This window comes from Ovis aries, chromosome 1 (genome assembly GCF_016772045.2).
Source record: "Ovis aries strain OAR_USU_Benz2616 breed Rambouillet chromosome 1, ARS-UI_Ramb_v3.0, whole genome shotgun sequence".
NCBI lineage: Eukaryota > Metazoa > Chordata > Mammalia > Artiodactyla > Bovidae > Ovis > Ovis aries.
The window spans coordinates 217,692,084-217,744,211 of NC_056054.1; the positions used below are offsets into that span (position 1 = coordinate 217,692,084).

At 40.1% G+C, this 52,128-nt stretch overlaps 2 protein-coding genes across 5 annotated transcripts in view; both read right to left on the minus strand.

Moving 5' to 3' along the window:
- CLDN11 (claudin 11) overlaps positions 1 to 5,708 on the minus strand; it is a 14,845-nt gene extending 9,137 nt beyond the window's left edge. Inside the window, exons 1-2 of the mRNA XM_004003841.5 lie at positions 5,283 to 5,708; positions 1,148 to 1,312 (exon numbers count right to left, since the gene is read on the minus strand). Of these exons, the coding sequence (XP_004003890.4) occupies positions 1,148 to 1,312; positions 5,283 to 5,508 (391 nt within the window). The 5' untranslated portion in view covers positions 5,509 to 5,708. The remainder of the gene's footprint in view (positions 1 to 1,147; positions 1,313 to 5,282) is intronic.
- A 16,421-nt stretch (positions 5,709 to 22,129) lies between these two features.
- SKIL (SKI like proto-oncogene) lies at positions 22,130 to 50,265 on the minus strand. Of its 4 annotated transcripts, none has more exons than XM_027958421.3 (7): positions 50,161 to 50,265; positions 46,744 to 48,506; positions 32,949 to 33,046; positions 31,200 to 31,432; positions 27,681 to 27,922; positions 27,236 to 27,391; positions 22,130 to 26,498 (listed from the first exon to the last, which is right to left on the minus strand). In XM_027958421.3, the coding sequence occupies exons 2-7, from the start codon at positions 47,839 to 47,841 to the stop codon at positions 26,340 to 26,342; spliced, it is 1,986 nt and encodes a 661-aa protein (XP_027814222.1). In that variant the 5' UTR covers positions 47,842 to 48,506; positions 50,161 to 50,265; the 3' UTR covers positions 22,130 to 26,339. The 4 variants fall into 4 exon arrangements, with proteins under 4 accessions (XP_027814222.1, XP_042090536.1, XP_042090542.1 ...); XM_042234602.2 differs by having other exon boundaries at positions 27,167 to 27,391; XM_042234608.2 differs by lacking the exon at positions 50,161 to 50,265 and adding an exon at positions 49,785 to 49,944 and having other exon boundaries at positions 27,167 to 27,391.
- Between the last annotated feature and the right edge of the window lie 1,863 nt (positions 50,266 to 52,128).

Consider the following 52,128-nt stretch of genomic DNA (forward strand, 5'->3'; position numbering starts at 1 on the left):
GAACCCTGACCTTGCCCCCTCAGACACCCAGTCTGATACCAGTTTGGGGATGGAAGTTTCCTGTCCCCAGGGAACTTAATTTATATCTAACTCATATCCAGACCAATGTCTCTTCACTGATATCTCAGCACATTTTGCAACAAGAGCTGCCATTCTTAAAATGCCTATCTTCTATTAAGATTTAGAATGGTGGATATAGCCTTCACAAAAACCAAGAGATGAAATCGCTGATGAGAGCAGAGCTATAAGGACCTCCCTAGGATGGTAAACCAAGCCCCCAGTGTGCAGGTGTAGTCAGGAACACTGAACGAGCTCATGTCACGTCCTTGGCCTGGGCTGTCCCTCTCTTCAGTCCATGACCTGACCATCTTCTCTCCAACTCTCAAAAGGATCTCATTGCTGGGATCCTCTGCTCTGGGAAACTCCTCCAGTCTGAATTAGATACCTTGCTCTAGGTATGCACAGCCTGTATACCTTTCCTAGGTAAGTATGTCCCACGCTCTATCAAGATGTCCAAGAACACTCAAGGCAGAGGCTGCTTTCTGTTTGCCAATATGCCCAGTGCCTACCATGGTGCCTGGCCTTCAGCAGGTGCTCAATGAAATGAATACAGAGTAAAAGATAGAGTGATTCATCACCTAGTGATCTACTACCCTTGACATCTTACTTTTCTCTTGCCCTTCTTTTCGTCTAGTCTTTCTTTATATGTTAAGTTCTCAATTTTGGTTTCACTTACGAGCCACCTGGGAAGCTTTCAAAAAAATATCTTTGCCTGGTCAGCTGTCCAGAAATTCTGAGTCAATGGACCTGCAGTGGGACCGGGGCACAGGTGTTTCCAAAAACAGACTTCATGGTGAAGCCTGAGTGGAGGGCCACCCTCTAACTCTCTTCTGTCCTCTGGTCTCTCTCACACATATTCCCTCAAAATCCTTTTTGTTTGTTTTTTTCTTATTTTTATGTTCAGCGACTCCCACAGACATTATTTGTCCCTCTGTCTCAACCACCAGGAAACATAAAGGAATACACATGGTGAGGGGCTTTTCCCCAGTGGATTCACATGTCTTCCTGGCCACGTCTCTTGAGCAGCAAGACCTGAGATTCTTCAGGTCTGCTCAGAGTTGGAGTGCACTACAGAAAGCTGTCTTACCCAGAAGAATGAGCATGACACCAGCCAGCTGGGCTCGCCTGTACTTGGCCACGCCAGGCTCGTGGCCCATTCGGATGCACGGGAGAACTGTGAGCAGCAGGAGAATAGCCGGCAGACCCAGGACGGAGGCAGCAATCATCAGGGCTCGGCAGGCCTGCACATAGCCTGGAAACAAGATCGCAGACAGGGTGGGTTAGGCCACAGGTCCCCTTGGATCCTGAATCCTGCCTCACAGAATTCAGCACCATCTGCCTGCCTTCCCTTTGTCCCACTGCAGGACTTAAAATATGTTCAAAGGTAGCCAAACGCAGTGACAAATGAAAGAGGCTGGGGGCAGCAGAGACTGAACAAGGATCCCTGGCTTCAGACCACTCATGCAAGCTTCCAAGATGAAGGGGCTAAGAGTTCAATTACATTGTTACATCACCTTGTAAAAGATTCAGATTAAAATCTAAATCTTCCAAGAAGTCTTCAGCTGTTGATGCGCTCTACCTGCGTGACCTTGGCCAAGTGCTTTGACACTTTCCTCATCTAGAGAGTAAAAATAATACTAGTACCTACGTCTTGCCAATGGAATCTAACTGAGATTCAATTTGTAAATTCATGCAGTGCTCGAACAGTGCCTAGCACAATCTAAGTGCTCCAAAAGGGTCAGCTATTATTACTGGTATTGCTAATACTCTTCTGTGTCAAGGCAGTACTTTTATCTCCAGGTGTACTAGGTGAGTTTGTCCCTTAACCATGTGTTTTTAATTCACACTGTGTATAGTGTGAGGCTCTAACTAGACTAAGCTAAGGCTCAGGGTCATTTTCTTGATTATCTCCTGAGAAGCTGCAATGCTCATGAATTCTGCCCCCCAAAAATGGTCAGGCTCCCCCACAGTGCCCTGGACATACTTCCACAATGGTCCATTATCCATAAAGGAATCTCTCCAACCCCCCAAGGATTCCTGGAGAACAGACACCTGCCTTGGCCTTCGTGAGTTCACACAGCGGTCACAGCAGATGACACAAACATACAGTTATGAACGATGGAGTTAACAAGTTGAATAACAACAGTGGCACAAAACGACCTGCACTTTATACTCTCCAATAAAATGCCAGGTAACTACTTTATTAAGAAACAGATTAGAATGTGTTTGATGTTTATGTAAAATAAATATGAGAAGATGCTGGGAGATATGACAGACCTAAATGCACTGTTTCTCACTAAAACACTCCTTCTTTCCAAAAAAGGAGGGGAATGGTACATGTGTACTCCTCCTCTTTACTCAGTGGAGAGTAGAGCCAGTGGCCTGGGGGAGGAAGAGTTAATGGCAAAACCAGAAACAAGCCCCAACTTCTGCCTTATATGCCAGGACCCTGACACCAAACCAGCCTACCTGTGCGCCAAGACCCAACTGCAAGACTGCCTCTTACAAGACGTAGTTTGCAGGAATTCAGAGTCCACACCGACTGACATCACCGACATGACTTTGAACAAACGCTGGGAGATGGCAAAGGACAGGGAAGCCTGGCCTGCTGTAGTCCATGGGGTCGCAAAGAGTTGGACACAACTGAGAAAGTGAACAACAAGAGTCCACAAGGGCACTCTCTCAACCATTGCTCACCTCAGTTTCTTCTGAATTAAGGATAATCAAGCATCTGTTGACTTGAAGACCCCTAGAAAGCAGCTACAGGTGGTCTGAGGCAAGACCTCTGACCACAGGACCATGCCCCTGTGGCTAAGAAGCAGGGCTGGTGAAAAAGAGAGTCAGTCAGCCACCCAGATTCCAAAGTTTATGGCTCAGGCCATCCACAAGCTAGGTGCCAAGGCCACATTTGAGAATCTGAAGAAGGAGACTGAGATCAGTCCCTGTCCCCACCTAGAGTGTGAGAGAGGGGACCCCAGGAAGAACGAGTCCCTCCCTGAAACATACCCCATCTGTGGGATGGTCTGTGTTCTCTGAAAACAAACCACTTGTCACCAAATGCTCAGCAAACTTAATTGCCAGAAAAGGAAGCAGAGGGTAATCATTTGCTTCACTCAGATTCTAACAAATACCCTGTCAGCTTTTAATTAAAAAATTAATAAAACTACCATTTATGAAACCTTTACTACATCTAAGAAGGCTTTTGCATCTCTCATCTCATTTAATCCCCAAAACAATTCTGAAAGATGGAATGAAGAAGACAGATGGGGTTCATAGAGGTTAGTAACTTGTCCCCAGTCACCCAGGTTGTGAGTGCTGGATCCCAGAGTCTGACCCAGATCTACCAACAGCAGCTTTAACTGAAGGCATATCCACATCTAAGTCCCTGACCTCTGTCATTCTGAAAGTCCAAAATGGAAGGCAGAGCAGGGGAAGATGCAGAAAGGGCAGGATGCTATCTATATCTCTGAGGAATTAAAAAATGCGGTAGGAGAACCTGATGCCAGGAAAGATTAAGCGCAGGAGAAGGGAGTGACAGAGGATGATATGGTTGGATGGCATCATCGACTCAACAGACGTGAGTTTGAGCAAACTCTGGGAAATGGTGAAGGACAGGGAAGCCAGGCGTGCTGCAGTCCATGGGGTCACCAAGAGGCAGGCACAGTTTAGCGACTGAACAACAAAGTAAAACCTGACTCACAAACAATGAGCAAAGAAAAAGCCCTAAATGTGCACTAACGGGACTAAGAGTTAAATATCACGGCAACAAGGAGGAAGAGACAGATTCCGACTGCAGAGACCTGGAAACAGGAAGCACTGAGGTGAGGCTTGAAGAAGGGAGGGCAGAGCCTGGAGGGGGCGGGGGGCGGGGCTTCCCTGGTGGCCCAGACTGTAAAGTACCCGCCAGCAGTGCAGGAGACTCGGGAGACCCGCCTTCCACCCGGCTGTATCCCCTTGAGAAAATAATGGCAAAGCACTCCAGTATTCTTGCCCGGAGAATCCCATAAATAGAGGAGCCTGGGAGGCTACGGTCCATGAGGTCGCGAAAAGTCGGACACGACTGAGCGACTTTCAGACACACACACACAGAGCCTCTAGGAGGGAGGGAGCGAAAGGCTCATCCAGGGAAGGCAAGAGCCAAAGGATCTCAGGCAGGCGGCCTGGGGCCCCAGTTACTCCGCTTGTTAAAGAAGCTAGGAAAGGCCTTTAGAGGCGCACCATCCTCAAAGGCTAGCGGCACAGAAGGCAGTGGTGCTTACGCCAGGGCAGGGATAAGCCAAGATTCCAAGCAGAAAACCCACAGGGGCGCCCGAGACCTTGCCAATCACCCAACTGGCTGGAGGTTTAAATCTGAATTGAAACTTGCCGATAATTTTCACCGGGGCAGCAAGTAAGGATGGGGCTCGAGTGGCGTCGGGGAAGGTGGAGACTAGGCAATCTTCCCTCCCCTCACCACTGTGAGACGCTCCCGGAGAGGAGGGGGCGGCCCGCGGCGGTGCGCCTTTTCCTAGGGTGGGTGGGCCCTCTAGCGCACCCGCTCTTCTCTGTCCGACCCCAGGGTGCAGAGACGCGAAGGGGAGTCGCGGCAGGCCCGACTAATATTACTATTACTATTCGAGGGGCAGAGGGTGGGGGAAAAGAGATAGGCCGCGGGGACAGCGGGAACCCTCCAGGAGCAGCTAGGAGGACCTTAACTTGGCCAGGACGCCTCGGCCGTCTCACAAGGACTGGGAAACAGCCTGGGCCTGTTCCGATCACAGGAATGCTTTTGTTCCTCTCTTTCCTCCTCGCCCCTATGGGTAGATTCTTACTGGGAAAGCAGGGCGCCTGGGGAAGGTGGGGAGGGGTGGGGGCTGTTGAAGTACTTCTGATATATCATGGACGGTGGGAGCAGGCTGCGGGTGAGGCGGCGGTAATTAATAAGCACGGAGTTCCAACTATGTGTCTATGTCCCGGTTCATTACCTTCTTAGGGTGACTCGGCCAGTGGTCACCACTATCACCCCAAATTTCAGATAAGAAAACTGAGACCGAGAGAGGTTAATCTCAGGGCTGCCTAATTCCTCAACAAAGTGGGACTGAAGATGTCAAAGGGTGCCCCCCAAATCTTCAAGCACCCAAATATTTCTGTGAGCGCCTCCCAATGCCCCCTCCCGCGTCTGCCCAGAGGGAAAGGGTTTATTTAGGAGCAGCCACTTGAGGGGCATGGGGAAGGGTCCTTACCCGGCAGGATGAGGATGTCCACCAGGGGCTTGCAGTGGTAGAGCCCCGTGGCCATGACGCAGTCGGCCCACAGCCCCTTGGAGCCCAGCTCGTCCAGCTTGCGGCAGGTGGGGATGGTGTAGCCGCATGTCACCACCCAGTCATTAGTGGACGTGGTGACGATGATGCCGATCCATCCCACGAAGCTCGTGACGAAGCCCACTACCTGCAGGCATGTGGCCACCATCGTGGCCAGCTTGGAGTCCCCGCGCCTCGCCGCTTACTAGCTGTGCCCGCGCCTGGGCTGGACGGCGCCTGCCCCTCTCCCGCGCTCTCGAGCCGCCGGCCGGCGACGGCGCGGTGCGGGACGCTGGAGGTGGCGGGAGGCCAGGAGACGCTACAAGCCCAGCTGCGCGACGGGCACACGGCGGGGACAGCAGAGCGGCTGGGCAGCGCGCCCCCGCCCCCCTCTTTAAACCCCGCAGACCAGGCCGGCGAGCTCCAATCCGCGACGGCTCCCTGCCCGCTGGCCAATTGCAGGGCGGGGTCCGAGTGGGATGTGGAGGGAAGCGCGGGGGGCGGGTGGGGGAAGCGCCGCGGGCGGGCTTCGCACGGTTAGTGTTGGAAATCACAAAGTTTGGAAATAAAATAATTCGAACCACGTCCCATTGATGGAGAGGGACAAGAGGGCCCGCGTAGGGCACAAGTTCAATTTTGCTAAGAATTATTTCCCTTCTAGCTGCCCTTCTCTCATCTTTATCTCTGGGTCTCCGCTTCGCTCCATCCCTCCTGAGCTTCTCCCTACTCCTTTTCCCCAGCTAAGAGCAGGGACCGTGGGAATCCGAGGGGAGCCCAGTACAGTTCCTCCTCGGCCCCTGATGGTAACTGATGAGCTGAGAATTGCCCTAAAGAACAGACGCGAAGCATTCAGCATATCCTAGTTAGTGGCAGAAAGAAACTGGTTTAAAACCATCAGAGGTGGCCACGGCCATTGACGTGACAACAGCCCCATTGTTGCTGTCTCTATCCACTCACATTTGTGCAGCCGTGTCATGTACTATGTGTTTGTATTTGTTCTGTGCTTAGTTGCTCAGTCCTCCATGGATTGTAGCCCACCTGGCTCCTCTGTCCATGGGGATTCTCCAGGCAAGAATACTGAAGAGGGTTGCCACGCCCTCTTCCAGGGGATCTTCCCAACCCAGGGATGGAACCCAGGGATCAAACTCAGGTCTCCTGCATTGCAGGCAGATTCTTTACCATCTTGAGCCACCAGGGAAGCCTGACGCATGTGCTTATGCTTATGTATTTATCTCATTTAAACGGTTGCTACCTTTGTTTAAACATAGGAACAATTTGTCATTTGTCCTAGGAAAAATTGTTTATACATGGTACTCATGAAGAGACAGCATCAGAGAGGTTAAGTTGCTCAAGTACAATAGCAAGGAAGGGATAGATTCCACCCTCCCATCTGACCCCTCCTCACTGACCATTCCTGGTAACCTGTCCTAATTGTCACTTTCTGCAAATTCCTACAGGACTCAAGTGTCTCATTTGTTAACTTAAAAGCTAGGCTGACAGCACCTTCTCAATGTAAATAAGTTAATACCTGTTCTCCACTGAGAACACTACCTAGCCTAGAGCGAGTGCTATGCAAATATTAGCTATCATCATCATCATAATCATCATCACCATCACTTTCATCACCACCACCACCATCACCATCACCTTCATCACCACCATCATCACCATCACCACCATCATCACCATCACCTTCATCACCACCACCACCATCATCACCACCACCACCATCATCACCATCACCTTCACCACCACCACCACCATCACCACCACCACCACCATCACCATCACTTTCATCACCACCACCACCATCACCATCACCTTTATCACCACTACCACCATCATCACCTTCATCACCACCATCACCTTCATCACCACCACCACCATCATCACCACCACCATCATCACCATCACCTTCATCACCACCACCACCATCATCACCATCACCATCATCACCATCACCTTCATCACCACCACCACCACCATCATCACCATCACCTTCATCACCACCACCACCATCACCACCACCACCATCATCACCATCACCTTCATCACCACCACCACCATCATCACCATCACTTTCATCACCACCACCATCATCACCATCACCTTCATCACCATCACCTTCACCACCACCACCACCACCATCATCACCATCACCTTCATCACCACCACCACCATCACCACCACCACCATCATCACCATCACCTTCATCACCACCACCACCATCACCACCACCACCATCACCATCACCTTTATCACCACTACCACCATCATCACCATCACCTTCATCACCACCACCACCGTCACCATCACTTTCATCACCACCACCACCATCATCACCATCACCTTCATCACCACCACCACCATCATCACCATCACCTTCATCACCACCATCACCTTCATCACCACCACCACCATCATCACCATCACCATCATCACCCACCACCAACAGCATCACCATCACCACCACCATCAACATCATCAAGCCACCTTCTCACCATGCATTCAAGGAAGACCTATTATATGTACTTTTCTATCATGTAGAGAAGTCCTCCTTGGGCTATATTTACATTGAACAGTTTTAACTCTCTTTTATACATTTGACTTCTTGTATACCTCTATCAACAATCATGAGATTTAAAGATGAGAAGGATTTCAGGAAACACAAAACTTCCTACTCAACACTCTTAAGATATGGATCGTAAATCACAAGTACTAAGCTTCCCCCTATCTCTGCTGGGTGTCAGGGCAAATCACCGTGTTTCCTGGAGAAGACTTGCCTCAAGACCCCAAAGTAATCCAGTGCACAGATAGAAAAGCCTCTGTAATCGATGCCAGAATGTCAAGGGCAAGAGCTGCGATAATCACCCAAGAGAGCAAGGTGCTTAAGAACGCAGGTCAGGCTGCCTGGTCGCGATTCCTGTCTCCACTCTTTCCTAGCTGTGAATTCAAGTTTCTTTACTTCTCTGGGCCTCAGTTTTCTCATCCGTAAAATGGGAATTAAGATAGTGCCTATTTCATAGGTTCCTTGATGATTACGTGAGTTAATCCTCATGTAATCATAATGATTACGTGTTTAAAGCTTTAAACAATGTCTGATACAAAGTAAGGCCTCAGGGAACCTGGGCCGCTATTGTATATGCTACATATGCTCTTCTATATAGAATTCTTATCTACATAAAATTCAGAATTCTTGCTTTGGTACTCTTATGTGTTCTTGAGTTCATACAAGTTTGATTTGTGGAAACTACTATACTATAGGGCTATGTCCTCTTTTTGGAGTGAGTCATTATGTCTGGGGCCTTGTCATCACCAGGGTTTATTGACCTGGATGCTTTCAGGTATTTCCTTATAACATAAAAAAGAGCTTTTGTATGAAGTACAATATAAAATATAAAACCCTAGCAACATCATTCATTGAAAAAGCAGTTATGAAATCCAATGTCATGTATTTGGCATGAGCATTTGACATTCTAATGATAAAAATTAAACCAATCATAATTCAACAATGCCCAGATTTCCCACAGGTCACACACACACAGAGGCTTTGTAAAGCCAGATTTCAGAACTTAGGCACTAACTGGTAGAAAGAGTTGTGAATTTAAGATCTTGGAATGGAATTTCTTGAGTTCATAGTCTGATTTTATCACTTGGGCTGTCCATTAGCCTATGTGATTCATCTTTTAAAGTAAGACTAGCAGATGTCCCCACAGGGTTATTGTGTGGACTGAGATACCTTTAACAATTGTGCAAAGCACAGTGTCCAGCACAGAGGGGTTCTCAGAAATGTCAGCTACTGTTAGTATTGTTCACAGGCAAGATGGGTTAACTGGAAATATGAGTTACCTCTGATAAAGACTAAAACTTAAATAATTAGGTTATTATCATTTTCTATTAATGGAAGATGCAATCCTGAGATTGTACCTGTGTCTAAACGATCACAGCACAGATGGACAGAAGGCTGCTCAAGGGAGGTCAGCAAAGAATACCCTGTTTGGAGGAATTAACTGTCAATAAAGAGAATGTGTACCTTGGAAAGGAAGTTGGGCAGCCCTGCAATCACAGAAAACTGGGAGCCAAGAAGCAGAGAGAGACCATGAGAATCCTTTGCTATCCACAGGAGATGCAGATGGTATGGTGGCCACAGAATCCAAGGATGTCGTCCCTTTGGCAAGGCTCTCTGTGAAGTGGGGAAGTCCCTTAAGCTGTCTTCGCCAAGGGACTTTTCCTAAAGTCATCTGCATTCTTTGGTTGTGACTCTGCTCCCTCACGCCCTCCTCGTAATTAGAATCTGACTTCCAATGTAGTGTGACTTAATAAACTGACGTTCTAGGTCTACCACTGTTCCAGGTATCCTTTTAGTTGTGAGAAACAGTCTCTCAGAGTCCAATCACGGCAGATGAGTGAGAAAAATGAATCTCCAGACCTCCCGGACAGAGGTTTTTCCAGTTAATTTTCTCTCAGAAAATTTTGCCATCTCTTCACATTTCTCTAGTACATAGCAGAGCTATTAATAACAAGGTACACCTAAAATCTTATTCAGGTCTTCTGTCCCTAAGTCCAGCATTCTTTCCATGAGAAATGTCTTTCCTATGGTTTGAGCATACTTTTCTCAACCTTATTCTTATTTAAAGATACTTAAAGGGGAGGATTAGAGAAATGGTCAGTGTCCTAAACCCCAGATATGTACTGAACAAAGGATGCAGCCTGGTTAACTGTTATTCTACCATTAGAATAGGTACTATTTTATAGCTAAAAATAGTTAATCAAACTCAGTGTGATTCAGTTAGAGCACAAATGCATATCATATTAGCAAATGTATTTGCTGACAGGCATCAAAAGCAAAGCTTTCAAAGGAATGGGCTCGCAGCGCCTACTAGTGGTTATCTTTTATCACTGCATAGCTGGTGAAAACATTTTCTGTGTAAATAGGAGCCTGACTCATAGGGAAACATGATTAACCACAAATTCCAAACGTGTGATCATTCAATCCAAATGCAGTGTACATTTGCTTGAGAAAGTTCTCCTCATATATTAAGAGGTATCTCTTTAGGAAACCAAACATGAAAACATAAAACATATATGAAATTACTTAGGTGAGATTATTCATTTAAAAATAAAGTACTTTTAATGAGATCCCTTTTTAAAAGGAGAAATTTCTCTTGTGGATTTTTCTATTTGGTAAGGTAAAAATTCCACATACACGTATTTTTAGGAATATTGTAGGGCAAATCCAAGTGTAAACTAATGTATCAAACATAAGCTTTAAAGATGAAATGCCATTTACAATAATGAGGATATAGAAACAACCTAAGTGTCCATGAACAGATGAATGGGAAAAGATGTGGTAAATTACAGTGAAATAGTACTCACCCTTAAAGAAGGAAAATCTTGCCATTTGTGATACCATGAATGGATCTTGAGGGTATTAATGCTAAGTGAAATAAGTCAGAGAAAGACAAATATTGTATTACTTCATTCATATGTAGAGCAAGCAAAATAAATGAGTAAACCAAACAAAAACAAACATGTAGATACAGAGAACAGAGTAGGGATTATCAGAGGAGAAGGGGCAGAAAGAAGGCAAAATGAGTAAAGGGTGTCAACTGTCTAATAACGGCTAGAAACTGAACAAAGGAAGCAGCTTGGTTAACTGTTCTCCTACCATTTAGACCTAAAAATAGTTAATCAAACAGTGTAATTCAGTTAGAACACAAGTGTGTATCACACTGGCAAGGCATCAAAAGCCCACATTAAAAGCAAAGGTTTTCAAAGGAATGGGCTTGCAACAGGGAGCATGTTGTGGTATACAGAATTAGAAATATAATGTTGTATACATGAAACTTACAGAATGTTATAAAGCAGTAAAGAATAAAATAAACATGTCAATAAAAATAAATAGAAAAATACATAAAACTAATCTTTTCTTACCCGCCCCTTAAAAAAAAAATTAAATGTCCTGGGAGTCTGGGGGTTTTGTCTGGTTGGTTGGTCACTGAAATCTGGGTCTGACACTGCGCCTGGCAAGCATAAAGGTGCTCAATAAATATCTGTTGGATGCTACTGAACTGAAGTGCATGTGTGCATGCTAAGTCTAAGTAGCTTCCGTCGTGTCAGCCCCTTTGTGACCCCATGGGCCATAGCCCAACAAGCTCCTCTGTCCATGGAATTCTCCAGGCGAGAATCCTGGAATGGGTTGCCATGCCCTCCTTCAGGGGATTTTCCCAACCCAGGGATCGAACCCAAGTCTCTTATGTCTCCTGCATTGGCAGGCGTATTCTTTACCACTAGCGCCACCTGGGAAGCCCCTACTTCCCAGGCGAATTGAAGCATCCTTCCAAAGAGACTGAATTTGCAAGTCTCCAGGTTTCACTGGGATGCCGTCCTACTCCGTTTGGGCTGCTATACAGAATACCATAGACAGCAGAAACTTCTTTCTCACAGCTCTGGAGACGGGAAATCTAAGATCAAGGCACCGGCTAATAGATTCTCTGCCTGCTGAAGAGTCCTGCTCCTGGTTCATAGACAGCAGTCTTCTCACTGTGTCCTCTCATGGTGGAGGAACAAAGGAGCTCTCTGGGGGTCTCTTTTATAAAAGCACCAATCCCATTAATGAGAGCTTCACCCTCGTGACTTAATCACCTTCCAAAGACACCAATTCCAAACATCATCACGTTGAAGATTAGGTTTCCTCATAGGAATGTTGGTAGGACACAAATACACAGTCTATAGCAGATGGGACTCCGAAAACACAGCACAGAAGAAATCAGGTGGGGCTTATCGCTGGTCTAGGGAGAGGGTAGGAGGCAGAGTGAAGGCCTACTGTGGTCTATGCCACCATCTGCCACCATGGACTGTAGTCCACCACGCTCCTCTGTCTATGGGATTTTCCCAGCAAGAATACAGGAGTGGGATGCCATTTCCTCCTCCAGGGCATCTTCCAGACCCAGGCATCAAATCTGCTTCTCCCGCATCTCCTGCATTCCAGGCAGATTCTGTACTTGCTGAGCTACTGGGGAAGCATCAATATTATACTATTTCAATTTTTTTAAATGGCTAGAAGAGAAGCTTATGTCTCAATCACACCAATGGCTTTTGTTGTTTGTTTCTTACATAAATAAAGATTCTATTTTATGAAATGATCCTGAATGAGAACATTCTTGGACACCAAGTTCCCAGGGAGGCATTTGACCAGGGCAGTTAAGGGCACTGGTGTTTAGAAACTCAAATTCTATTTCCTGTCTGTAAAATGGTATTAAGAATAGTAATTATTTCATGATAGCCATGGAGAATGCATTGCTACATGTAAAATGCTTGGCGCATTGCCTAATACATAGTAAGTACTCAATATGTATTAGCTTTTACACCAAAAAGTTAATCAGTTGATTGTAAACCTGTTTGAACACAATCTTAACCTTCATTTTACACAGCTGTGAAATTCAAAACATTTCAGAGTCTAACAGCAGATGAGCAAGAATTTGAAAGGAAAGCCATGGCATCTCTTCTCTCACTACAGGATAAGCCCTTTTTTATCAGCTATTTCTAGCCACTCTCCTCTTTCCACCATTAAGATTTAATGACTAAATTCAGTTCCTTTTTAATCCACTGACAGTATTTTTGCAGGAATTAGCTTGGCCACTGGAGGGCTCTCACAGTCTCTCATTAATGCTACTTAAAATGATTCAATAAAAATAACTAATTCAAAGAATAAACATCAAAAAATGCAATAACACAACTGACAAATCTCTTTTCAAAAGTAATTCAGCAATATATAGCAAATAGAATAACATATGTATATTCTGTGATCAGCTTCTAACAGTCTATCTAAAAACAAGTATTATGCGGCAGCCTAGATGGAAGGGGAGTTCAGGGGAGAAAGGATCCATGTATGTGCATGGCTGACTCCCTTAGCTGTTCACCTGAAACTATCACAACATTGTTAACTGGCTATCCCCCAGTACGAAATAAAAAAGTTTTAAAAAATTATTATGAAAGTGTTCAACAATTAGGTGTTCAACTAAGAAGTAGATGATATCTCATCACAGTTTAATTTCAAAGTGCAAACTGCTAATTTAATTTCAAAATATCTGTACAGTTAGAGACTGATCTTTAAATTATATTTAGAAAATATACACTGAAATGTTACCAAGCAGTTCCTTGGAGCAGTGATATTGATGGGTTTTTCTCTTTTGTGTGTAAGCATTTTCCAATTTTCCATAATGAACATGAGTTGATTTTATGATGAGAAAAAAATGTTTAATTTTTAAATTTAAAATATTTTGGGAGAATTCCCTGGTGGTCCAGTGGTTAGGACTCCATGTTTCCACTGCACAGGGCGAGGGTTTGATCCTTGGTCTGGGAACTAAGATCCCACAAGCCACGTGGCACAGCCAATAAATAAATTAATTTAATATTTTCAAATCTTAAAAATATTCATTATTATAAGGGTCTATAAGGAATACTCATGTCCCTGTACACTATGTGATGATTATGTTACTACCTCACTGGCAGTCTTCTTTGGAACGTAATTCAAGCCCTTGAGGATACAGGATAGCACAGGCCTTTTATGATACAACCCCCTCAATACCCGCTTCCCTCCACTGTATAGCCCCCTACCCCACGTAATGTCCACACCTCATAGAGAAGCATCACAGTCTCATCCCTTATGCTTTATACCTGCCCTTCGTTCTGTAAGAAGTGACCTCTCCACCCAGCTACTTTGCAGTCACCCAAAATTAGCATAAGAACCTCCTGTGACATGACTATCCTACCTCTTTCGATTAAGTTCTGAACAGTTCCCATAATACCTTGTGCATGCTTTCAACAAAACTTAAATTATCCATATTTCACCATCTGGTTTCTAATCTAACTGTGTGAGTTGTTTCTCAGAAAGTATAATATTGCATTCATTACTGAATTCTCTGCTTCCCTGGTGACTCAGACAGTAAAGAATCTGCCTGCAATGCAGGAGACATATGTTCAATCCCTGGATGAGGAAGATATCCTGGAGAAGGGAATGGCAACCCACTCCAGTATTCTTACCAGGAGAATTCCATGGAGAGAGGAGCCTGGCAGGCTATAATCCATGGGGTCACAGAGTCGGACACGACTGAGCAGCTAACACTTCCTTTCGCTTTCTTGATATGGCATTCATTACTAGCCTCCAACCTATCCTCACACAGTTCCTTCTACCTAGAATGCTCTCCAACACAGCCACAGCTCCCTCTCTCTCCAGCTCACTTCTAAGTTCTGTCCAGGTGTCATCTGGAACTGGAACGTTCCTCACCCCAGGTTGAGTGAAGTCTGCTTCTCATGTTTCCCTAGCCCTCTGTATAGCACTGAGTCATTCTGCTATCCAGCTGTCTGGGAGTTCCTCAAAGGCCAAAGCTGTGCCTGACTCATTCTAGGAAGTCCAACATCTAGCAGGGTATCAATGTCAGGCCAGGCAAACAGTAATCATTTTCATCTGAGTTAAACACATTATCTTAAAGCTTTCCAAACCAAAGTTCTAGTTTGAATGTCTGAAACGCTGCGGCCTCAACCCAAATCACTTTGGAGGAAAGTTCTGGCCCTAGCCTGTGGTAAGCAACCTCCAAGATGATGCCCAGTGATCCCCACCTCCTAGGATTCACACTCTTGTGCAGTTCACCCACATTGTTCCAGGGTGGGTCTGTATGAACAGCACAAGACAAAAGTGATGGTGTATCACTTGCAAGATCAAGTTATAAAAAGACTGTGGCTAAATAGATGAGTGGTAAGAAAAACGATCAACTAGGAAACTCCAAGCTCTCGTTCTCCCACAAAAAGATCCAAAGAGAGAGAAAGAAAAGTGAAGTCGCTCAGTCGTGTCCAACTCTTTGCAACTCTATGGACTGAGGAGCCTGGTAGACTTTTCCAGGCAAGAGTACTAGAGTCAGTTGCCATTTCCTTCTCCAGGGGATCTTCCTGACCCAGGGATTGAACCTGGTCTCCTGCATTGCAGGCAGACGCTTTACCATCTGAGCCACCAGGGAAGCCCCTTTGAGAGAGAATGAGAAAGACAAGAAAATGTCAGGACCAACTTTGTTGTTGCTCTGGAAAACAGTCAAATGTTTATAGCAACCAAGCAAACACCCAAACAAGAAAAGCCACCTTCAAAATGATAGAAAAGTTTGGGGCATTTTTATTCACCCTTTCACCTTCCTTGGGCTTCCCTGATGGCTCAGATCAAAGGAAAAGTCCGCCTGTAATGCAGGAGACCCAGGCTGGACCCTGGGTCAGGAAGATCCCCTGGAGAAGGGCATGGCAACCTACGCCAGTACTCTTGCCTGGAGAATCCCATGGACTGAGGAAACTGGTGGGTCCATGGGGTCGCGAACAGTCGGACATGACTGAGCAACTTAAACTTTTTTTCACCTTTCTATCCCAGCGCAGCAGCAGCCCTGTTGCCAGTTCCTCCCCTGAACAAGGGAGCAGAGCAGACCTTATTTGAAAACCATCATGTACATCTGATCTGACCTCTCTGGGGAATCCTTGTACTACCAACACAAGACTCTCATCTTCAATTTGCCTAACTTGGAACTTACATGGAAAAAGCAGTGAGTACTGCTTGTAAAAGATGCAAGGTGAACTATAGACTCAGATGCCTGGGACAAAATATTACAGATGTAAACAACCAATAGACTGTCTAAGAACTGGAGGGTAAGTTAGGATGAGATTCTCTGGGAAATTAGAACATTCAAAAATAGCTGTCTATAAGATGGGGAATTTAGAAAGCCCAAGCAAGATGCATACCCAGAAAAGTCTTAAGAGTACCTAAGTTTTCACTTTGGACTGATTCCTAGGTTCAGAGCAAGCCTACTTAAGTACTGAAGGAGCATCTTATAGAGCCAAACTTTAGGCTGAGAGAAGTAGTTAGATCTTGTATTTTCTGCTTTTTTGTTTCGTGAGTTTTTGTTATTGTTTTGTTTGTTTAGCTCCTGGCATTCAAGGAACTCTGTCAAAACATTAGCTGAATATGAGCTAAAGGAAGAGACACTTTCATGAGCACACACAATCAGGAATAGTCTTTGCAAAATAGTGTGGAAACATCTCAAAGCAAGTGGACTATCACAGCCTACTGCAAAAATAATTTTTAAAAAAACAGCAAACCTTCAGGAAGAAGGAAAATCTGATTTCCAATTACCACATTATAGTTGTCAAATGCTTAATTTTCAATAACAAAAAATCATAAGGCATACAAAAAAAGAGAAATATATAATTCTTTACAAAGAGCAAACGAACTGACAGAAACCACCCTCATAAAAGTCCAGACATTGGACTTGTTAGACAAAGACTTCATAACAAGGGTATTCAACATGCTCAAAAAGCTAAAGGAAAATGTGGACAAAAAAAGAAAGGAAATCAGGAAAATAATTTATGAACAAAATAAGAATATCAATAAAAGAATAGAAATTCTAAAAATAAGCCAAATTCTGAAAAATTATGGGAGTCCTAGAAGAAGAGAGAAAACGGCAGATTATTTGAAGAAATAGTGCAGAGATGACAAAATACTTAAAATCTACAACTCTAACAAGCTTAATGTATTGCATATAAGGTAAACTCCAACACCAAGACACATTATAATCAGTTGACAGATACAGATAAAGGGAGAATCCTGAAAGCAGCTAGAGAAACATGATATCATGAATAAGGAATTCTCAGTAAGATCACGAACAGTGGCTCAGCCAAAACCTTGAAGACTAGAAGTCAGTGGAATGATGTAAAATGCCAAAAGAAAAACTTTTCAACAAGAAATTTATATATGGCAAAACTGTCCTTCCAAAATGAAGGAGAAATTAAGACACTGCCAGATATTCTTGCCTGGAGAATCCCATGGACAGAGGAGCCTGGAGGGCTATAGTCCATGGGGTTGCAAAAGAGTCAGACACGACTGAGCAACTAATGCACATGCACAAAAAAACACAAACCGACTACCACTAGACCAGGCTTACAAGAAATGTTAACAGGAATCCTTGAAACTGAAATAAAGGGATACAGTAGACAGCATACTAGACGGTAACTTAAAGAAGTAAGGAGAAATAAAGATCTCCAGTGACGGTGAATACATGGACAAATATAAAAGCAATTATTGCTTTTTTTTGCAATTATTATTATTGCAATTTTGGTTTGTGACTATTTTTATTTTCTAAGATGGAAATTTATAGCTACAAAAGCATCCATTAAAAAAAGATCTCAAACTCTGAGAACCTAAAAAACAAAACTAAACTCGAAACTAGTAGAAGGAAATAATACAGATTAGAGTGGAAATAAATAAAGTAAAAACTATAAAAAGAAAATCAATAAAAACCAGGTTTGTTCTTTGAAAAGATCAACAAAATTAACAAACCCTTACCTATACTGACTAAGGGGAAAATAAAGACTCAAATTCCTAAAATCAGAAATGAAAATAGGAACATTTTAAACTATTTTACAGAAATAAAAGGATTTTGAGGATGCTATGAACAACTGTATGCCATCAAATTAGATAAACTAGATGAAACTGACAAATTCCTAGATACAAATGAACTATTCAAAGCGACTCATGAAGAAACAGGAGACAGATAAACCTATAACTACTAAGGAGATTAAATCAGCAATCAAAACCTCCCAACAGAGCAAAGCCTAGGACCAGGTGGCTTCATCGGTGAGTTCTACTCTTCCAAAAAAATCAAAACAGAGAGAACAATTTCTAGCTCACTATATGATGCAGGATTAACTTAATACCAACAACAAAGACGGGGCTTCCCCGGTGGCTCAGAGGTAAAGAATCCACCTGCAGCAGGAGATGCAGGTTTGATCCCTAGGTTGAGAAGATGCCCTGGAGGAGGGGATGGCAACCCACTCCACTGTTCTCGCCTGGAGAATCCCCTGGTCAGAGGAGCCTGGCAGGGCACAGCCCATAAGGTCGCAGAGTCAGACAGGAGGGAAGCAACTGAACATGCAAGCACGCAACAACAAAGACACTACAAAGTAACCAGCAAACAAAAAACTACAGGCCAGGATCCCTTGTGACTTGCTACAAACATCCATGAATTTAACAAACCAAATGCAGCGTATTCAGTTCACTCACTCAGTCGTGTCCGACTCTTTGCAACCCCATGGACTGCAGCATGCCAGGCCTCCCTATCCATCACCAGCTCCTGGAGCTTGCTCAAATTCATGTTCATTGACCCAGTGATGCCATCCAACCATTTCATCCTCTGTCATCCCCTTCTCCTCCTGCCTTCAATCTTTCCCAGCATAAGATCTTTTCTAATGGGTCAGTTCTTCACATCAGGTGGCCAAGATATTCAAGCTTCAGCTTCAGCATCAGTCCTTCCAATGAATATTCAGGACTGATTTCTGTTACAATTGACTGGTGTGATATCCTTGCAGTCTAAAGGACTACTTTCAAGAATCTTCTCCAACACCACAGTTCAAAAACATCAATTCTTCAGCACTCACCTTTCTTTATGGTCCAACTCTCACATCCATACATGACTACTGGAAAAACCGCAGCTTTGACTAGACGGACGTTTGTCGACAAAGTAATGTCTCTGCTTTTGAATATGCTGTCTAGGTTGATTTTCTTCCAAGGAGCAAGCATCTTTTATTTTCATGGCTGCAGTCACCATCTGAAGTGATTTTGGAGCCCAAGAACAGTCTGTCACTGTTTCCATTGTTTCCCCATCTATTTGCCTGCCATGAAGTGATGGGACCAGATGCCACAATCTTCGTTATTTGAATGTTGTTTTAAGCCAGCTTTTTCACTCTCCTCTTTCACTTTCATCAAGAGGTTCTGTAGTTCCTCTTTGCTTTCTGCTGTAAGAGTGGTATTATCTGTATATCTGATCTCTCTGCAGTCTTGATTCTAGCTTATGCTTCATTCAGCCCAGCATTTCTCATGTTGTCCTCTGAATATAAATTAAATAAGTAGGATGACAATATACAACCTTGACGTATTCCCTTCTTGGTTTGGAACCAGTGCGTTGTTCCATGTCTGGTTCTAACTGTTGCTTCTTGACCTACACACAGATTTCTCAGGAGGCAGGTAAAGTGGTCTGGTACTCCCATCTCTTGAAGAATTTTAGGCTATATATAGCCTAAAGAAGATTAGGCTACACATAAACGTACGAAATGAACTTGTTGTGCACCTTAAATTTATAGAATGCTGTATGTTAAATTATTTCAAATAAATAAATAACAACACATTAAAATGACTATACACCATGAACAAGTGAGATTTATTCTTAGAATGCAAAAGACAGTTCAATTTATGAAAACCAAGCAATGTACTAAATCACAAGAATAAAATGAAGGGGAAAACTACATTATCATCTCCACTGATACAAAAAAACTTTTGACAAAATTTAGTGCCATTTCATCATTTAAAGAAAAAAAAATTCAACTCAGTATAAAAGGGAGCTTCTTCAAGATGATATAGACCATATATGAAAAAACCACAGCCAACAACATACTCAGAAGTAAAAGACTGAAAGCATTCCCTCTAAGACAAGAGCAAAAACAAGGATGCCTGCTTTCACCACTTCTATTCAACATAGCATTGAAGTTCTAGTTGGAGCAATTAGCCAAGAGAAAGAAACAAAAAAGCATCCAAATTGGAAAGGAAGAAGTAAAATTATCTCTATTCCCAAGTGATGTGATCTTGGTAGTGGTGGTTTTAATCACTAAGTTGTGCCCAATTCTTCTGACCCCATGGACAGTAGCCTACCAGGCTCCTCTGTCCATGGGATTTTTCAGGCAAGAATACTGGAGTGGGTTGCCATTTCCTTCTCCAGGGGCTCTTCCCAACACAAAGATCAAACACACATCTCCTGCATTGCAGATGGATTCTTTACTGATTGAGCCATCAGGGAAGCCCACCACCACGAAACCACCACCAAGTGATGTGATCTTACACACAGAAAACCCTAAATGTTACACACACACACACACACACACACACACACACACAGAGTTAGCTAATAAAAAAATTTAGTGAAGTTCCAGAATACAGAATCAACACCCCAAAATCAATTGCATTTTCTAAACATTGGCAATAGACAATCTGAAATGGAAACTAACACAAGTCCAATAAGAACTAAAAATATAAACTCTCAGAAGAAAACACAGGGATTTGGACAACACAACATTGGATTTGGCAATGATTTCTTGGATATAACACCAAGAGTACAGACAACAAAAGAAAAAATAGATAAAATGAACTTGATCAAACTTAAGGACACTACTGAGTGGAGACAACCCCAAGAATGGGAGAGGGACTTCCCTGGTGGTCCAGTGGCCAGAACTCCACACTCCCAACACAGGGGTCATGGGGTCAGAGAACTAGACCCTGCATGCCACAACTAGATCAGTGCAGCCAAACAGACACATAAATGTATTTTTTAAAAGAATGGGAGAAAATATTTGCAAATTGTATACCTGGTAAGGAATTAATATCCTTAACATATAAAGAAGCCTTACAACTCAACAACAAAAAAACAACCCAGTTTAAAAATGGGCAAAGAAGCTGGATAGACATTCTTCCAGTTGTATACAATGGTATATTATAAAGCCATAAAAAGGAATGAAATTGATACATGCTACATGATACACCTTGAAAACATTATGCTAAGTGAAACACAATGCTAAATGAGAAACAAAAGGATAAATATTTTGATTCCACTTGTATATGTGGATTGCCTATAATAGGCAAATTCATAGAGATAGGAAATAGAATAGAGGATATCAAGGGCTGGAGGGAGGGGGAATAGGGGGTTACTGTATAACAGGTACAGAGCTTCTGTTTGGGATAGTTAAGAAGTTTTGGATATGGGATGATAATTACACAACACTGTGAATGTACTTAATGCCACCGAATTACACTTTAAAATGGTTAAATGGTAAAATTAATGATACGTACATTTTGCCACACACAAAAATATTTGAAGGATATGGTAACCAGACTCTTAAGGCCCCAATGATCCCTGGGGTTCATACCCTTGTATAATCTCCTCCAACTGAGTATGGGCTGTACTTTGTGACTGACTTCTAACAAATTGCATAAAGCAAGAGTGATGACTTGAAAGTCTAGATCATAAAAGAAATTGTGGCATCACTCTTTCCCTCCTTTGGATCAATCAGTTGAGAGATGTCACTCACCAGACTTGAAGAGCTTCATGGACAGGTTCTTACAGTGGGAACTGAGCTCCTGTCCATCAATGGCCCTGTGAGTGAGCTGGGAAGCATATCAGAGCTGTCAAGCTCTCATTCGCCTTCAGCCCCAGGTAACACCATACAAGTACCCTTCCAAGAGCCATCACATTCATCCAACCTGCTCCTGGACTTCAGCCCCTCAGATACCACATGTGATACTTTAAACTTCTAGCTTTTAAAATAATGTTATACAGTAATTGATGACTAATACCTGAGGTGGAGGTGAGGAAAGGATGTTAAAGCAAGAATAAACACAAAATGCTGATATGTTCATCACATAAAACATCACATAGGGGACTTCGCTGGCAGTCCACTAGTTAAGACTCCGTACTTCCAATGCAGGGTTACAAGGGTTAGATCCCCGGTCAAGGAACTTGAGTCCCAAATGTCATGCAGTATGGCCAACAGAATAAAACAAAATCACACAAGAATTTCACATTTTACTATTTTTAAAACGTTTCTAGTCACTTGCTATGTAATGAATAGACTTTAAAGGAACCAAAGGAGAAAATGTCAATCTTAAGAAACAAGACATGTGAGTTCACACAGGATACCAAGAAGGCTTAAATCAATTTCACTGGCATTAAAAGTTTTTATTTGGAATTTGATGATCCACAATCTATACAAGTTATTTACAAGGCATGAAAATGGAAAACAGCACAAAATACAATTGAGGTATAAGCTAAGAGCACAGTATGTCATGTTTCAATAAATATAATTCAAAATTTGTAAACTAAGTGACCAGATAGATGAGTCTTGTTTTATAGTAAAACCATATAAAATACTTATTTCACGTGAGGTAGAGGACAGTTTTGTGTGTCATGTAATGCAACCAACCACAGCAATTTTAACCATGAAACTGTACATCATTGGCAAGAGTTTAAATTGAATTATGGTCAATGTAGTCAACAATTTGTTTCAACAGTTGCACGACAGATCTTTCATTTACTGCTTTCACAGATTAGAAATTCAGAAATAATTTAAGACTACTGTGTTGGCTTAAAATTATCAGGATAAATAAATACTTCTAACAGGATGGTTAAAAGCAAGTATATTTTATTTCTCCCAAACTACAATTCTCCCCAAGAGTTGTTCAAGATTTAGCAATTCTTTTAGTAGGATTTTTTTTTAAAACTATAACTACTTTAAGTATGCTGTGCTTTATTTTCAAGTGAGGTATCTATATTAAAGGAGAAAAATCTTATAAATTTCTTTTACATTCAACTAACTTAATACACTATTTTGTTTTCTAGGCCTAATTTTTTAATTTCAGTTTTTACATTTGTTCTCTTTAATTCAAACACAGTAGCACTATATAAAACATTTACTACTATCACTAAAAAAAACAGGCTCCAAATTGCATTAAGTAGTTTAGAAGCCATTTAAAATGGATTTTACAAAAAAAAAAAAAAACACTGTCCTTTTAAACAAGATGCAATATAGAATACCCATACAAATTCCTTCCAATAATGGAAATGCTTAAGTGTCTTAGGCCAGGAAAAAAATTTAAGCTGTTTATTCAATCTCACAATGTATGGTACAGCAGTAATGTGTCCCTTATTGCTGGCAGCTTCAATAAAAACTAACAAGTAGTTTTAAGCACAGAAATAAATGTACAGTATGAGCACAACTTTTCATTCTATTCATCTGTAATATGCTGTCGTGTGGATTAAATGCATAAGAGCAAATAAAAGTAAGGATTCTCCCCTAAGCAATCAAAACATAAGTCATTGAGGAGAAAATTTTAGAAACTGGTCAAAAATCTTCAGCACCAGCTTTACTACTCCTCATAGGGAAATAACTTTGAGCATGTATTATACTGCTCAAGTCTCTTTATCATTTCACTTTCCTTCAAACAGAAACCAAAGATGTGTAAATGAATCGGTCGTTCTGTCATGACTTCTAGAACATTTGGGTAACCTGCAAGTATCACTGTACTCAGTCTACTACACCTACTTTAGCAACTGGTTTTTAATTCAGTATGTACAAGTTTTATATTTTATATCTCAACTGGTAATATATTAAATATATTATAAAATTAGTTCAAGAACCATAAAACATCCAAACTCTCCTGGACACAGAAATTCAAGCAAAAGAGTATGCCTTACAAAACTAAAGGACAAGCCAAACTTACATTATTGGTCAAATTCTTTCAAAGTGTTATTTGTGAAACCAGGGTGGTTCAGAGCTTCCTCAATAACAGCAGGTTTTACAATAGATTTGGTACCCTTTTCTCATCAAGTTTAGAATACAGAAACTATCATCATTCAAATTTAACATCAACTCATCACCCAGTCAACTAATATTCTATCTTTTCTTCCTTTTAAAGATGCTCTAGCATTTCTGATATGTCATTCCTTTAACACAGCTTTTGAAAGTAAATATTTTTATATTTTTTCTAAAAAGAAAAATATTATGAAGTCTGAGGGAAAATATGTTTGCCTGATGAGTTGGCACACAAAAGTTAACATTAAAACAAACTTTAAGCTAACAACCAACACACAAAATGAGCATGCAAAGAATAATAATTATGTGGATAAGATATTTTTAGCAGAGGCCACTTGTAAAGTATTACAAAGTCTCTATACTTTCAAGCTATGTTGTACAGTTTAACTTAAAATTACTTTTATCTAGAACAGGCATACTATTTACAATTGGCTTAAAAAAAAACAAAACACTATTTTCAAAGAAGTTAGAAACTGATGGCACATTAATGTATCTTCTGAAAAATGAAGACTATACAATTTCATGTGGCAAGTTTCCCTTATGTGAAGGACTAGAAAAAATAGTTCTTTATTCAAAGCTAATAAATTAAGAGCTTATGATAATTTAAAGGTGATTAAAGCAATGCTCAGAATTTTTAAAAACATATTTTAATGATTAAACAAACTATTTTAGATGTTTTTGAGTTGAAACTTCAATAGCTTATCATTTTAACTAAATAACATAAGTAGATTTTGAGTGAAATAGAAAAATAAATTATACAGACTTGAGTTTTACCTCCCCAAAAGTTTAGCTGTGACGCAACTAACCCACAACTAAAACGAAACTGTGTCATAAAATATCTTTGTGTTTTTCTTTCTCCAGATGATAAAGGCAAATAAAAAGTATTAGAAGCATATGTCATTTTTAATATTTATTCCTGTATGTCATTTTAACATGTGTTCTTCCTTAAGGAGATTCCAAGGACTGACCAATTAAATTGCAGAGTTAACACAGTAAAACTTAAATGGAAAATAGAAAATACACATTTAGATGATACTTTAGTAAAGAAACTATACTTTGGGAAGTACAAAAATTCTTTTAGACTATATCAGTACCATTAAGCAAAATATGAAAATAACTGGTTAAATGATAACCTACTTACTTTTGAAGTTCTATACCAAGCATCTATCGTCTATGATGGGAAGAGTAAATAACCTTAACTTTAGCTGATTTATAAAATAAATTTAGCTCTCAAGTAATTTCATATAGTACCATACACAAGAATATAAAAATTAAATTCATGGGATAATAATGTCAATTAATGGTAGCTTCAGGAAACTTTCTTTTAAAAAATGCACACTAAGAATTTTACCTAGTATCTTTTAAGCCAAGAATTAACTAACATGAAATTTGCCATTAATGATAGACTTTTCTGTGCAAAAAAAAAAAAGTGCAGAAGAAGCTGTCCCTCCCCAAACTATGGAATTTCTGTCTTCTAAAAACTATCTAGCAGATAAGTAAACTTCCCTATATTAACCTATCATACACTACTAGTTGACTGTAAATTCCTGATTTTGATATTAAATAATAGTTGAAAATGGTCCATTCATGCACATTTGGTAAGACTTAACATTTAAACATACAAAAGTCCAAAATAACCTTCAAAGTGTTTAATATCTTACAATTTAAAGGAAAACAAATCCATTATATAAATTTCAGTAAGACCCACAACTACATATAAAAACTGTACAGGAGGATTATGGATTGTATAGAAACCGATGTACATCAATGGTATCAGTTTTTCTCAAGTACATTAATATTTTCACAACACTATTAACAACATAAACAAAAGTTCAAAAATTATGACATTTTATTCCCTCTTCTAAGGTTGCTGCATAAAAAACTTTCTCTAAATATAACCACATTTAAACAGAAAATCTAATTATAACTGGTTCTTGAGTTTAACAGCAGTGTATAAGAAAGCATGTTATCTTTTCCCTTGGGGTGTGCTATAACTTCATCAATGAAATTCCTCTACTGACAAAATGTCTCTTAGGAGACATTAAATAGAAAGGAACTGGTGGAAATTCATGCCACAAGATGAATAATGAGTATACTTTCAACTTAGAAAGGAGATTGTTAATGAAAAAAATGGACAACTCCTTGAGTAGCTCTATATATGAAATATGAAGCCACCATTGTATCTAAAATTGAGTCTAAAATATGGATAACAAAATTGATCAAAACTATTTTCCATCACACAATGCAGCTTTTAAAAAGTATGCAATCGTTAAACTGCATTAGAAATATAGGCATCATATCTAATAGTTGAAACTGCAAAGTATTGGTTTGAAGCTGGTTGAAAGGAAAAGTACAAAGAAACATACATTTTCATTCATTTGGAAAATGTAAAAATTTATATACTAATATATAATCTCTTCACTTTCTCTGATCTACAAATGGATAGAATGCCGTTATTTCATGCAGATAAATTGTTCAGAATCCATTTACCAAAGTAAACAAACAAATAAAAATAAACCCTGTTGGGAACACACAGATGGATTTCTTTGAAGGTTTCTATTCTTTAGCAGTCTTTGATGATTTCAAAATTTGCAGCTTTAGCTCTTTTATCATCTTCTCTAACTTCTGCCTTGCCTCCCGTTCCTGTCTGAGTTCGTCTTGGAGTTCTTGCCTATCAGCCTCAGCATGGTCCAGTCTCTGTCTCAGCTCTGCCAGCTGTGTGATTTAGAAGACTGTGTCAGTTTTCCATTCAGTTTTGGTTTTCCATTACTTCTCACATCATGGCAAAGACCTACTTGCAAATCATTTTTGCAAAAATGAACTATTTCATGCATATTATAATCTCTTGAATATCCAATACTATTAATCTGACTTTGAAATGACCTTAAAATGAGGGCAAAACAAAGGGTCAGGGAACTGAACACTTAGAACACTTTCATTATGCCTTATACTCTGGTATACCTGTTACCACAGCATGATCAGATTAGGAGTTATTTGTTCATCTTTCCCAAGTTGTGAGCTACTATCCACTTTTGCCCCAAGGCTTATGAACATAGTAGGCAACAGTTTATGTTTGTTAAGCCATTGATTTGAAAGCCCATGTATTACATTAAAATAACATTGATACTCAGATAGCTAGAGATTAGCAATTAGGACAACTAAACTATAGAAATCCAATAAAAATTTAAAGTAATGCAACAACTAAGATCCAAACAATCATCTTGAATGATACAGCATAAAATTGTGTTTAACAGAATTATCTATTTTGAAGTCTAGCCTAAATGAAACAAGTTAACAAAAAGTAATTTCTTTAATGAAATTAAAGTAACAGCTTCAATTTCCACATTGAAAAGGCAACACTATACAAACTGTGTAATTCTTACCTGTGCTGCATATTCAGCCTCTTTATCTTTTTCTAAATTTGAGTCACAGGTACATTTTTGCTTCATTACCTGCTCTAGTTTTTTCTCTAAGTCTTTCTGTTCAACATGAAATTCTTCCATTCTTTGAGCATGTTCATTCTGCAAAGATTCAAGCTCTTTCTGTAAATTCTGCTGTTCTTCAGTAAGTTCCTTCATAGCTTTTGAACTACTCAACATTTCAACTTCCTGTAATTTAAAGAGTCACAATATAATTTTTACTTTATTTCTATCACATTAAACCTTTCAATTCAGAAAAAAACAGGACAGAAAGTATCTATTACAAAACTGAGGTGTCATATCAATTCTATACATAAGTAGCTATCTTAAAAACTATTTTCTCTAAAAATTTAAAAGTATATTAATATTTCTTGTAAGTATAAAACTGAACAATATTAAAACATTTACAGCATCTTATCTTGAAGAATATGCTAAAGTATTTTTTCACAATGGACTATCATTTAAATAACAGTTTTACCATCTGAAGTTGTTGCTTCTTCTGTAAAACTGAGTTCAGTTTTTCCTGTTGTTTTACGTAAGTTCTCACTACTTCTTCCATGATTTTTCCCTTATCGTCCTCACAAGTGACATCTTTGACAAGAAATGGAGATGAAGCTGCAACATCACAGTCAGTTCCTGATTTGCTTGTGTCTCTGGCTAAGCTGCAAGTGGCAGCCTCAGGTTTCTTTTTGCTGGTAGAATTATTCGAGACTGATGGATCTTCAAAGGCAAAAAAGAAGTAACAAAGTATAAATACCACTCTGTCAAAAGTCACTAGAATGATCCATAAATGAAATTAAGAAAACAATTTCATTTATAACCAAATAAAAAAATAAAGATACTTAGGAATAAACTTAACAAAAGTAGTATAAAACTTATACAACAGAAACTATAAAATATCATTGAAAGAAATAAAAGACCTAAATAAATGGAAAGGAATCCTATGTTCATGGACTGGAAGACTTAATATCATTAAGATGTATCATGATCTCCAAAATTCCTATGCTGAAATCCTAACCCCCAAAGTGATGGTATTAGGAAATGAAACCTTTAGGAGATAATTAGCTCATAAGGGTAGAGACCCCTTGATGGGATTTATGCGCTTATAAAAGAGACTCCAGAGAGCTCTCCCACAATTTGGGTACATAATGAAAAGACAGCCATCTATGAACCAGGAGGCAAACCCTTGCTAGACCAAATCCACTAGGGCCTTGATCTTAAGACTTCCCAGCCTCTAAAACAGTGAAAGGGTAAGTGTCTATAGAATAAGCCACCCAGTCGTGTTATTTTTGTTATAAATGGTAGTCTCAAACTGATCTACTTTTTCAATGCAGACCCTATCAAAATTTCACCTGGCTATGTGGCAGAATTTGGCAAACTGATCCTAAAACTCACATGGAAATAAAAGGAAACCAAGATAGCCAAAGTAATCTTGAAAAAGAAAAACAAAGTTGGAGGACTCACAATCTCCAATAGCAAAGCTTGTTATGAAGCTACAGAAATCAAAACCGTGTGTGGTACGGACATAAAGAGTGAATCCAGAAATAAACATATACTTTTACAGGCAACTGGTTTTTAACAAGGGGGCCTAAACAATTCAAAGAGTAACAGTAGCTTTTTCAACCATGTTGGGACAACTGTATCTATATACGATTGAGGTTGAACTTCATATCTTATATAAAAATTAATTAAAAATATATGATTGAGATTGAACTTTACATCTTATATAAAAATTAATTAAAAATGGATCACAGACTTAAACTTAAGAGCTAAAATTCTTAACTGGATTAAGCAATCGTTTCTTAGACATGACACCTAAAGTAAGCAATCAAAGTAGCAACAAACTGGACTTCATCTGAATTTAAAACTTCTGTGTTTCAAAGGACACTACCAAGAAAGTGAAGACAACAGACACAATGGCAAATCCTCTATCTGGTAAGGCTCTAGTACCCAGAATGTACACGTAACTCTTACAACTCAGTAATAAAGAGACAACCCAATTTAAAAATAGGCGAAGGATCTCAACAGGTACTTCTCCAAAAATTTGCAATGCAGACTTCCCTGGTGGTCCAGTGGCTAAGACTCTGCACTCCTAATGCAGGGGACCTGGATTCAATCGCTGGTCAGAGGACTAGAGTCCACATGCTGCAACTGAGAATGCGCATGCAACTAAAGATCCTACCTATGTGCCGCAACTAAGACCTGGCACAGCCAAATAAGTAAAACAAATATTAAAAAGGAGAGAGAGATTTGCAGTGTCCAAAAAAACCATGAAAAGATATTCAGTACCATCAGTCAACTTGGAGAACTGCAAATCAAAACTATGAGATATCACTTTACAACCACGAGGATGGCTCTCCTCAAAAGACAAACAACGACAACTGTTGGCAAAGATGTGCAGGAACTGGAAACCTCAGAGACCGTTGCTAGAAATGAAAATGGTATGGTTGCTTTGAAAAACAGTTTGGCAGTCCCTCAAGATATTAAACATAGAGTTACCATATGACCCATCAATTACACTCCTAAATATATAGCCAAGAGAAATAAATACATATGTTCATATTAAAACTTGTGCTTAAGTGTTCATAACAGCATTAGTCGTAACAGCCAAATGTGGACATATCCAAATGTCCATCAGCTGATGAATGGATAAACAAAACAGGGTCTTATCCATCCACACAACAGAAAGTTACTAAGCCATAAACAGGGAAGAAGTGCTAATACATGCTATAACATCTACTGAGAAAACATCCTTAGTGCAAGAAGCCAGGCAACAGAAGGCCACATGCTGTACAATCATTTTATATGAAATGCCTAGAACAGGCAAATCCATAAAAACAGAAAACAGATTAGAGGCTGGTAAAAGGGGAGAATGAAGAGTAACTTCTGGATTACAGGATTTCTTTTAAGGATCATGAAATGTTCTGAAATTAACTGTGATCATTACACAACTTCATGAATTTACTAAAAACCACTCAATTGTACAGTCTAAAAGGATGAATTTTATGGTATATGAATTATACCTCAACAATTTTTTTAAAGCCTCTAGAATACTTTAGGAAATATAATACAAACATGGTATAAAGGTATGTTACTAATTATTCTTTGCCATACTTAAATCCAAGGAAAATCTCAAAATTAAAGCACAAACTCCCCCCAAAGAATCGCAACTATCTATGAAAACAATTACATAACCAAAGGACTCTTCCACTGCTCTGAGAAAGCTGAACTGTTACATTTGCCTAAGCTGTAGGCAAAACTCTATAGCTACAGAGAGGGTAACACAGGCAGCATGTGAGCAGACATATCTTGTTTGGTCCACCATATTTTAAAAGGCACTGTAACTATGCAGCTTTTTTTTTAAATGTCCAGCCAGCATTCTGCATTTATGCCATCTGCCTGGCTCCTACAGCTATTCATTTTCAATCCTTGCTTATTCCACAACTTAATGTCTCTGAGTCCTATACCTAACTACACTTAGTACACTTCTTGCCCATTTTAATTGAAGCATAGTTGATTAACAGTATCCTGTTAGTTCCAGGTATACAACATAATTATTCAATATGTTTACAGATTATCATATACTTTTTAAAGATAATTCTATTAATCTATTTTTGGCTATCTATTGTGCTGGCTCTTCGTTGCTAGACGGGCTTTTCTCTAGTTGAGGCTACTCTTCATTGCGGTGTGCAGGCTTCTCATTGCTGTCGTTTCCCTTCTCGCAGAGCACTGGCTATAGGGCGTGCGGGCTTCAGCAGCTGCAGCTCCTGGGATCTAGAGCACACGCTCAACAGCTGTGGCCATGGGCTTAGCTATTCCCCAGCATGTGGGATCTTCCCAGACTTCAGAGTTTTGAAAGGTGTTTTGTATTTTTTTAAGATATAAGCTTCATTTATCTGGAAAATTCTCTTATTAAAAGAAACCCTCTTTTTGAAAATGCTGAATAAATATATTGATTAGCGACATGATTTTAAAAAGGTAATTTCTGAATCCTTACCTAGGTGGCTATATAATTCTTTACTTGCTTTTAGATCCATTTTCTCTTGTTCCTCCAGTGAGACATCTGGATAAGACACTATTTTTTGATGTTTCCCACTGCTGTGAGGCTTCTCTGACTGTCTTGGTATAGATTTGCTTGCCTCTGTCTTTGTGACCTCTTTAGGCTGAGGTACAGCTGAAGTAAGTGACACATTTGGTGCAACCACTTTATCACACATGTATAAGTAGTAGCTGAAAACAAAAAATAAGTTCATATTACATTTAGGTAAAAATATATTAACATCAATTTCTATAGTTAAACAATTTTTTTAACCAAAACAGATAACGCAACAATTCAGAAAATAAGGGTCTTAGAAAAGAATTCTTGAAAATGTCAGTAAGTAGTTGAGCAAAGAGCAAAATTATGAGGATATTTCTGTTATTTTCCAAAAGTAGTTTCTAAACAGTAAAAAGATACGCACTGAAAAGAAAATCAGTTTTCCTTCCCTCAAAACCTCATGAGAACTAAAACCATGAAGTACTTTACAGAGCAGTTCAACAACCCTCAGTAGGTAATGTTTATGCCAAAAGAAAACAGACTACATGATATTCTGGAGGACCATTTCCCTGTGAGCCACCCCTCCAAAGCTAGGAGTCCTTGCTCTTTGCTATAGTGAGGCTGATTCAGGCCACACTGCATGGCTATGGCCTGATTCACTGCAGCCCCAACGAACAGCTTCCAAGGCCCTTCTCCCTTATCAAGAAAACAATCAGTGTTCTGAACAATGCCCAGCTACTGGGCTATCCTCCTTGGATCAGACTCCACCAAGCAACCTTCTGAAAATACTTTGATATTTCCTACTTAATTTGATAAAACAGCAATAATAAAATCAAGCAAAACTAAGATCAAAGGGATAACCACCAATACCAATTTTGCTCAAAGCTCACATAAAATTGTGCAAGAGATCATCTGAGAGACATGGAACAAATCTGAGCTAGATATTTAAGTACCATATGATTAACTATAATCTGCTTAACCTTTAGCCAAAAGATGCAACCATTTAAGTGACCTAACACTTCATCCTCTAAGTTCTAAATCATCTCCTCTTATATTACATTTTCTTTGTATAGGACATATATATTGTCCCTCTTGACCAATTACATGAATTCTGAGGGTGAAAACTCAGTATCCTGCTAAGAAAACTGACAGGTTTAATACTGCTCCAAAGTTTATTTCAAATGTAAAAGGAATAGAAGGAACTATATAAATGTAAGTAAGATTGAGAGTCTCCGTAACTGTGCTTGAGGAGATAAATGCTGCTTTTATCTACAGCAGCAAATAAAAGTCTAGGTTTTTTAAATAAAAAGTTTATAATCTAAGGTGCATTTTTATTGAAAATATGAACATTGATTTTGAGGGGTGCGACTACTATGAAAACCTCTAAGTTCAAAAAAAGGTTCACTTTAAAAAATCAAAGTTGCACACTGCACTCTTGGAGAGTTGGTTTACCTCTTGAAGGGAAGTAAGGAAAATTTTTAAACTTTCATATTTTCCACTTTAGGGCAAAAAGGAAATAACGTATTTCCAGGAAAAAACATAGAAACATACAAAAAAAGTTAATTCAAATATTCAACCTATTCAAATTCATTCCCTGGATTAGCAAAAAAAAAAACAAACCTAAAATGATATAATGAATCCCCAGAGCCTAGAAAAGCACCTGCTGTATAGATATTGAATGAAGGAACGAACAAGCTAATACCCACTCACCTGGGATGTAAAAATGAATGTGTCTGAGAGACATGGTCACCTTCCTGTTTTATAACTGGATACCATGACTGCAATTCCATTCCTGGCGGTGTATCTATCTGTAGAAAAATGTAGAAGTGGAAAAGTTTATTGAAGGAAGATATGATGGTCAATCTTAGATGCGTATTCGACAGAGCTGTAGGCTGCCTCTGGAGAACACTGACTAGTACAGAATTATGTAATTCGAGAATCATCTTCGAATAGGGCAGTCTTTCTTTAAAATACCAGGTCTAGTCACTTAAAACTCAGAGAGACATCAACTCCCTCATCACAAGAACAGCTTCAGCATGTATATTAACATGGACTACCAGAAATGATTTCATCAAATATCATACTTATGGAATCTGTGTTAAAAATCCACTTTAAATAATAGTACTCTACAAATGTACAGCATTGATAAGTTTTGACTCTTCTTGCTACTATAATCAGCTATAACCTACCCCCTCTATCTCTATAGTATTTCTCAGCATACTAAATTAGATTAACATCCTACAACAATACTTTGCCAAATTTTGAAACCACTGTGTCTGCTAACACTTATCAGTAAACCGCATTTTATCATAAATATGAAAAGCTCTTTTTTAGCCTTGTAAATAAAGGAAAAGGAGAAGGTAACTGGCTACCTCAAAGTTCACGATAAGAACTTTATATCCTGCTTAATCCTAACAAATAGCTTATTAAGTAGGTACAATTATCTCCACTTTACAGATCAGAAAACTGAGGCTCAGAAACTGAGAAAGAATAAATAACCTGTGGTTACTAACTTCCTCATTTGGTTTGTTTTACATGTCTCCCCTCCCCCCACATACACATATTGGGAGATCAACATTTTGCTAAGAATTACTGGGCAAAGAATTTAAAAGACTAACAAGGCCATAAGACTATACGGAAAAGAATAATATTTTGAAAGGATTTAAGAGGTGAGTATTCAGTGAGGGCCTCTAGACTCTATATACAGAGTAGAATTTGTTTTAAAACTTCACAATCCTGGTCAAGTGTTCTAAAGAAGTTCAGGATCTGGGGCAAAATCAACTGCTTATTTATAAAATACAACAATCATTTATTTACATAGTTTCTCAGCCTATAGCTTAGTTCGATCATAAATTAGAAGGGGAACTGACTACTGGCAACAGAAATACTAAATGATAGATACCAGGTGCCAGCTGATAGCCTAAAGAGAGAGAAGAATTACAAGACACAAACACAAAAACTGATTCAAAAAGCAAGGCAATCTGAGGGCTTTCTCATACATAGGCTAGGAAAAACAATATATCTCAACTGTTCCCTATCCTTATTCCAAAAGAGTATCTAATGTTTAAGACGTCTTGAGTCAATATGACATAGTTATAGTCAATATTTATAAGCAGTATACCATATACACACATATTCATACATACACTCAGACTGAAAAGTATTTGACATTTTAGATTTGAAAAAATGTTAAAGTTTTTAAAAAAGACACAGTGCTGAGAAGAGTAGTTTCATTATCCAGAAAACTCATTTAGGCAGAACATTTTTCACCCTAACACTGTAATAGAAGAGGTGTTAATGAACACCAAAAGCTCATTCTAACAAATCAATGAAATATAAGATCAGCTCAAATTAAATGAGAAATTCCTTTTTAGAGGTCATTTGTTAAATTCATTATTTAGAAAATAAAGAAAGCTCCACTTTACATCAGTTTTATATCTGAGACATCCTGGATGTTCTACTGCCCAAGAAATCAACTGTTTCCAGATTTTTTTAATTAAAACTATTAAAATTGATATTTATATTTAAAAGTTTTTCCTATTATGGATAGCTGAGATTTTATTTTAAATCTTCAGAATAACAAAATTCTAAACTTCTTCAGCCAAAGATCTTGACTTCAAATCTGACTCAATTTTGATCATGTTCATTTCAAAATTCTGTAGCTTGATAAGTTTGTATAAGTTTTACTTTTTTATTCATAATCCAAACTCAGTATAGTTTTGCTTTTATGACATCTCTAAACTTCAAATGCCACCTTAAATAACTGTTAGCACATTCGTTTCTATTTAAACACCCATCCCTCTCTTGTTTCTGATCTTTGTTTCCTATTCTTGCACCTACCCACAAAGAGACCCAGAGGAGGGGGTTCTTAAAAAAAACCTACCTTTAAGACCATCTAGTGCAGTCCTCTAGCAAATGTCTGAATTTCCTCTACAAAACTGATGGAGTGGTTATCTGGCCTCTGCTTAAGTAGCAGCTTGAGGTCAAGGACTGTCTTAATTACTTTCGTATTTTCAGTACCTAGCACCACACCTGGCAATGCAGTAGGGACTCGATAAATATTCGTTGAATGAATTCTGAATGACAGTGTAGCTCATTAAATTCCCAGGGTGGCCCCTTTTAAGGTTACTCTGCTACTAGTCTCTTTCACATTTACTAATACCCCTTTATTCCATGAAGTGCTGAAGAATCTCAACTGTCTCTGGGTGCATTTTTAGAGATCAGATTTACAAATTAAATGATATAATTGATGGGGAAATGCACAACACTAACCATGATAAAATGTTGGGAGTTAATTTTACCTATTATTCTGTGGTAAGCCATAAACACATTGACAACAAATTATCCTAACTGCGTGTTAAAAACAATTAAGAAAAGAACACAACAGAACATTCACAGTCATGCCAGATTTTCTCATCTATTCTGCATTTGTGGCAACATACAAATTAGGTCTTCAAAAAAATAACAGTATAATTAAATGGCACAGCAGTAATGCTACTACTGATCAGGAATAAAAATGAGACACCAAGATGCACACAGGTATTGCCTTTTCTTTTACCTTTCAATATGAGGATAATTTACTCCCTTCAAGTAACTGAACACTAAAACAGACTATATTACATTATTTGGCAAAGAAAAGAAATAGATCACTTAGTAGCTCAAGTTAGAGCCTTAACATTTTAAAATACTTTTATCATTCAACTTCCCCATCATTATCTACCACAAAATGAACAGATGGCATCCTCATCTGAAACACATAAGAAAAATTTCAGGCATGATTTCATTCCGAAAGTTCTTTCTCTAAGTCATAAAACAACAAATACAGCTAAGAAAGCAAAATTTAAACAAGTCCAACATGTATAGTAGAAGAATTAATTCTAACTAAGTAAATATTAGAAAATGTTTTACACAAAGTTTCTCTAAATTTCAACTTACTGTGTTATGTATACATGACCTTTTAATAATCAGGTATCCTGATAAAGAACTACTGTATTTCGGTACAATGCTTATTAGTCTCACAATGACAAATAATATAGAGAACCTGGTTTCATTTACAAAAAGACCAATAAGTATTTCTGTCATCACTTTTTAGTAACAAAAGCAATTGCATCCACTCAGCACCATTAGTACATATACATTCCAATTTGCACTAAAAAAAATATAGACAAATAAGACAAAAACCGTTTAAAACTCCCAGACTTATCTTCAGTAGTAAACTTTGATTTTAGGTGGCACTGTTAGTTTCTAATTATAGTTGCAGATTAATATTGTGATCTTTAACCCTAATGACAAACATTGATGAACTAAAGTAATCAAAACAATATCTCAGTATTGATGGGATTTTAAAAGGTCCCCTCAAAAAAATCTGGATTAAATTTTTGTAATATGTGGGAAAAGAATTTTTTAAATTAGAATTTAGAAAGACAAAAATTAATTTTTACATTTTGGTATTTATAAGCCAGTATATGTATGAAGGACTGGCAGACTGGTAAATTTCATAGTCTATCCTTCTATAATGGTGTGCTTACATTAAGTAAAATATAATGCATATTAAATACACATTATGTTGTACAGCCAAACATAAATTGTTAGTAACCTTAGTAGATACATGACTGAACACACTGTTAAGCAATAATTCCTTAGGTATAAAGCAAATATCCCTATCATGTTCCTTTTATTATGTATAATACTAAGACATTCTGTTCAGTTCAGTCGCTCAGTCGTGTCTGACTCTTTGCAACCCCATGAATCGCAGCACGCCAGGCCTCCCTGTCCATCACCAACTCCCGGAGTTCACTCAGACTCACGTCCATCCACACTCAGTGATGCCATCCAGCCATCTCACCCTCTGTCGTCCCCTTCTCCTCCTGCCCCCAATCCCTCCCAGCATCAGAGTCTTTTCCAATGAGTCAACTCTTCACATGAGGTGGCCAAAGTACTGGAGTTTCAGCTTCAGCATCATTCCTTCCAAAGAAATCCCAGGGCTGATCTCCTTCAGAATGGACTGGCTGGATCTCCTTGCAGTCCAAGGGACTCTCAAGACTCTTCTCCAACACCACAGTTCAAAAGCATCAATTCTTCGGCGCTCAGCTTTCTTCACAGTCCAACTCTCACAACCATACATTACCACTGGAAAAACCACGGCTTTGACTAGACGGACCTTTGTTGGCAAAGTAATGTCTCTGCTTTTCAACATGCTATCTAGGTTGGTCATAACTTTTCTTCCAAGGAATAAGCGTCTTTTTATTTCATGGCTGCAGTCACCAACTGCAGTGATTTTGGAGCCCAAAAAAATAAAGTTTGCCACTATTTCCACTGTTTCCCCATCTATTCCCCATGAAATGATGGGACCGGATGCCATGATCTTCATTTTCTGAATGTTGAGCTTTAAGCCAATTTTTTCACTCTCCTCTTTCACTTTCATCAAGAGGCTTTTTAGTTCCTCTTCACTTTCTGCCATAAGGGTGGTGTCATCTGCATATCTGAGGTTATTGATATTTCTCCCATCAAGCTTGATTCCAGCTTGTGCTTCTTCCAGCCCAGCGTTTCTCATGATGTACTCAGCATATAAGTTAAATAAGCAGGGTGACAATATACAGCCTTGATGTACTCCTTTTCCTATTTGGAACCAGTCTGTTGGTCCATGTCCAGTTCTAACTGTTGCTTCCTGACGTGCAAACAGGTTTCTCAAGAGGCAGGTCAGGTAGTCTGGTACTCCCATCTCTTTCAGAATTTTCCACAGTTGATTGTGATCCACACAGTCAAAGGCTTTGGCATAGTCAATAAAGCAGAAACAGATGTTTTTCTGGAACTCTCTTGCTTTTTCCATGATCCAGCAGATGTTGGCAATTTGATCTCTGGTTCCTCTGCCTTTTCTAAAACCAGCTTGAACATCTGGGAGTTCACGGTTCACGTATTGCTGAAGCCTGGCTTGGAGAATTTTGAGCATTACTTTACTAGCGTGTGAGATGAGTGCAATTGTTCGGTAGTTTGAGCATTCTTTGGTATTGCCTTTCTTTGGGATGGGAATGAAAACTGACCTTTTCTAGTCCTGTGGCCACTGCTGAGTTTTCCAAATTTGCTGGCATATTGAGTGCAAAACTTTCACAGCATCATCTTGCAGGATTTGAAATAGCTCAACTGGAATTCCATCACCTCCACTAGCTTTGTTCATAGTGATGCTTTCTAAGGCCCACTTGATTTCACATTCCAGGATGTCTGGCTCTAGGTGAGTGATCACCCCATCATGATTATCTGGGTCGTAAAGATCTTCTTTGTATAGTTCTTCTGTGTATTCTTGCCACCTCTTCTTAATATCTTCTGCTTCTGTTAGGTCCATACCATTTCTGTCCTTTATCGAGCCCAACTTTGCATGAACTATTCCCTTGGTATCTCTAATTTTCTTGAAGAGATCTCTAGTCTTTCCCATTCTGTTCTTTGCCTCTATTTCTTTGCACTGATCGCTGAGGAAGGCTTTCTTATCTCTTCTTGCTATTCTTTGGAACTCTGCATTCAGATGCTTATATCTTTCCTTTTCTCCTTTGCTTTTCACTTCTCTTTTCACAGCTATTTGTAAGGCCTCCTCAGACAGCCATTTTGCTCTTTTGCATTTCTTTTCCATGGGGATGGTCTTGATCCCTCTCTCACGAACCTCTGTCCATAATTCATCAGGCACTCTATCTATCAGATCTAGGCCCTTAAATCTATTTCTCACTTCCACTGTATAATCATAAGGGATTTGATTTAGGTCTTACCTGAATGGTCTAGTGGTTTTCCCTACTTTCTTCAATCTAAGTCTGAATTTGGCAATCCATGATCTGAGCCATAGTCAGCTCCTGGTCTTGTTTTCGTTGACTGTATAGAGCTTCTCCATCTTTGTCTGCAAATATAATCAATCTGATTTCGGTGTTGACCATCTGGTGATGTCCATGTGTAGAGTCTTCTCTTGCGTTGTTGGAAGAGGGTGTTTGCTATGACCAGTGCATTTTCTTGGCAAAACTCTATTAGTCTTTGCCCTGCTTCATTCCACATTCCAAGGCCAAATTTGCCTGTTACTCCAGCTGTTTCTTGACTTCCTACTTTTGCATTCCAGTCCCCTATAATGAAAAGGACATCCGTTTGGGTGTTAGTTCTAAAAGGTCTTGTAGGTCTTCATAGAACCGTTCAACTTCAGCTTCTTCAGCGTTACTGGTTGGGGCATAGACTTGGATTACTGTGATATTGAACGGTTTGCCTTGGAAACGAACAGAGATCATTCTGTCGTTCAAGTGGTCCATAAATGATTTCAGGACACTAGACACCCTACCACCCTATCAGACAGCTGCCAACATACTCTTACTGAAAGAAACTGAATCTCTCAGAATAGGATCAGGTTTCCTCAATACTTTCAACATGTTGTGAATGAGTGTTTCAACAACTGAACTAGGAATAGTGTTACAAGGTAGCAATAGGTACTTTAGAGATTTTAAGGCTTAGTTTTGTGCCTCATTTCACTGTAAAAATAATCACTGTAATGATTAACTGTAATTATTAGTCAACCTGTAACAATATGATCTAAGAACTTCCACTAACTTATCAAAGATGATCTGCAGCAGGAAATCATGGGCTTCCCCAGTGGCTCAGCGGTAAAGAATTCACCTGCCAATGCAGGAGATGTGGGTTTGATCCCTGGATGGGGAAGATCCCCAGAAGAAGGAAATTGCAACCCACACCTGGGAAATCCCATGAACAGAGGAGCCTGGCGAGTCCACAGAATCCCAAAGAATCAGACACAACTTAGCAACTAAGCAACAACCACAACAAGCAGCAATCAGCAATGTCTCTTGCTACTCAACACTACAAAATTGTATCATCTACCTCATAAAGCCAATTTTAGGTTTAAAGTGCTTAAAAACTCTCACAGGAAAAGCAAAGGCTCACATTCGTATGTGCAATTATCATTTAAATCGTTCATGGAAACAAAGACATGTAAAAATCAGTAGCATGACATCACTTCCTTTTCTATCCGAACAAACTGATAAAAATCGTGTTAATTTCTGGGACTTAAAAAAAATTAACTTCTTTACAGTGGAATGCTATGGTGTCTAGTTCACTTAATATTGCAATTATTTGAAAATTTACGTGTCACATACATCCTTTCACTAAACTATCTGTCAAAAGTTAATCTATGTAAATGTAAGGCTTTGCTTTTCTATCCCATTTCAGGATATATGCTTTTAAAAAACTAAGATTATTTTGACCTTCAAATAATGTAAATTAACATCAAAATGTAAATTATTTTACTATGTGCAATGGATTGCACTTTTAAAATTTTACTCTATTTCATGTATTTTTAAAGTGCTGATGACCCACTAAATTGACTTCCTTTACATCCCCTCATCCTTCTCAACTGAGGTTCTCAAGAGAATTAAGCCTAAATTCTGCAAAGTTTCCACTGTATGCATTAAATTAACTTCTCTCCAAAGTACTTAGAACAGTACTATATACAATCTTTCTAAAGGGCTTAACTCTCCTCAGAGAACCCCAGACGGGAAAGGGTATATAGATGAAAAACTGCAAGTTGATGACTACTGCTCTAAGTGCAAGTTTTACAGTTTGTCCAAATGTATTATTTCAACTAACAGTCCTAAATTAACAAGTGCACTCTACAGATGATTTTGCACAGATCTGTAATACAAAGCATTACAGATATACAGGAATAAATAAATTCCAATGGTGGTTATCACTCCATGGTGAAATGATGAGAAAATTCTGTTTTCTTCTTTGCACTTTTTTTAGGATGTATTATAATGGGCCTATAGTGCTTCCATAATCACACCAAAAAACCTTTTCAAAAAGGAGTAAAAGCCTTATTTTTATGTACCAAAGTGATTTTTAGTTAAGTTTCTTTAATTTTTGTATTCTTTGTCCCCACCTCATAAGATACTCAAAATACACACTTTTAAGGCTACTTGAAATCGTAAAATAAACTCAATACCACAAATAAATAAAATCAAAATGCTGTACTGCTTTAAAACTAAACTGTTTCCTCCTTGAAAATCACTGGTAGCTTTCTATGGCTAGTAAGACTTTTCATTCAGTTTTATCCAAACCTTTGTTAAGCATCTACCACCTTCTACATTTAGAAACTACAGGATGAATGCCTGCCCTAGGGAGCCTCCAGCTAGTCTTTACACACACACTTCTGTGACCCGTTTCTAAGTTTCTGAATCAAAATGAGTTTTAAACTAACTGTGTGTCTGTGTGCTCATTCACTTCAGTCATGGCCAACTCTTCGCAACCCCGTGGACTACAGTGCACCAGGCTCCTGCATCCACAGGATTCTCCAGGCAAGAATACTGGAATGGGCCATCTTGGCCCCTGCAGGGAAACTAACTTTACACCTGTCCTGTTCATTCCTCTTTTTGCCTTAACATGGGGCTATACTTTATTTAGTGATGGAACTAAACCACACCCTTAAAAATGGTTAAGGTTTAATTATATATTCTTTAGGTTTTTCGTAGTCAAATAAAATCCTTACATTACTTTAATGTACATGTAACATACATGAAACCTCAAAAGAGCAAAATTTTACACATGGACAAAATACATATTCCCAAACTAGCTTTACCTCTTTACTTGATCAAATTGAGTCCTGGCTCCATATGTTCTGCTTTCAGAATTCTAAAGGTATTAAAATTATCCAATTCTTGCTTTCCTCCTTATTCTCAACTGGCATAAATTATAACATATGTATAGCTACGAGAACACTATTGGCTGATTATGCACCGATTCAGCCCTATCCCTTTTCTTCAAAGTTTCGTAAGGAGACTTGATTTCCTTGAAGTTTTTCAGCATTTCTCAGACCAAAAGGATGAAGTTTTTTATCAGAAGCCTTTTTAAAAATGTTAACATTTTTAAAAGTTCTACCATTTTTTAATGATAAAAATGAACAGACTGTATCTCTAAACCATAAGGGGGCACTATTCCCAAAGCCATTCTAATGATTCCACTGAAATGTCCCTATAACATATTTTATAACAAACTTGTTTTATACTTTCTTCTTGCAAACTTCATTTTGGTAAGTAAACAAATATCCAACTAATATAATTACTGTGTACAAACAATTAATGTGAGATACATTTGAGCCCAATACTCAGTTATCTTACTTAGAAATATCTTCAGATAATTCTAGAAAAATCAAAAGTGAGGAAAGGAAAAATCCAAAATTACATATTAGTAAATATTTCAATCATAGTTTGAAGTATCATCCTATGTTTCTAAACTCTTAACTTTGAAAATACTTTTACATCCATTTCCTCATTTGATCAGTTGTCTTATTCAATAGCTTACTTGCAAATTATATGTTTATTAAGGGTTAAACCATCATTTTTCAAAAAAAAAAATCCCAATTATTCTAAAATCAGGGTAGTTTCTTAAAAATTTGTTCAGTTTTAAAAAGTTTCCTTTTCCCTGAATAACTGACATGCCAAGCACTAGACTAAATTCTGGGAAAATGGGACTCTCTAAACCCATTAAGATAGTTGTTAATTTTAGAAGTCAGACAAAAATATTCATACTGGTCCCTTCTATGAGCACAAATACTTCATTTGATTCTGACCTTACCACCACTTGATAAAAGTTTATGCTAATTATAAAATGCAAACTATGCCTCTGATGTAACAAATTACCATCAAGTCTATCACAATTATTACTGTTAGATATTTTGTCCCAACACAACTCTTGTAGTTACCTATCCTCTCTAGTGTATTTCCTTCCCTCATTTAGGTTTGTACTAAGAAACACACTTCCTAAACAAAAGGAGCTCTCAAAAATAGCTTACAAGAGGGGAGAAAATTTCTGTAGTATTATTATTCCAAATGACCTCTACAGAAATGAACTGTAAGTAAAAGGCAAAACTAAAAAAAAAAGTGAAATGTTGAATAGACTTTAGGAGGAAAACTTCTAAGTTGATATCTTTAGGTAATCTATTCACATCACAGATAATTCATAGGGCCTTTTCCCTAGTAGGAATAAACACTATACTATTTTACAGTCAAGTCTAAATGCTAGAAACCTAAATTTTAACTCCTAAAAAAAAATAAGGGCATAAATCATCTTTACTTAGTGATCTGGAGATTGTTGGCCACATGCTGTAACAGGAAAGAATCACCTATAAAGATCTTATCAATTGACTACAAATAGGTTTTTCTAATGTGCTTGAAAATAATCCAAAGTAAACATTACCCTTCAAATTTTATTTACAAATGATCAGTTTGCTTGGCAAACCTTTTTCCAGATAGAAACATAAGATTCAACAAAATCAGAATTAGATCAAATAACACTGGAAGCTTGGAAAATAATCAAAAATTATATTCTTGCATATATTTGCACACTGTAAAATACTATAATCATTTTAATAATAAAAACATAAAAAACTGAAATGATATGAAGAGGTAGTTTAGTTTTCATAATACCATTTTGCAAAGCAAGCTAGGCAGATCTAATATCAAGTATTATTTTTTGTGGTGACCTAAGAAAGAGTTCAAAATACTGTTATCTTTGGTGTCTGCAAAGAATAGTCAGTTCTCCACTTAGAACACTGACCATATCCCACTTATTTCTCCCATCTAAGTTCTAACTATGCAAAGTCAATATAGTTTTGCAAATAGTTTGGTAACCATTATTAATATAACTTTCATCCTTAGAAATAATTTAACAGTTGCTACATTTCAAACAATTGCTACATTTCAAACAATTGCCTACTGAGTTTGAGGGGGGGTTTTAAAAGCCAAAAAACTACTCTTTAGCTAAACATACCCAATTACATTAGTGTTCATATTAAACCTAAAGACCTTTAGATAAGAACTTAATATATTTAGTATATTCTTTTTTAAGCATTTTAAACTTTATGTTTCATATTGGAGCATAACTGATTAATGTTTTAATAGTTTCAAGTTGGTGGCAGAGGGACTCAGCCATACATATACATGTTTCCTTTCTCCCACAAACTCTCCTCCCATCCTAGCTGCTACTTAACATTGAGCAGAGTTCCTTGAGCTATACGGTAGGTTATTCTTTAATTTTTTTTAAAGTCTATTTTGACTTTTTAAAATGAGCTTCCTCTGGATCTATTTGGTTTGTTGGGAAACCAATTCAATGACTCACAGAAGATAATGAAAAATGTTTCCCAGTCAAAGGACCTTCTCCTTACGCCCTTCCCAGTAAAAGACCTTAGTCTGAGTCTATATAAAAGTTAATAAAGAGCTTAAGAACCATCATACGAAGGTAAGTTGACAAGAAAAGTTAATGTTTCTCAAAATTCAGTTTCTGCTATGGGGTGTGCGTTAGGGAAAAGTAGTGAAAATTTCTAGACTTCAAGTCAGAAGACCTGTATTCAATTCCTGATTCAAATGTCTTATCAGTTACACAGCCAGGAGCATACAACCCATCTCGGACTGGTCTCTCATCTAAACTTCAAAAAAGAACTACTTTAACATGTTTTGAGGAACGTATTTCTAAAATGTGAAGTGGCAAGCACACATCACTATACATGAACTCCCCCCAAACTTCTTTCTGAAAGGTTTATTGAAAGCTTTCTTAAATTCTCTTAAATTGCTTAAAATTCACATTAAATTAGAAAAAATACCAAAATATGCCAAAAACATTGTAGCAAATACTGCAAAATATAACAGTAAAAAGATGGCAAAAAAAAAAATCTCACATCTTCCCCAAATAAAAACTGAATTCAAATTAATAAATTCTGGTACAATAAAAGGACTACATCCAGATGAAGGACGGTTTCAATTTTAACCAAACCCTAGCACATTCAGTTTCAGTTAAGTAAATTCATCACCTTTTTTTTTTAACCTTTATCATGGTTCTCAGGTATTTTTTTCTCACAAACACAGAGCAGGAACATTAGGCAAAGCAATTTATCCCCAAAATGCTTATGTCAGAGCAATCAAGATCAGACCAAGAACATCTGGCAAATAATGTGGCCACCTATGGACATATAAGAGTTCTAGTTAGGTTAGGGCAAAATACCATAAATATTAAAGGGGGGGAGCATTCCACATTTTGAGAATATAGACAATTCTAATAAGCACAATCTTCAGCTTATGACCAGGCCAGTTGTAAGCAAGTCCAACAACGTGAGAACTGGCTTGAGGTCAGCTATGCTTTAAAATCAGTTAATAATGGCACCAGAACAATATAAACTTATCTAGCAGCCACAGGCGAGGAATTTCAAAGTACTGATGCTTTGGATTCAGCAAGGAGCAAACTACCCTGAATTCAAGTCTGAAAGTATCTTCACTGGGCTTCAGAAGCAAATTATTGTCTTAGAACTACATTGTAACTAAATTTCCCTATTGGGAAAACTAAATCTCCCCAAAGGGAAAGATACCGTATTGAAGCACAGGACACTAAACCTTAGGTTCTGGTCTAAGTTCTAGTCTTGCTATAAATAACCTTCAGTCATTCAGTACACTTCATTCATTTCTTCTGTGAAGGAGAAAAGATAGACTATATCAAGGAATAAAAGCTAATTGACAGTGGAAAGATTAGATTTTTATGATGAAATATAGCCACCTTTTTTGTGGTACCAATAAAATAAAATTATGTGTGTAAAAGTGTTCAAGAACAATGCTTGGTACGTTTTAACAGCGTTAGCTATTATACTGATTTTATTCAAGTAGGAAAATATTTTAAAACCAGATCCACACACTGAATATTTAATAGCCTAAATCTTATTAGCTAGGTATTCAAACTCTTGGAATAAAGATACTCATTTAGCCTACCAAATAATGCAGTGAGAAAATAATAACTTTAAAATCTCTTTGCTGGTAAGTTTTTATATTCATATTTATTTAATCTAGAATAATCTGTATTCTAGCTGTCATAACTTTTTAAATTATTCCTCTTTAAAAAAATCTTGCAGACTAGAATCACAAAGTCTTCAGATCAATCTGTCTTTTGCATTTGTTTCCAATACTGATGAAGTCTGAATATTCAATTACAGAAACAATGTCAGAAATCCTAAATATACCTCTGAAAAATGCTGTTTGGAGCCCATCACCAGAATTGTTTTGGCTAGCTATACACCATTTGCAAATGGAGATAAGACTAAAGTGTAAATTAAGAGTCCTAAGAAAACAACTGATTCAGTCATCAAAAGGCAAAATGTGTGAAAAAGAAAGCGGACTCAAGAAAAAAGCCCCAAATCCTCCACTCCCTGCTTATATAACGTTGGGAAAGTCACGTGATCTCTCTGAGCCTCATTCTCTTTATCTGTAAAATGGGGATAATCCCATTTCTCTCAGCAGGTTGTTTGGAACATCAAATGAGAACACACAAAGGAAGCACTTAACAGCCTAAAACGTGTAATACAAACATATTATACAGATCAGTATTTTTTGCTGTTGTTGAATGAGCAGTAATACTTTAAGTTATATTCTACATATACAATTTCAAAGTACACCATTACCAGTGTTCAAAATTGCTAATTAAAAAAAAAAAAACTTGCCTTGGATTGAGTCCTCTTCCCATTCCTCATGCTAAATTTCTCCTTCATTTCTTCTAAAATTATCTTCAGTTTCTTTTCTTCAGGTGTCCCCAAGTATTTTTGGTTCACATGAAGATAGCAATGCCATTTGGCTGATTCAAAGCCCCAGTGGCAAGTCCTTTTGTCCGGTGATCTGTGAGAATGCATCACAAACGTCTGGGGTGCAAACATTCCACAGCACTCTAGACACTGAATACATGGAGCATCTGGCTGAACATAAAATTGGGGTGCAAATAAACCCTGACATTTGCCCAAGCATTCATGTTCCACTTCAAAGGCACTGCCAGTTTCCTTCAACTGGGCCAATGAGTTTTTTGCAGGTAGTATACTACCATTTTGAGGAAAGGTGCGTGGCCGCAATAAAGCGTTACATAGTCTTTGTGCATCAGTTAATGTGATCAGCCCACAGGATGGGGCATTGAATGGAAGTATTCCCAGGACCTTTAAGATATGAAGCTGGTCTGATGTACATCTGGAGCAATAAATGTACAATTCATCACACACTGTATTTATTTGTTGGAGTGAAAATTCTCGGAGAACAGAATTTAGGACTTGGGGCAAACAGAGTCTCTTTTCTCCTCCAACCTGAAAACAAGAAATAGACTCCCCTTCCAACACAGTCTGGGTGAGTTCTGTGGAGCTATCAGAAGGGATGAGCAGTGGACCAGGAAGAACCTGAGGAGATGGAAGAGGCAGAAATACCGTAGGTGACATGCTTTCTTGGGAATACCGAGCAGAAAACGCTGCTGGTCCACCCAAAGAGCTCTGACTACTTAAATGGAATTGTGCCAAAGTATGTTTCAAACTAGGATTTAAATGTAAAGGTTCAGGCACAGAGGCACAGGTCCTCTTGACATGCTCTTCGTCGGTTTCCATTGGTGTTTCATAGTCATCCAAGTGTTCCTTCTTTACTGTTGGCAACTTGTTTATCATCATTTTTCCATTTGCATGAATGTCTGTCATCATCTTTTTCACTGGAGGGCTGCCATCATCTTCCATCCCATTCAATTTTTTATTTGAGCTCTGAACCAAGGAAAAATTTGCCTGTAGGTTTTCCATTGCTAAAAACTATTGTGTTAAACAAGTAAGTCTGAAATTTGCATTATTATTTAGTTGCTTATTTTAAGAGAGAGAATTAATGTGTACCAATTCTTATGGTAACTTATTCTCAAAGAAAATTTAAATTTCCAAAGAGATATCCCTACACTACTCAATAGATTTTGCAACTTTGTTTGGTTCTGCTAATACTTCAGTATAAGTACTGCCAGTACTATAAAAAAATTATGTCTAATAACAAAGAATAATTTTAAGAGGCACACCTCCTAGGAAACTTTTTTTTTTTAATCTTCAGGTATATGTACTAAAATAAAGTTATCAGTTCTCTCAATTCAAGATGTCCAAGTTCAATGCAACAGTTTGGTTTAGTTTTAGGCACAACACCCAAAGAGTTTATGCTTGTGTCAAAAATCACGTGTCAAAATTATGCACCCAAATTTAGTATTTGGCACCAAGGACACAAAAAAAAAATGGGGGGGGGGGACGGGAATATCTTCTCTAAAAATGATCTGTTGGTCTGTGTGAACAAAATGAAGGCTTGAATAAACCCTCACACCAGTAACAAGAGACTCTGAATCCACTTGAATTTCTGTGATTAAAAATGAAACCTAAAGAAAAATCTGCCCAGTTATCTTCAAGGATTACTGTTCATTCTTCTTTTAATTAATCTGGAAGAGAAGGGGGTTGGGGAAGAGTTACATTTGAATTTGTTCCAGAAGCCAAAGGGTCAGTTTGAAACTAGTTTCTTAATCTTAAACTGAGTTCACTTTACCAAAGGTGACACTTGAGTGATTTCTTTAAATCTAACACCAGTTCATTAGAAGTACCTTCATTTAAATAGAAAAGCAATTTGGCAAATGAGTAAAGGGAGCAATAATATCCCTCAAAAGGGAGAGGGTTACTCCAACCCAGAAAAGGAAAAACCTTAAGCAGATCATCTCACCCAAAACTCAGTACTAGAGGTTTTTTCTCAGTTATGCGATTTTAATTAAAATAATATATTTTAACTAAAATAACCTATTACTTCATCTCTTAATTAAAAAACAAACAGAAAAACCCACCAGTTTCATCTAAAAATCAAATACCAGTTATAACACATCTACTACACGAAAGTCACAATCTTAAGTGCATAATTCATCTGGTCAGTGTACGTTATTTTTCTGGAATAACTACAGGCAAAAATTAACTTTCCCTTTAAAAGGTTAGCGAATTTGCTTAATGGAAGCCAAAAGCTATAGACTGCACTCCTGGGAATCTCCATCCTTGAATAAGACTAATCCGGGACAAAAAGCACAAGGCAGACAGACCTCACAAAGAATGCAAATGGAGGAAGAGGGAAAAAGCAAAGATTCTTCTTCCACTTCCTTCTTAAGAGAAAATGCAAAAAAAATCCAGTAAACAGAAATTTTTGCCAGCCAAACTCCAAGCAATTTACCTTAAAACAGACCCAAAGGGTTAAGTACCAAGGCCACTAGCCAACGTACTGACTTTCGCCCACCACAGGAACACCTCAGCCTACGCAGGCCAAGGAAGAGGGCAGGAGGCATGACAGAATGGGGAGCCCTCAAACCCTGAAATCCTCGGCCCACGCAAAGCCACTCACCCACCTTAAACCCGAGGCGGAGGCGGGGAGAGGAGGGCAAGGCACCCGGGACGCCTCAGGCTTGCAAGTGGGTAGTGAGAAGTGGAGGAAAAGGAGTCCCCCAAACCCCGCCCCCCCGCAGTGTCGGAACACCCCGGTGCCCTCTCAACACCGCCCCGCTAAGGGGGCCGCAGGCAGGACTGTGGAAATCCCCCGCGCACCCTCTCCCCGGGAAGTTCTCGGGTGTTACCCGAGCACCCCTAAGGCTGCACCTCCCCTTGCCTGCCCCGGACAGAGGAGAGAGGGGTCAGCGGGCGGGAGGGGCAACGAGCCGGGACCTCCCAGTCGCTGAGCGCCGACCTACCGGGTCGAGCCCAGGGCATCCCCGCGGAGCGCAGACGGGCGGCGGGGGGAATCGGAAGGGGACAGTGACGGGCGTCCAGGGTTCGGGGTCCCGACGGGTCCAGTCAAGTGCAGCACCCGGCCCCTGCCCGCGCCCATCACTCGGGATAAGCGAGGCATGATCCACCGTAGGACACCTGGCCCGCGCCCCCCCGTGGCCCCGACCCCACCCGGGACCCAGCATCCGGACCCCCGACTACGGCCTCCGCACCCTAGGAAGCCCGACGAGCTTTGTTAACTCCCCTTGACGCCCGGCGCAGCCGTCGGGCACCCCGGGAGCCGCGCGCCCCTAGCCTACCGCCGCGTCCCCCACCCCGCCCCGCGAGCCGAGGCCGCACCTGTGCCCGCCGCCGCCGCCGCCGCCGCCGCCGCCGCTCGCCCGCTCCCCTTGGCTGTGCCGGCGCCGCTCCGAACCCCACACACATCGCTACACACAGCCCTCTGACGTCACCGAGCCCTCGGCCCGCCCACGTCACTGCGGAGACACACGGCTTCCCGCAGACGCCGCCGCCGTCTCCGGCCGCCCGGGGGAGAGCGAGGGCGGCGAGGGGGAGGGGAGGAGAGGAGAACTGAGCCAGCGGCGGCACCGCGCGCGCAAGCCCGCCGCCGCCGCCGCCGCCGCCGCCTCGCGGCTCCTAGCCCCTCGGGGACGCGCGCGCCGTCTGCCCTATAGTGGCTCCCTAGGGCTCCCCTGGCCCGTCGTCTGGCGCGCGCGCCCCTCCCCCCAGGCGCGCGCCCGGCACTCCTGGCCCCGTGCGCCGTCTGGGCGGCTGGCGCGCGGCGCTGTCTGCGGTGCACCCGGCGCAGACAGGATGTTCCCTCCCCGCCCCACCCCCACCGCCGCCCTCCCTCCTTCCTTCCTCGAGTCGCCTAGCCGGCTGTCTGGGGCCGCCACCGCCCCGCCCCCGCCCCACCCGCTGCTCCGTGGAGACGGGCCAGACCCGGGGGCGCCCTGGTCGCTCGGCCGCCGCGCGACACGGAGAGAGGGGGGCAGGGCGACCGCGCGGTGCACTGTGCGCGACCCCAGCAGCCGGCAGGGCGGAGGCAAGGCCCGCCTGGCCGAGCGCCGCGGCCCGAGGTCAGGCACAGGCGACCCTCCCCCCGCGGGGCCGCAGCTGGGCCGCCCCGCCCCGGAGGCAGCCGGGTGGCGGCCGCCCAGCCGCGCCCCCCGTGTGGGCCCAGCGCGCGGGGGCTGCCCCCCGCCCCCTGCGGGGCCTCCCGCCCGAGGGCCGCCCCGCCAGCTGCCGGCGCTGCGCTGCGCTCCGCCCCACCCCGGCGGCCCCCGCCTTGCCTGGGCGGCCTCCGCCCAGACGCCTTCCCTGGGCTGACCTCCTCCGCCATCGGGCCGGGCTGGAGGGCTGGCAGAAGTTCTGGCAAAACCGAGAGAAAACATTTTTGTCTCTACTTCTCAGCCTCCCTCCCCCCACCCCCTCACCAGACTGCTCTCTCGGTTCCAAAAGGGAGCTAGAAATTACATGCTTCTACAGTGTTTCCTGAGGAGTTTGGGATTTTGTTTTGGAGGCGAACAGGAGATGAGACGAGGAAAGCGATGACCGAAGCGCTTTCAGCTGTGACCCTCGGGGCCGAAGAGAGTCGTCTCCCTGGTCGGTGTTCTGCTGTGGAGGATTAGCATATTGAACTCTGCCGAGCTGCTCCGTCATATTTCGAAATACCAAGAAAAACCCCTTTTTTCCACCCCACCGCAAAATTAGGAACTGAAATAGTACCCCAGATCTCAGTGCACCGAATTCAGAGGACTTGGCTTTGTCCCCCTTCCCCCACCCCACCCCCCTTTTTGCGCATTTTCGTCCAATTTCTTCTGGTTTTACTGCTTCGAGGTCACTCGTGGGATCCACATTTGGAGCCAGCAGACTGGGAATACTCCTGTGCTCGTAGATTTTTTTTTTCCTCTTTTGCTCCCAACGGGCCTACCCGAGGCTTACAAGCCTCTCATTCCGTGCACACCCAAGTTCCATTCCTCCCACCCCCATCGCCGCGCTCCCAGGTCGTGCCCCCTCTCCCACCCCGCACCTTCCCCTCCTTCTTGACTGCCTCATTTCCAGAACATGAATAATTCCGCAGCACTTCCCATCTGTTATTGCCATAGAGACAGAAGCTTAGCAAAGATAATGATGTTCTGTGCAGAGCCAGTGGGGGGAGAACAGCATCTGCGAGACTGGGGGACAGGTTTTCTAACCTCGAGAATAGTCACAAGGCCCGGCTGAAGGTCTTAGTGTGGAAGGCTGGACAGTCTTGAGAGTGAGCAATCTGGTCAGCCCTGGGCACTTGGCTCGTGTCTAGCGAGA

Excerpts from the sequence above, each read along its gene's own strand:
- SKIL (XM_042234602.2), bottom strand. The coding sequence starts at position 47,841 with ATGGAAAACCTACAGGCAAATTTTTCCTTGGTTCAGAGCTCAAATAAA. Across the intron at positions 33,047-46,743 it reads GGAAGAGGACTCAATCCAAG|ATAGATACACCGCCAGGAAT; the intron begins GCAAGTTTTTTT and ends ATTTTTCTACAG. Across the intron at positions 27,392-27,680 it reads AGAAGCAACAACTTCAGATG|GAAGTTGAAATGTTGAGTAG; the intron begins GTAAAACTGTTA and ends TTTAAATTACAG.